Source organism: Dermacentor silvarum, chromosome 2 (assembly GCF_013339745.2).
Source record: "Dermacentor silvarum isolate Dsil-2018 chromosome 2, BIME_Dsil_1.4, whole genome shotgun sequence".
NCBI lineage: Eukaryota > Metazoa > Arthropoda > Arachnida > Ixodida > Ixodidae > Dermacentor > Dermacentor silvarum.
This window is the reverse complement of record NC_051155.1, coordinates 173,095,639-173,167,727: the sequence shown is the minus strand read 5'-3', so window position 1 is coordinate 173,167,727 and position 72,089 is coordinate 173,095,639. Positions and strand designations below refer to the sequence as shown.

The window sequence follows — 72,089 nt, the reverse complement described above, 5'->3', positions numbered from 1 at the left end:
CTCTTCGGGCGCTATATCGTTGAGGAATGGATCTTCCCGCAAAGACACTGAATTCTTTAGGCGAGATACGTTTCGCCACCTCCTGAAGTTTTTTTATTTTTTTTTTTTAAGGCACTGCCCTATATTCAACGAGTGGAGAAATTTAGCAAGTAATGCTAAACTTTACAAATTCAGTAATGCAGTTGATAGCCCCATGGGATACGATGTGAACAAAACGCTGCGATGATCTGCGTGTTCATATGTATGTTTTCCCCGCACGGTAAGAGGAGACGATCGGGCAGAGCAATTGCCTGCATGCCTTTCCAAGGCTAGATCCACCCGTAGCTTTCGCCATTCTCCTCCTCCTCAGATGGTTCTAAAATTATTTTTGTTAGAAATATCTGAACTAGCCTAAAAGTTATATTGTAAATGTATTGGTGAGATAGGTTATACTTAGACTTAAAAAATTACACATATCAAAATAATTTTGAGGAGTGATAATTTCAAAGTCCAAAAATGTAGGAGGGATTCTTTCGAAATCGTAACGTTATAGTTGTTTTGTGTCACGGATTAAGTTACGTATCAAAATATAAGCGCTCGTGCGACTGAACACCGGCGAAGACGCCTTAAAGGAAAGAATCACCGGCGTCCCGGAGAGAATGAGCTGCCCGCACGTGCAACTGGCAGAACAAAACTTCTAAACATTTTCTTTGTGTTAGAAATTCTACGAGAATAGAAAAAAAACTCAAATGAATTAGGTTTATTACGGAAATGACTAATGGAAGGCACCAGCCATATGAGATTTCTTCTTTCCCTTTCGTTTCTAAATCATCGAGGGCTCACCAAGCTCGTCGACGTGACCTCTGCTTTCGGAGCGACGCCTTTTATATGGACGCTTGGGATGCATCCGCGGCGTCACTATAGGCTGTTATTGTGAATAACAGTGACGGCTTTATGAGTGATAAGCAGTTAAGCAACACTGAAACACCCCTTTGACTTCATTATCTTCAATTTCTCTCCAACATGCTGCTGGAATGGCAAATTGTTGCATATACAGCTTAGTTAAAAAACAGGCTCATAAACACAGCAATGTATCTCGCCAGAACATTCTCTGAATCTCCCTTTTTAGTAAGCGCAAAGATTACGGCGTAGCATTCGTCCAGGAAACTGTGGTCGCAACTTGCGCATCGGTAGATGAGATGATCAATAAATTAATTTCGACCCAGATGTGAGCAGTTTAAGGTAGCGGCCCGCAGCGAAAGGCCTAATACAGCCAGTAAAATCCACCGTATTCATATCCCGCGTGCTTACATCTTGTCTAAACTGCTACATTCCCAAACAATTAAATATCACCGTGTGAAAAAGTATAGAGGGGACCACCTGTCACTGCCTCCGCTGTGTACCTTGCGCTAAACTAGAAGATTACGCCACAACCTCTTCAATCAATCTTTGTACCACTTCAATACTGTCTCGGCTTCAGCAGTATTGACAAGTTCGCAATGACCGACACCCTTACACGGAGAAAGCGGATAAATATGTCGACAGAGGTATAGTGCAACCGAAATCCCTTCGTTCGCCGTATAGGCGTGCGCCGAGCGAATGCCTTCCAAAGCACCAAGGCACGCATCACAAGCGAATGTATAGACACGGTACGTTCCTATAGGCTGAACACAAGCTTCGCTGTGATATTCGCAGTATATTGCAATGTTACCGCATTTCATGACGTCAAATACTCCCTGTCGCAATTGCACTGTGTACTTCACGAAACATGATATTCGCAAGGGCACTCCGCACAGCAGCATTATCAGGCTGCTCGCTTTAAGCTCAAAAACGATTGAAAAAATACGACGTCCATTATCTCTATGCTGAACCACAGGTTTCTTTTTACTAATATCGCCTGTGGAAAATTATGCTACCATACGAACGAAAGAAACCAAGGGATGTGTCTAAGGTACAAAACCAGGTGCAAGAAGCGTCGCCGGTGCCTGCGCAGCAGATGTACCTATATTCTCACGAGCGGGGTTCCCATAGAATATTGGCGGAAACGGGGCACCTTAGTCCATGTGTCCAAGCAAGGACAACAATAAAATATGCTCTTGTGCACACTTTGTTGTGGGAGAAATCAGGATGCTGGTTTTTTTAAAAAGTCCAAAATAAATAAATAAAAACTGTGCATGGAGAGAAATATTACTCGTGTTCGTTAAACTACGTCTAAACCATCACCACACAACACATTGCAGTTCACGAGATGTAGGCGTGTGAGCTTGCAGGTTTACAAGAAGCCGCTTGCAAAGAAGCGCAGCCGTTGTATAACGGAGTGGGGAACAGTATGTGCAACGTTTATCTCTCCCCTAGTGACGCGAACGTCGATGACTGCGAGAGGAAGTGCTATACCTGGAGCTGTCGGCACTATTCCTGCTTCTGGGCGTGTCTGGCAGCCTTGAGTCAAGCGTCTTCTTCATATATTCCATGCTGCGTTTGCTCACAGCCGAAGCGCGCCGGTATTCCATCTTGGTGCATTCTACTGCGGTAGCGTGCGGTAGGCCACCCTGGGCGAACACCGATGCCATAAGAAGAGTGCCGGCCACCGCGTGCCCTAGGTCAGACCGCCCGAACCTCTGGAACTCCAGCACTACCGTGGCAGACACGGCGCCTAGACGTCCACAGGCGAAAACCCAGCACACCACCGTGCCGCGGATGGCTGTAGGGAAAAGCTCGAGGGTGTAGACGAAGCAAAGAACAGAGCCGGAGTAGAAGAGCGCCTTGGCCACCATGATCAAGGCCTGGCTAAGAACACCGGCACCCGCGCCGACGGTTAGACTCAGTAGGCATTGAAGCACGCCGAGCACCGCAAACCACACATTCATTACAGTCAGTATGCTCAGCCTAGTGATTAGCAGGTCCATTATCGCGTAGCCTAACAGGTTCAGGGAGAACGAACCCAGAGTGTACCAGGGCTCATTTTGATTCTCAGTAGCGAACGACGGGATGAACGCGGAGAAGGTGATGGAGAAATACGAAAGGCTCAAAATGAGCGCGCGCCGCCGCATGGAGTACCCACTGAGCATGTCCTGGTCGATGGAAGGCAGGCGCACGGCGTTCCTGACCATCGCCGTCTTGAGCTTGTCCAGTGTCAACGCCGTGTAATGAATGGGGAAGTGGTTGATCGCGGCCGCACTCATCATAACTGCCTCCGCCGCATTGAAGCGAGCCTTTGCGACCAGCCAGCGGGGTGACTCGAAGACAATACAGAAGGCCAGCAGCAGGAGCACGGTCGGAAACATATAGAACGCCTGCTTCACCATCCAACCGAGCTTGACCGTTGCGACGGTGGCATACCACATGTCGGAAAACAGAAGGCCCAGCGTTCCCGCAAAGATGACATGGAGCGGCCGGTTATTGTGCGTGGTAACCTCGAAGACGGTCATGACGGTAATACTCATGACTGCGGTGACGCTTCCCGAGCTGACGAACTTCACTGCCACGAACGTCACGAAGCTTTTACAAAGGCATCCGGCGACAGTCGAGATGATGAGTACCACTACGCATGCGAGGAGCACGGGTAATCGACCTATGGCTGTCGGCGAGCGACCCAGCGACGACTGTGAGCAGGAAAGCGCCGAAGCTGTGGACGGCGATCATCAGCGATACCAGTATCCGCCTCTGACAGACGAGGTCCCAGTCGCTCACCATGCTAGTGCGCGCCGGCTCGTCGTCGTCGTCAGTACTCCCACTCACCACAGGGAATCGTATCGGTGGTACTGCCGTTTGGTTCCTCCGGATGTTCGTAGCGGCGACAGCGGCTCAATTCACCATCTGCTTCTTTGGGAATGAACAAACTCCTCCATGCGACCGCAGAGATGTTGTAATACGGCGGCGGCGCCGGAACCTTGCACTTGTACCCAACGTCTTTCATAATCAATGGAAATACAAAGCCATGGAGGTTCGCAAGGAAGGTAGCGATGGTGCAGAGCAGCAGCAGGCGCCTTTGGAAGGTGCCATGGCCGAAGGCGTCCCAACAGTTGAAGGACTCGCTGGTCAAAAGGTCCTTGGACAGCAGCCGTCGCGGGAACAGGATATCCATGACTAAGGTCTGTACAGTGCCTTCTTTGACGAAACAGCAAGCATGTAGCCTGTACAATCGCTGGAAACGTTGCGAACGCTGGTGAGAGAGCTTCTTCTTTGACACGCGAGGAGATGCCGCGCATTCTCGTGGCATGGTGATGATGACATGATGCTAAACAACGGGACCCACCCACGTCGGTGGATTGGCCTTAAAGCAAACGGCAAAACAATAAGAAAAGAGGCGGAGGGAAGGAAACAGTAGCAATAGTTATAAAGAGAATAATTAAACTACTAGACAATTGTGATAATGTGTTGAGCACCGTTCCTAACTTTTCTTATCTTCATCTGTGCATATTCTGACGGTACTATTACTCTAGAGGAGCGTCGATGAAAAAAAAAAAAAAGCGGGGGAGCGTGCACTAGTGGCGCAAGACTAAAGACAGATCGGAGCTGATTGGTTCCTAGCTCGTCCTGGCTATGCGAAGTGATGCTAAGTTATACGAAGTAATGCTGAGTGATGCTAAGTTATACGAAGTGTATAAACCTTTCCTTGTGGTCCGTGGCATCGGACACTTCGCGAAGCACTTGCAGTCCGAGCACACGTATAGGGATGTGGGGCGAAAGCTATGCACAGTGAAAAAAGCTATGCACAGTGTACGGGCGGTCGAAATGCAAAAACGCCCGTGTGCTTGCGTTGTAGTGCACGTTAAAGAACCCCAGGTGGTCAAAATTAATCCGGAGCCCTCCACTACGGCGTGCCTCATAATCAGAACTGGTTTTGGCACGTAAAAGCCCAGAAAGAAGAAGAAGAAAGTGTACCGGCAGCGCGCAGCAGACGACACGCCGGAATGACTTCACGGCGCATGCGCAGTAGTGCGCAGCTGGTGGGAGCTCGGCCGAACCACCGCCAGAGGCGCCTGCTGCAGTCACGAACATCGCGAGCGTTCGGCGCTAATATGGGGAAACGGAGAAGCGCGGATGGCACCTCTGCACCTCTGCGCGTTGCCTCGTTGGTGCTGCTCCAATTAGTTTCTCTCTCTCTCTCTCTCTCTCTCTCTCTCTCTCTCGCTCTCATTGTATCTTTCTCTCTTCCGAGCACAGCGCGCGACGCTCCGCGAGGTGGTCGCTCCCATCACCGCCATTCTGTTGACGCACAGTGCTGATTTTCCACACACTGCATGTATTAACTCTACGTGACAATCATATTTGCCTTCCTGTGGTAAATTTCGGGTTTTGCTCATAAGTAAGTGCTCCCACAAGGCATTTCTCTCGCCCTCCTACGACTACGTTATCTCGGCCTTGTCTCCACCTGATGTTGCTCGCTCGCACACGGTCGATATCCCGTGGTCTTTACCAGATTTGTCTACTACCGACCTGTACAAATTGATCGCTGAAGACCTTTCGCCCCATCAAGCTGAAGATCTCCTTCGCCTCCTCGCCTCTTATCGGGACTTCTTTGACCCTTGCGACCGTCCTCTGGGTCAAACCTGCGCTGTCAAGCACCGCGTAAACGCTGGCGGTCTCCATCCGCTCGATCCACCGACGGCCATACCGGTTATGTCCAGCTGAGCGCTACATCATTCAAAAGGAGGTCGACAAGATGCTCGCCAAAGATATAATGAAGCCGTCCTGCAGCCCTTGGGCTTTTCCTGTGGTTCTTGTTAAAGAAATCACCGCCCCTTCCACTCCGTGAAGATGGTCGAACAGCGAAGTTGTGTTAGTTACACTGAGTGTTAGGAGTGTTACATGTGCATGTGTTGCACGTGATGCAATTGCGTAAACACAAGGAAACACAGATCTACAACAGGACCTTATAATATATTAAAACGTTGCGAGGCGAGAAGAGGCAGCGACTTCCGACGCTACTCGACGAGTGGTCTTTCTGGTCGAAACCTGCCGAGCCGCCGCCAGAGGCATCGGCTACAGTCACAGACACCGTGCGCCTTCGGCGCGAACGCGGGGAAACGCCGACTGCGTCGGTAGCAGCTCTGCGCGTTGCCTAGTTGGTGCTGCTACATATTCGCGCTTCTCTCAGTATGTGTGTGTCTGTGTGTGTGTGTGTGTGTGTGTGTGTGTGTGTGTGTGTGTGTGTGTTCCCATAGTACGTCATCCGAAAGGGCGCGCCGCACAGAAACACCTTCTAAAGCCCCTCTAAAGCCCCGAGGCCGACGCTGGCTATTGGCCAATGCCTCCTACACGTCGCTCATTTTCCATCACGGAGGAAGAGGTTTCTTCACCAGCGCTTTTTGCACCTGATGCAAAACACCAAACTGGCATTGTGGTGTAGAGTGAAAGCAGAACCTTCCTAACGCAATGACATTTGGTCCCACGGCGCGCCTGGCGCGAAAAAAAAAAAAAAAACGGCGGCATCCGCGCGGCGCGCTTCAACGCGGGGAAACGCCGACTGCTAGTTGTAACGCTAATAAAAGAGGTTCATAGCAGCTCCCACTGCGCGTCCGCAGTGCCTCCGGAGTGGGAACCGAAGGCGAACACTGATTTGTGCTGCTACATATTCTTTTAATGTACATTTTCCTTCGCTCCCAACTCTGGTTCTCAGTATGTGTGTGTCTGCCAACGTAACGCAGAGGCGTGTTCACACTGTGCCCCCGACGGTGTGTGTTCCCATAGTACTAGTTTATGGATACCACGCGCCTTCGGCGCGAACGCGGGGAAACGCCGACTGCGTCGGTAGCAGCTCTGCGCGTTGCCTAGTTGGTGCTGCTACATATTCGCGCTTCTCTCAGTATGTGTGTGTCTGTGTGTGTGTGTGTGTGTTCCCATAGTACGTTATCCGATAGGGCGCGCCGCACAGAAACACCTTCTAAAGCCCCTCTAAAGCCCCGAGGCCGACGCTGCGTTGCTATTGGCCAATGCCTCCTAAATAAACTATGCCTGGAACGTCGCTCACTTTCCCATAGAGCCGACCGACTTCCGACGGTCGGCTCTATGGTTTTTCCCTTCCGGTTTTTCCCTGCCGCGTGTTGTGACCAGGCGCCGTGCGAGAGCGCTCGCCACCGTACCGTCTGGTCACGTGACACCATCGGCGTAGCCAATGGCGTAGCCGGGAGCAGCCGACAGCGCGCTGTCCGCCGGCGGAGAGCGCGAGCTCCCGCCGGCGTCCCTGGAAAAAAAGAAACGCCGGCGTAGGTTTCAGCGCCGCTCACGCCGCGCGGAAATTTTCAGCTCTGCAGCAAATTTTTGTACTAAAACAAACTGACCAGCGACAAAAAGCCCCGACTCGTATGATCACACAACAGCGATAAAGAAACCACTTGAGTGTCGTCGTCTGCATATAGCAGCGGTGACAACGCGCGGTCGGCAGCGTATTTCTAATTGCGCCCAAGCCCAGTGCTCGACCGCTGGCGCCGTCATGCGCTGCTCGCGCGTACCATGTTTCTAGCCTGCGCCGTTGGAACGGAGAACGCGGAGAACACGCTGGGCTGGTGGTGACAAGGCACAACTGTCGCTGCTGTTAAGGGATTGATGGTATTCCTAAATAAACGCATCACTGTTTTGATGATCCAAATATAACCTCACTATCAGGGAGGGAGCAGTCTATCTGACTGGATCAGTATTCTTTTATTTGGGGTGTTGCTACGCTGCGCTCCGCAACACCCCAACGACTGCCGCTTCGCGTCGGCGCCCGGCACTGCGGCTTCCGCCGCGGCACCGGTGTACAAACGCGAGCAGTATCCGCTTGTTTACACCACCACAGTTCACCGAGATCAAAAGCCGCCATGCCACACCACCACTACTGCAAGGATTTCCGCCACTAGAACAAACGCTACAATAATAAAGCGCGGCCGGTGTGGCCCAGACACCGCCTGACACTCAACGCGCCCTAAATGATTCGCTCCCTACGCATGTAGGAGCTGCGCTCTGCAAGGTCGCTGCGCCCGGTTTCGGAAATAAGAGAGCCACACTCAGTAACTAGCAGCCGCCACGCAGCCGTGCAGACCAGTGCCTCAAAAGTCCCTAAGCGATTATGTTCCAAGGCACCTAGGAGCTTCACGATTGCCATGACAACACGTGTTAAGCGGAAGTCACGTCACCCGCAGTGCCACGCCCCCGCTGTACCTACTAGCAATTGTAAAGTCGCGTCCCGGCCCTTGCGCGTCACAACCATGTAGTGTATTTTGCCGGGGTATGTAGAGATTTAAGGTAGGGGAGATGTGGGGACGCACGACTCTCTTGCACCCCCCTTATGTTGTTTCCCCTTATAGCTCGCGTCTCCTGTAATCCGGCTTATCCGCATACCTAACCGCCGCCGGCGGTTGGTGTAGTTGCCGATCAGTACGAGTTACTCGTGCGCAAACGGGAGTAGCCTGTTTTTCTTTGGTTTGGGGTCAGCGAGCTGCGCGGACGTTTCGCGCGTGCGCCGGCATGCTTCGCGGGACCATCCCAAGAATGCTTCGGAGCGGGACACCGGGATGGACCAACTCGATCGCCCGAGCGCGACACCTTTCTCGTGACTGCACACGCGAACGATTAGGCGTTGGTTTCCAGCATGGGGGCGTACATATTCGCTGTTATCCTGTCGCGGTGAGTCGAACTTACTCGATTCGTCGGCATCCACCGGCATGTTCTATTGGTTGTGATTCAGCTAGCTGGCATTGGTGTAAGAAAGGTGCAAAAAACCGAGGACACCTAAGCACTTCTTATGAGTTGTGAAAGTGAAAGCATTAATGTGCAATTGAACGCTGCTGAGCGGTCCTCCGAGTTTTGCGCAGTGAGTAATGTACCAAAGCGGTACATGCTGCCCGAGCCAGCATCAGCAGCAGCCTGCAGTGTCAAGGACGCATGCCAGCGATGTCCTGCGCGACAAGAGACCGAGGAAGCAGCAGCGGCCACCAAGGCCGGCAGACACGCGCAGCAGATAAGCCCAGTCGCCAAGAGCAGGTTTGAGACCCCACAGTGCATGTCCACGTAGCGGTTGCAGTTGAAGAAAACAGTGATTCCACTGTTCAGGCTGAGCTTGGTCTGCATGTACCGATCGCCGAGAGGTTCCAGTTCGATGGTGCGCTAGCCCTAGCAGAAACCACCGATGTCCACTGCGAACCACCAGTAGAGGCGAACTTTCTAGCCTTAAAACAGCTCTTATTGATTAATTATTGTATTAATTCACTGATTGGTTCATTCATTCACTGCGGGGTTTAACGTGCCAAAGGGACACTGGGGCTATGAAAGATGCCGCGGTGGAGGGCACTGGGTTAATAGTGACCACAAGGGGTTCTTTAACGTGTACGTAAATCTAAAGACACGGGGCTTTTCGATTTCGTTCCCATCCGAATGCGGCCACCGCGGTCAGGAATTGAACTCGCGACCTTGTGCTCAGTAACAAAGCGCCATAGCCACTGAACTATATAACAGGGTAAACGTCTCTGAAAACCATCGGTGGGTTTTGCCGAGAAAGAAAAAAATTCGAGGACACCTAAGCACTTCTTATGAGTTGCGAATGCGAAAGCATTAATGTCCAATTTAACACCGCTGAGCGGTCGTTCGAGTTATGAACCCCTCGCGGGCAAGCGAGCGAGTGGAGACGCTTGGCGCGTTACGATGAGAAAGCGTGAAATGACCCAATGAGCGAAAAAGATGGCGTCTCTAATATATAGCAGCGAAAGAGCACCTAAAATCGCATTTCCATTGGCTACGACGCCACCTCAGGTGCGCGCCTTGACGGAGTCCCCCATTGGCTGCGACACCACGTCACGAGCTGCACCTCGACGGAGCAGAGCGGGCGAAAGGGAACAAACACCTGCTGCAGCCGCTAGCCCGACAGGTGTTGCGTGATGACGTCAGAGGACATCAGTTGCGTGAGGTCCGAGGACACGTTCCAGCAGGAACGGTTTCCAGGGAGAGAGAGAGGTATATATATATCAAGAGAGGAAGGCAGGAAGGTCAACTAGACGAGCGCCCGGTTGCTACCCTACACTGGAAGAAAGGGAAAGGGGGAATAGAAGGAGGAAAAGAGGAAGGAAGTGATCACTGAGTGTACATCGAAGCACCGTGACACCAAAGTCAAGACCCGTAGGTGGTGATGTGCGTTGAAGACATCTGGGATGAACCAAGGGCCAGTGGTCGTAGCGCGAACAGGAGGCTGCGGGTGAGCCATGGGAATTCCCCAGACGGTGTCGATCCAGCGATTGTTTTCGCGTAGGCGCTGCTGTGCTGCCATACGGGCACTGTATGGCAACCAGGCGGCGCCTACACAAAAAACAGGACGACAGAACTAATGTCACGTGACTATCGATGAAAACGCGAATACACAAAAGCTTCTTACGCTAGAATTGTTCGTAACAAAGAATTTCAGCCAAACGGGATGCAAGACACCCAATTATCTAAGGCGGCCGGCTGATGGCACTTACGAAAGCACTTACGAAAAAACAGCTTTGTAAATATGGCCCCGTATTCTTTAAGTAAGGTTTATTTAATTCTGAGACTTTGATTGCTTCGACTATACTCGTGGACCACATACTCCGATATCGGTCCACTTCGATATGAAAATGGTTTGCCAAGGTTACTCGTGCGCATGAAGGCACGAGGACGACTGCCTGACGCCGACGCAGTGACGATGGAATGAGGAAGAAGGAGTGACATCGATCTGTATACTGACAAAAGCGCATAACTACGACGGCATGACGACAATGAGATATGTCGATTCTTAACTTACAACGATGGTATAACGACGACAACGTGACCACAATGACATGACGACGACGGTATGACGACGTCGGTATGACAATGGATCCATCATAGCGTCCGTTTTGACGACGATGGCATGACAACGGCGTCATATTCAAGATTGAATGACGACAGCATGAGTACGATAAAATGACAAACAGGGAATGACGTCGATGGATCGACGAAAGCGGTATGACTACGACGGCATGACAATGGAATGACGATACTGAAGCGATGACGATTCTGAAAACACAGCGAGACGACGATGGCATGACAATTACGACTGTGCGACGACGACGGCCTGATGATGACGGCATGATCAGAGTCGGGTGACAAAGCGGAATGGCAACGATGTAACGACGACGACGGTATCACAACCCGGAACACACACACCAAGTGGCACAAACTATTAGACAACTTGGGTTACTGGGTCGAAGCAGGAGGCGTGACGACTGCAGCATGACGAGAGTCACATCACGAAGCTGGAATGACGGTGATTGAAAGAGCACGACGGCATCACTATGGCGGTGTGACAATGAGTGCATGAAGACTGTATGACGACGATGGCGTGACGACAGCGGCATGACGAATGTCGCATGACAAAGCTGAAATAACAGCAACGCAATGACCTCGACGGTATCATGACCATGAGCCCATACATAGTGGCCTAATCTATTAGACAACTTGGGTCACTGGGCGGACAATCGGATAGATGGCCCAGTGACATGTTATGGGCAAATCGTTTCACTTGGGCACAAAACTCAGCCGATTGGCGTGCTGCGATCGGTAGCGGTGTACCTTTTTAAAACCTTATAATAAAGTACACGCTTTGCGTGGAGCGCTTAGATGCGACAATTAATAACCAGAAGGACCTACTCTAACGACTCAGTACGGCTGTACAAAATCGTCAAAATCGTTTCAGGGTCCCTTTAATCTGCCGGGAAGCGAAGCGACGCACACGTGAGAAGAAGCGCCCGTAACAAGACGACGCCGAAGAAGCTACATTAGGCAGTGATGGACAAACAACTGTTTTTTTTTTTCTTGTTTCGTGTTCTCACTTTTTTTTAAGAGGGAATATGTTATATAAGGCGTCGCTGCCGACTGCAGCGCCATTAGAAAGCGCGTGCTGGGAGCCGCCTGAGGAAAGAGGATGAAGATGGAATAAACGGTCAGGCGCTGAGTAGTCTCCATTGATATTCTCTGAGTATTATGTACATACAGCAATATGTATCTAAAGAACAAAGGTGCAAGAATCGCCGCCGGTGCCTGCCTAACACACCAAGGTTCACGAGCGGAGTTGCCTGGAAAATGACATTGCCATTGGCCCCTTAAGTCATGTGCCCAAGCAATGAGAACGAAAAAAAAATGCGCTCAAGTCCACACGTTGTTATCTAAAAAACCACGAAACTGTTCCTTAGGAAGTCCAAAATACAAGCGAAATAAACACAAAACTGTGTCTGGAGAAAGATATTACATGAGTTCGCGTACACTTCGTGTGAACCATGACCACACAACACATTGCAGTTCACGAGATGTACGCTTGTGAGCTTACAGGTTCAGGACAAGCCGCTTGCAAGGAAGAGCCGGCTTTTGAAAAACAAAAGCGGGGAAAAGTATGTGCAACGCCTAGTGATGCGAACGTCGACTGCGAGATACAGTGCTATATTTGGAGTTGTCGGCACTAATCCTGCCTCTGGGAGTGGTGCGGAGCTTAGAGTCCAGCGTCTTCTTCATGTACTCCATGCTGCGTTGGGTCTCAGCCGACGAGCGCCGGTACTCCATCTTGGTGCACTCTACTGAGGTGGCGCGCGGTAGGCCACCCTGGGCGAACATCGACGTGAAAAGAAGAGCACCAGCCACCGCGTGCCCTACGTCAGCCCGCCTGAGCCCAAAGAACTTCAGCACTACTGTGGCACACACGGCACCTAGACGTCCACAGGCGAAGACCCAGCCCACCACCGGGCCACGGATGGCTGTAGGGAAAAGCTCGAGGGTGTAGACGAAGCAAAGGACAGAGCCGGAGTAGAAGAGCGCCGTGGCCAGCATGACCAGCGCCTGGCTGAGAACCCTGGCGCCCGCGCCGACAGCTAGACTCAGTAGGCATTGAATCAAGGCGAGCAACGCAAACCACACATTCATTACAGTCAGTATGCTGAGCCTTGTGATTAGCAGGTCCATCATCGAATAGCCTAACAGGTTCAGGAAGAATGAACCTAGAGTATACCAGAGTTCATTTCGATTCTCCATGGCGTACGACGGGATGAACGCGGAGAACGTGATGGAGAAATACGACAAGCTTAAAATGAGAGCGCGCCGCCGCATGGAGTATCCACTGAGCATGTCCTGGTCAATGGAAGGCAGTCGCACGGCGTTGCTGACCATCGCTGTCTTGAGCTTGTCCAGTGTCAGCGCCGTGTAATGAATGGGAAAGCGGTTGATCGTGGCCGCACTCATCATAACCACTTCCGCCGCCTTGAAGCGACCCTTTGCAATCAACCAACGGGGCGACTCGAAGACAACGCAGAAGGCCGGCAGCATGAGCACGGTTGGAAACATATAGTACGCGTGCTTGAGCATCCAACCAAGCTTGACCGTTGAGAGGGAGGCATACCACATGTCGGAAAACAGAAGGCCCAGCGTTCCAGCAAAGATGATATGGAGCGGCCGGTTATTGTGCGTGGTAACCTCGAAGAGGGACATGACGGTAATACTCATGACTGCGGTGACGCTTCCCGACAGTGGCGTAGCCAAGGGGGGGGTTGGGGGGGTTCAAACCCCCGCCGAAATTTTTTGCACCCCCCCACCCCCCCCCCCCCCAACCCACCCTTTGCTCTCGTCGCATCGCGCTGACATATTTCAAGAAACCGGTGCTACTTTCACACTTTCATTCCAGGGCGCTTCCGTTTGGGTTGGTAATTTACAGCGAATCATGTCTGCATATGGAAAAAAACTGTCACGGTGTTTGTCAAGGCCTTGACACTCTGTGAGGTTTTGGGCGCGAATGTGGCGGCCGCATTCTGAAACAACAAATGCGCAACAAATGAAGCAACAAATGCGGCAGCCGCATTTTAGATGAAGGCGAAAATTCCCGAGGCCCGTTTACTTAGATTTAGGTACACGTTAAGGTCCCCAGGTGGTCTAAATTTCCGGTATACATTTCCGCCGCTTCCCTTCAGGTGCCGGTTAGGCCGCGTTCGCGTAGGAACTTGGTCTCGAAGCTGGCGGAAGCGGCAAAATCTTTCAAAAATCCGCCCGCCTAGGCCGCAAAACAGGCAGAAAAACAGGCGGCGAGCCAAATTGGTCTCGGACTGATTTTTTCGCCATGGCGAAGCGGAAACGTGGCGGAAAGTCGTTCTGCTCGACCGGAAGCTACACTAGCATGTAAACTTCCGGTCGTAACATTGAACATGGCACCAAAAGTGTAGGCGTATGGGTGTTCTGTGTGTAGGCTGCAATACTGATCGACGCGATCAAGAACCACCCCTTGCTCTACGACAAGAGAAGTACTAAAACGTACTGTCAGCAATACTCGCGATAGTATTCAACGTCGCGCGACCGGAGGCGCGGCAACGAAGCCAACGGAGTCGCGTGACCCAACTTCTCGCGCTTTTGCAAAGCCAGGCGAACCCACCACCGCCGTTTTCGAGGTTTTCTTGTCTTCCGTTTATTCATTGTCCATTTCTAGAAAACAAGTAGGTAGAAGTATAAAAGCCATTTCTTCTTCCACTTCCATGACAGACAATAGTTAGGCAGATTCGTCGTTGGCGCTCCATAATTCTCCACGCACGTGCACGGTATGTTGCAGAAGTCGCGGGGTGCTTTTCTCGTCGCGACGATAGATTGCGAGCGTATATAGTCTCATGTAGGACGCGCAGGCTTTGGCGAGCTCCAACACAAGGGCCAGCCCGGGTTTTAGCTGTGGTGTTCCCGTTGCCCCTTTGGTGTCCTGGAGGCGCCGAAAATAATACGAAATGATGAAATGTTATTACAACTTGTAAATAAAAGCTATTAAAGAAATATAATCACGCCTAGGCAGCAACCTGTGACACAGCGCTACCGCGCCCGTGTGAGGAGAATTACAGAACGCCAACGAGGAATTTACCGAAGGTCGCAGATGATACGCGAAATTGCGCAAGATGATCACTTTTGATGACGGGTGGGTCAGTGAATGAACATACCGCTCGAAATAATGCGATAATGAGCGCCACCACGCCGACAAACGTATGCAGACTAGATGGATGTGGACGAAAGCGGCAGCGGCGGCCGCGGTGGTAGCAAAACAAATGTGAACTTGGACATGCGCGGAAAAGATTTTCCGGCCGCTTTGGCCTTTCCGGCCGCTTTGGCCTCTCCACCCGCTTGCCGCTTCCCAAGTGTGAACGTAGCCATAGTCAGCAGCGCAAAACGTCTCTCGTTTGAGATTGCGCCCCTACGGAAGGCTGGTAGTTACTGTTGTGTTGCTGAATCCCAAACCAGCAATTACGAAAGGCTGGTAGTTGCTGTTGTGTTGTGGAATCCCAAACCAGCAATGTACACACCAAAGGGTTGATGCCAGCAGTGAAATTCCACCGACTCGCAACAGAATGCACGAAACAGACAGCCGACAAGCATGGATTACATGTGCGCAGTACAGCGTAAGTAAACTCTTGTTGCAGGCGCTGACAGTTCTCGTCGGAGTTCACGCGTCCTGAGAAATTGATTATGTGCACTATGCACTGAACAAGACCGGAGTTCATTCCTGCATCACTAGTACACCAATCAGTGGAGATTCTGTGAGGTACAAGGCCGCTTCCTGTTTGCACCGGCCTAAGTGAAGCAGAAATGACTCGCACGCACTACTTAAAATGCGTACACATGCCATAACTATGCAGTGCGGTGAAATATTCTGTACAATTCTGAATCTGTTGACGTAAAGGCAAATGACGGCTGCACGCTCGCACACAGCGGAAGACACAGCGGCCCATGCACTTGCCGCAGGAAATGCAAGGCGACGAAAGCTTCGTAAAAAAAAAAAAAAAAAAAAAAAAAAAAGCATTACTCGTTTTGGCGCGTATTTCAGTTTTCTAGCGCAAAGACGCAGCGAACAAGCTATTGCTATGGGAGTAGGTATATAGCCTGCATGGTCACACGTGCATTTTCACGTGTATAGCCGTCCTTGACTTGTGAAACGCACTTCGCCCCGACGAGGACGACGCCATCTACGCTTAACGGAGATTAACAATTAATGATGTCTTCTCCGATCGGGCGGGTCGTCTCAATGATGCGTTTTCGAAGACTGGTCCATTCAGTGGCGCGATGAGAGACGGTTGCTCCAAACGCCCACTGTACCTGTCGTACTTACTGTATTTAATGAGCTTACATTACTTTTTACTTAATTTCTTCACAAGCACACACTAGAGCACTGCAAGGGCCGATTTTTTCAGCCCGGGCCCGGCCCGGGTCCGTTATTACGTTGGGTGGCCCGCCCGAGCCCGATCAAAACTTTTATGGCGAGACCCGGGCCCGGCCCGGGCCCGGAAATTATCTACGTTACCCGCCCGGCCCGGCCCGCCACCCCTTTACCTTAGGCCCGAGCCCGGCCCGAGCCCGACTCTAAACCGGCCCAAACCCGGCCCGAGACCAAAAAATAATGTTTTTCAGAGTTGAGTCGCCCGAGAATAACTCACTGCACGTTACATGCACACCACCAGAAAGCCCGAGCCCGGCCCGGGTCAAAAAGCACACGCCGTGCCCGAGCCCAGCCCGAGCCCGTGAAAAAACAGTTCTACCCGGCCCGGCCCGGCCCACGGGCCCGGGCTTTCGGGTAAGCACGAGCCCGTGCAGTGCTCTAGCACACACACACGCGAGGGGGGAGGGGGGGGGGGGTCCCATGTCTTTGATATACATACATAGAGGGTGCTTAAACTACCGATATTTATTATCGATCACGTCACGTAGAGGAAAGCAGACGCTTGCCCCCCCCCCCCCCCCCCCCGGTCGGGCCGATGAACCCCCCCCGAAAAAAATTTTCTGGCTACGCCCCTGCTTCCCGAGCTGACGAACTTCACTGCCACGAACGTCACGAAGCTTTTGCAAATGCATCCGGCGACAGTGGAGATGATGAGCACCACCACAAATGCGAGGAGCACGGGTAACCGACCTATGGTGTCGGCGAGCGACCCAGCGACGACTGTGAGCAGGAAAGCGCCGAAGCTGTGGACGGCGATCATCAGCGATACCAGTATCCGCCTCTGACAGACGAGATTCCAGTCGCTCACGATGCTAGTGCGCGCCGGCTCGTCATCGTCGTCGTACACCCACTCACCGCAGGGAATGGTATCGGTGGTACTGCTGTTTGGTTCCTCCGGATGCTCGTAACGGCGACAGCGGCTCAATTCACCATCTGCTTCTTTGGGAATGAATAAACTCCTCCATGCGATCGCTGAGGTGTTGTAATACGGCGGTGGCGCCGGAACCTTGCACTTGTACCCAACGTCTTTCATAATCAATTGAAATACAAAGCCATGGAGGTTCGCAAGGAAGGTAGCGATGGTGCAGAGCAGCAGCAGGCGCCTTTGGAAGATGCCGTGGCCGAAGGCGTCGCAGCAGTTGAAGGACTCGCTGGTCAAAAGGTCCTTGGACAGCAACCGTCGCGGGACAAGGATGTCCATTGCGAAGGTCTGTACAGTGTCTTCTTTGATGAAACAGCAAGCATACGGCGAGTAAAATGACGACTTCGTCGCTGGAAACGTTGCGGACGCTTGCGAGAATGCTTCTTCTTTGACACGCGGTAAGATGCCGCGCGGTCTCGTGGCATGGTGATGATGATCGCAAAGGACGGAACTCGCCCACGTCGGCGAACTGGCCATAAAGTGGACGGTACACATATAAGAACGGATGTAGAGGGAAGCGAACAGTAGCAATAGTAATAATGTTAATTAAGCTCAGAGAATTGCGATAACATGTTGAGCAGCGTTCATAACTTTCCTCACCTTCATCACTAATGTCAACATTGCGGGCGTCATCTTCCTTTCTTCGGTCGAGGTGCGTACTGTGCGTTTTTCCTTACGTAATTATTTACTTACGAAAAGAGGAACAAGAAAGAAGAACGTTTTGGTTAGCTGTCATTTCAGTATATAAAAGGAAAAAGATAAGGAATTTAAAGCTGCCAAGTGAAGAGGTAATGAAACGCTTCATAACTGTAGGTCTGTCTATTCTATTCAAGCTGCACTACCGGAACTGGTGCGCGGTGCCGTCTGGGTGCCGTCGTCGTGCAGGGAGGAGTTCAGCAAGTGCAGCAGCAACGCGTTACTAGCGCCAAAGCTAATTTGTAACTAGGGCATCGAGAGGACGCCGGCCGAAGCGGATGGCCTACGAATTGGGGACTATTGGCCGGGGCGCGGAGCACTGCAGTAAAATAGACGACTTCCTTGTACGGGGACCAAATGACGACTGACTTTATTCAATCAGAGAGGAGAAGAAGAAGGTGTGGCACACTGCGCAAACAAGCGTGACCAGATTGTCATACAGCGTTGAGCGCGAAGTGGCGCTAGTGATCGAACACTTTGAAACCAAACCTGAAGATACAACACCACCTCTCTATTAAAAGAACGTGAGTTATCTCTCCTCGCTTAAACGCATGAGTGTCTAACGACAGCACAAATGTCTTTTAGAATAGAATGCCGGAAACGTATGGAGTTATACAATAAAAAAAATTTAAGAAGCTGATATAATTTATGAACAATGTTAAATAGTAGTATAGTAGAGGTTGAGGAAAAGAGAAAAGGTGCGTGTTTCTGCAGCCCATATAGGGAGCACGGCTCAGCATCTGAGGGGCGGGGAAAGGGGGATAGAAAGCGGGAAAAGCTGAAGACGGGGAGGGAGAGGGTAGTCACCATCGTCTCGGGCAGGGTGCCCTTATAGTCGGCCAGCCAGCATCGAATCGGCAAGGTAGCAGAGTACAACCTTGAATACCGTGCTGGTATTCGAGGTCGTACTCTGCTACCTTGCCGATTCGATGCTATAATGCAATGGAAATGCTGCACTCTACATTCAGCTTCTTTTATAACTTGGAAAGTACTTGTGACTATTCATCGTTTTAACACCGTAACACCCAATGTGTTTGGTGGGCAGTCAGTCATTGGTGGAAAGTCAGAACGAAAATGTCACTCACATCACCCAGACGGAGTTGTGTACTCAGAGCATCTTTATACAATATAAGAATAGAAAACTGCATTTTTCTTTTGAAAACGCAGGTACGTCTACATAATCACAGGCATGTTCAAGGCAAAGGTTTTCAGACATGAGTTATTTTGGTTCCCCTATTTTTCGAAAACAACACAAGTACCAAAAGTAACACAAAGGAACCTTCATGAAATATTGCACACCACTCTGTACACATGTTCACGTAATGTAATGATGACTGAAATTAAAAAAAAACGAAAATCTTGCGCTAAGTCGCGCAAGGCTTCAAGACAGCGAAGCTGGTCGATCCTCAAGTTTCAGACCCACGGATTCACGGCGATTTTGCATGGATTCCCATCGCCTAGCGGCATATTCTGGCTGTTTCGCTTGTCGAGGACGCTTGGCAGCGGCCTCTTCGGCTCGACGGGCAGGATCGGCTCGACGTCTTCGAGCATATTCCAGATTGGCAGCACGCTGCCGCTCTTTATTCGCGGCCACTTCTTCCGGAGTTCGATTAAGTATACCCATGACGAAGCAAAGGCACAGCACGCGCTCCCGACATTACAACTGTCGGTATAGCGTGGCGACACCGAGCTTTATACTATCGCTGACGTCACGACCAAGCTCCACCTCCACATCTGTTACCGCATGACATCCCGGAAGACGTTGCGTAGCGTTGCAAGTCGCGCACTTTGGTTGTTATCACGCTCGGCTCCCGCCAAACGGGGCTCCGGTGAGGCGAGCGCAGTGTCTAGGCAAGTGGGCGCATCTTAGCGGAGTGGAGAGCAGGTAGCGCGCAGGGACGTCGTTGGCGACGTCACAATCCCGCTGCGGGCGCAGTTGCGCGCAGTGTCTAGGCAGGTGGACGGAGTTTGGCGGAGTAGGAGCAGGCGAGGTTTTTTGGATCGACGAGCACGGTTTTACGGATAGCTTAAACAGCTTCGCTGTTGAAAAAGACATGCGAACATCCATGTACCGGCCTTGGAATAACACATATGGGGGGTTCATTCGGTCGGAGCTCGGGTCTGAGAGTCACGGTCTTGTGACCGTCGTTGACTTGGAGGTGTGCATTCCAGCACGTTTAAGCTGCCGGTAGGATCCGAAATCCCCATTTGAAAATACTCACTAACCTAACGTTTATGATGGAAGAGATATTTTTGGCATCAGAGCCGAATTCGTATAGGAGGGTTAAACTTCTGTAGTGCAAAAAAAAAGAAGAACTTGTGTCCACATCAAGTTCCTGAAAGGCTCATTACAGCAACGTTGTGGTAACATAAGATAATTCGTATGAAAGGGTAACCCTCTGTAGAGGATAAGAAAACATGGAACCTGCGTGCAGATCACGTTCCTTAAATGCTGAAAACTGCCACTTTATGGTAACATGCTAAGTCGTATGAACCTGAACAATCTCACCAGTAATTGCATAAAATTGTAAATAAGACTGTTCGATAGAAAAGTTTGAAATGAACGTTTCCAAGACAATCAAGACAGCTGAGCAATTTTCAGACATAATACTTAAACCATGCCAGAGGTTGTCTACTTCGTGTAGACCAACGGAAAACTCGTTCTACTTGTCGAGTAGGCCTAGAAGGCTCATTACTTGTAGATGAGCTGGAATTCTGTGGCTCGCTGTCCTTCAGGAGCCCTGTCTTGGGACGGTATTTCAGACGGAAGCCGAGCAGATTCTTCCGCAGAGGATTAACCTGGTCGCTCAGGTGAAACAGGTGGTTGTATTGAAGTGTTTGCAGCAGGAGAACTTGTGTCAGTGGCAAATGGAATAAAAGGTGGAAAACTATCATCAAGGGATGACTTCGTTCATTTATGTTTTCAGGAGGGTCTTAAGCTGCCTGGTATTTTACAAGTTTGGAAGCATTCCAATGCTGGCGATTTTCAAGCTCAACTATACTTTGACGTATCTTTCGTTCAATTCTGAACGGGCCAAGGTACTTAGGAGCTGCCTTCCTTGGGTTTCGCACCTTGACAAGATCGCCTTTACATCTTTTTTTTAACCACTTCTCCCACTTCGTTTCGAGAGTAACAGGGAGGAGCCAACGTTAGCCCGGTCACTATGCCAGTCTTGTCAAATTTAATCTCTATCTCTATCAAAAGCAATGAAACTTGCAGTTCGTACCTGCAAGTTTCCCCGCACCAATACTTTCCAAACCCTAAGAACGAGTTAGTAATTTATGTCAGCGGGAACGTGCCACATTTGCCCATTTAGTAGGTGGCGCAGTGGCCGAGTCACCTTTTAAGCCACCTACGTTTTTAACTCTAGAGAGTATGAGGGGCTGACAAGAGGCGTCATGCGAGTCCCTTCCTCACATGTCGAGCACGCTGTAAGCTCTAAACAGAGGCTTCATACGGAGCAAGCTTCGTCAGTGGCTCTGCTGTCTTCAGTGGTTTTTCATCATCATCATCATCATCATCATCGTCGTCGTCGTCGTCGTTATCATCAGCCTAATCTTATGTCCACTGGAGGATGAAGACCTCTCCAAGCGATCTCCAATTACCCGTTTCTTGCGCTAGGTGAATCCAACTTGCGCAAATTTCTAATTTCATTACCCCACTTAATTTTCTGCCGTCCTCGACTGCGCTTCCATTCCCTTGGTACCCATTCTGTAACTCTTATGGTGCGCCGCTTATCTGCCTTACGCATTACATGGCCTGCCCAGCACCATTCTTTCTCTTGATGTCAACTAGAATATCGGCTATCCACATTTGTTCTCTGAACCACACCGTTCTCTTCCTGTCTCTTAACGTTACGCCTTACATTTTACGTTCCCTTGCTCTTCGCGCGGTTATTAACTTGGTCATGAGTTTCTTTGTTAACCTCTAAGTTTCTACCCCATATGTTAGCACCGGTGGAATGCATTGATTGTACACTTTTCTCTTCAATGGCAGTGGTAAGCTCCCAGTCTGGATTTGGTAATGCCTGCCGTATTCAGTCCAACCCATTTTTATCCTGCAAATTTCCTTGTCAAGATCAGGGCCCCTGTGAGCAATTTACCTAGGTAAGCGTTCTCCTGCACAGATTCTAGAGACTCATTGGCTATCATGAATTCTTGTTCCCTTGCCAGGTTAATGACCATTATTCTTGTCTTCTGTATATTAATCTTCAAACTTGCCTCACTTTCTCGGTTAAAAACCTCAATCATTTGCTGCATTTAATTCCCAGTTTTGCTGAATAGAACAATGTGATCTGCAAATCGAATGTGGTTGAGATATTCGCCGTTTATCCTGACTCCTAAGCCATCCCAGTCTAATAGCTTGAATACTTCTAAGCATGTAGTGAATAGCATTGGGGATATTGTGTCTCCTTGCCTGACCCTTTTCTCGATAGGCAATTTTCAACGTTTATTGTGGAGAACCAAGGTAGCTGTGGAATCCTTGTAGATATCTGCCAAGATATTCACGTATGCCTCCTGTACTCCTTGATTACACCATGCCTCTATGACTGCTGGTCTCTCTACTGAATCAAATCCCTTTTCATAATCTATGAAAGTCATATAGGGAGGTTGATAGTACTCTGCAGATTTCTCAATTACCTGATTGATTTCATGAACCTGATCCATTGTAGAATATCCATTCCTGAAGCCAGCCTGTTCTCTTGGTTGATTGAGGTCAAGCGTTGCCCAGATTATATTAAAGATTGCCTAGGTAAATATGTTATGCAATACGGAAAGCAAGCAAATGGGCCTATAATTCTGCTATTCTTTAACGTCTCATTGAAGCCCTTCATCCAGATTGCCCGGATTGCGGCGCCGCTTGTACGTTGGACCACATGCTCCGGCAGTGCCCCTCATTACAGGGTCCTCAACGCACAACCGAGGAGGAAATGGAGCTCCATGCTCAGGAGCTCAGACCTTCTACATCAGCTCAGGGCCGTCCAGAGGGCCCGCGACGCGGCCATGAGTGCGGCGGTGGTGGTGAGGCTCGGCCTACCCTGTCTGTTTCTGTGTTTCTGTTTCTTTCTGTTTCTGTTTCTTTCCGTTTCTGTTTCTGTTCTGTTCTTCCAGCTATGTGGTACACTTGAAGTCGTGAAGCATTGCGTGTAAAGGGCTGCAAGCTTTTCAAGCATAATATCTCCTCCATATTTGATTAAATTGAGTGATATATTCCATCTTCTACTGCGCTTTTTCCCGGGACATGTCTTACACGGCCATTTTAACTTCATCGCCAGCTACAGAAGGAGCCTCTGTATCCTGTGCATTTCTACTTCCCCACTTCAATCCTTGCACGAAATGTACAAGTAAACGCCTTTAATTTCAATCTTCACATTGGAGCGAGTACCGCGCGTGCAGTTTCCATCTACCAATTTATGTGCTTGACCGAACCCAGCAGAAGCACTGCGTCCGGGTCGCTGCACGTCACCATGAACAAGAAAGGCCGGTCCACGGAGAAATGGTGCACAGCTTTCCTCTTCGACTTGGTCTTCTGAGCAGCGGCGCCTTTGGTGCAGACGCGGAAAGCGGCCGCGTGTATAGCAGCGCTTACGGCGGGTGGGCCCGGCTCTCTCGGGTTCAGAGATTGCAGTTGGTCCGTGTACCACGCTTCGAAGCCAAGCGAGGAAAGTGTTTGCTTCAGGTCGATGACCTGTGTTTGGAAAAGACACAACTAGTTAGTCGCGGTCGCATTCATAGAGCTCCTGGCCATTATCCAGGCTGTATTCGATTTAGAAACGTGCCTCAACTTGGCGCTCCTCCCTTATTTCGCCGGCGAGGTCCACTAATCCACTGAAATATTCACTGCGCTTAACAACCATTGCTCGGAGATTCTCAGCTTTAATTTCCTGATCAAGCTTTAGGGACCGAAGTGAAGCTCTATAGCAGAAGGGCCGGTCGAAGGCTAGGCAGACATATGGGTGTCCGATGAAGCCAGAAATCAGAAAGCTCGTGTGTTTGTTTGTTTTGTTGTTTCTTTGTGTTTTTTTTTCGGCCCGTGGAGCCCTAGCATGGCGCAGAACTGCAGTGCGTACAAGTGGAGCTGAAGGACGAGGAGGACGACGGAGCCATTAGAAGGCGATTTCGTCGTCTCCTTGAAGGCGCTGGAGTAGAGGATTTTTTGTGTGAAAAACTTCTCATCGCAGAAGTCACCCAGGAGCCTCATCGAAGTGCACTTGCTATATCAGTCGATGCAGTGACGCTACCCTCCACTCAGCAGAGTCGAGGCACGCTGATGAGTATCGCAAGCCACCGTAACAGACAGTGTATGTCGCCGCATGTAAGAAAGAGAATCATAACGAGGAAGAGAACTCAATATACGCGCCTTGGACTCCAACGACGTCCTCGCCTATGCCAAGTAGACAAGACAAGACAAAACATGACATGACAGGACAGACAGGACAGACAGGACAGACATGACAGGACATGACAGAACAGACAGGACAGACATGACAGGACAGACAGGACAGACATGACAGGACAGACATGACAGGACAGACATGACAGGACAGACATGACAGGACAGACAGGACAGGACAGACAGGACCGGACAGACAGGACCGGACAGACAGGACAGACATGACAGACATGACAGGACAGACAGGACAGACATGACAGGCATGAAGGACGGACGGACGGACGGTCGGACGGACAGTAGATAGATAGATAGATAGATAGATAGATAGATAGATAGATAGATAGATAGATAGATAGATATCTAAGAGTCGAGGCCGGCTCATGACTTTCGTAAACCCATATGAATTGGAATGGCGGCAGATGTCACCATGACATAAGGGGTAACTTCGTCAGGCCTAAATTTCATTCACGCCCTCCCACAGCCTTATCTCTAGATTTGGAATAGTAATCTCTGCGTGGTTCGTGGTTGGTCTTAAAATTAAAATGTTACTGCACATCTGTGTTTGCTTGGACATTCGGGAATGAAGAAACTAGCGTATTAAAATATTTTCAATCGCTCCCTAGCTCTCTAGCTCACATGCCGAGCAGCGGCAAATGTTAACACGGCAAAAGTATCGCCTGTAGCTTTTGCGGCATCGAGCACCGCGCCAACGCTCTACTAGAGTAGTCACGACTCTTCAAAAACGCTGATCAAAAAAAAACAAGCATTAACACCTGGCCAAGTAAAGATTCATTCATTCATTCCTTCATTCCGGAACATTTTATTGCGATAGCAATTATATGGACACTCAAAAGCATATTTCTGCCGTCGGCGCCGACGTCGCCGTCGCCTTCGCCGTGAGGTTCCGTATGACGTCATTTGGAGATGAAATCGTCGCCGCGCGCCGAACGCTGTATGTGCGAGTAAAGGGCGCGAGTGGCGCGTCTTTCACGGGGAGTGAACGCACGGCGGAGAACAAACGCGCGTTCTGCGCCGTGCTCGCTTAAAGGGAAACTGAACAGGTTTCCAAAAAAATCGAGTTATACGCACCATTTGATACTTTTGAACACCCTGAACATGAAAATCGACAAGAAATTTGACATGGCACAACCAAAAACGCGTTATTAGCAAAAAAACTCCGAGCTGCGGCTGGGCGGCGCGCGGCGAATCCGGCTCGCATCGATGATTGGTGGAGCGCACCGTGACGTCAATCCATGGGTCTACGAGAGCCCGCCGCATCGTGACAGCTTCTGACCAGGTACGGCGACTACCTCCCAGACGATTTCGCGCAGTTCAGTCGCTGCTATGGATAATTTTGATCACTTAGGGGTGATTTGCGTGACACCATACGCGTTTGAACCAGTGGCCCGACAACGAGAAGCACCTACGCCAAGCGCTAGTGCGATAGCCAACGCGGAAGTTGGAATGGAGCACGCCGGATCCGAGGACCTAATTGTGACATTTACCCGCGTTGGAAGTTTTGCTGAAGCTGTACCATTCTATATAGCATAAGAAGTCAGAGTGAGATTGTATTATCTTCATACCGGGCGTCCTCATAACAAAGAATACGGAAAGAGAGACTCGTTTTGTACACAGTACATTCTACTGTTGCTGGTTTGCAAGTAATAAAGTGCAACTGCCGAAGTGCCCTGAAGGTACATATCGCATGGAAATTATTGTATTTGCGATATCGGTTAATTCAGTGTAGATATTAGGTACAAAGATGCCTTCTGCTGTGCTCTGAGCGCAACAAACAATGCGTGCAATCATTGCGTTGTTCGATCTTGCCGCGAATGTGGAGACGCACTGTCAGCACAGTGCATTTTGCAGTTACGAAGTTACTAAGATAACAATACAAGGTGCAGAAGTGTCAGAAAAATATAGGCCGCACGGAAGTGAATTTCTCTTATTTTTGCAGTATAGTTGTGTTGTTTTGTGACCCACGGTGCTAGAAGCAGCGTTCGACGCCCCGACGGCGTGCTATGGCTAGGGCTGCTTGCAATGTCGTGCGGGAATTTGACGAAAAAAAAAAAAAGTGCCACTGCACGTTGTTATGCATATCTATACGGTTTACTGTAGTTCTATTTTATGCTTTTTGGCCCTCGATTCCTGGTTGTGTTGAAACGATCAGAGGCAAAAGCCCACTCGATCCTGTCGCTTCACGCCTTTGAACAATCCACCGCTTTCCTTAAAGCAAGTGATGTAAGCACTCATTAGGCGCATGGGCACTTAGGTGTCTGAGTGCGGCTGGATGCCTGGCGTGACATTGAAACTTTATTTTAGGTGTCTTTTTTACCTGACGCATATTTATGTTGCGACAGGTGTTCCTGCCTGCACTGCAGTGCAATGGAAATAGAAGAAGGATGTTTGTGCTGCCAGGAAGTAAACGAAATTCTTGCACACGGTCTTGCCTACGGAGTTGTCACACGACCACTTTTGATCGCGATCAAGCCCGATCTGGATCGAAATTCTCGACTGCCATTGGCTCCCTCGTGCAGTTTGCGCTAATAAGCGAATCACGAGAGAAATTCGATCCGGATCGGGCATGATCGAGATCAAAAGTGGGCCATGTGACACCTGTATTATGCTCGCAACGCCCATTCTCAGGACATACTCGCAATGTTGCGTGACACATTCGCATGGCGAGTCCCGCGTCTGGGCCGCATTCACGAAACTTGTCCGTGCAAATTTAGGCAGTCCGTCACAGCCTCGGTTATCGTCTCCACAACCTCAAATAGCATGCGACGGACCGCCGACCATTGAGGACGCGTTCTTTATTATATAAATCAGAGACGTTCCACAAAATACAGGCCCAGATTCGGAACTCTTCGGGGAAAGCGTCGCCAACGACAGAAGCGAGAAACGGAGAATAAAGTGACAGAATGAGAAATATACCGTGAAAAACATCGTCCTTTTTTTTCTACATGCGGCATAAGCTCCTACATTCGACATCTCTGATGGTAATCACTGTCCCGAAAATGTTTTGAACAGGGAAGAGTGGTTCTTGAAGGCTTGAAATTACTTCGTTTCACCGCTGCGATCCACTGAGCAGCTTGTTTTTTCTGCCGTGGTAAATTGTGCAAGATAACGTCGTCTCGGCCGCCGGTGCTCGTACAGCCGTAGGCAGCGCAAAAGGACGGCATGGTGACACTGTATGCTTCTTTGACGGAGTTCTCCTTGCGGTAACAATCCTTTGAAGCGTAAGCCGGAAACGTAGGGTGGAGATCTTGATCATTTGCGATAAAGGCCACGGATACAACATGACTGACGCGCAAAACCTGTACACGATTTCCGCGCGGGCGCCCAGGACCCCTATATTGACGTCATTTCCGCTAGCTTTCCCCTTCCGCCTTGCCGCGGGCTGACTCCGCGAGCCGCGGTGGGCGGAGCATAGCTGCGATTTTAATTCTTAATTACGCCGCTGCTACTTGTATGATGGAAAAACAAAACTTCGTACCGGGGATTTCAAGTGTCTGCGCTTTAGAAAAACGTCACTTTTTAGAAATATAAAACCTGTTCAGTTTCCCTTTAAGGGCTGCAGAAGTAGGCGTCTCTTTTCTCCTTTACAATCACCATATATGTAGAGCAAACGCGCCTTCTTCAGACGCGCGAGAGGCCGTGGGGGAGGGGGAGGTAAGGGAGGCGACGTTTTAGCTGCGGCACCAAGTGCCTATTTATATCAGAGGCTCCGGCAACAGTCACCAACGCCGCACGCATTTTGAGCTAACGCGGGCAAAACGCCGATGGCGTCGACAACAGTTCTGCGTGTTGCCAATGCTGCTGCATGCCCAAGTTTATACAGCTGATAAAGCTAATATCATTACTCCGTATAGCTCTCTACAAGTTTGCTATCGCAATTGATGCTTCGCCTTTCAGGTGAAACTGCGACAACTTTTTTTTATAATCCGATACTTTCTATGTCATCTCGAAAGTACTGCCTTGCAGGTGTTCCTCCAGAAACGTTTTGTCGTAGATAGGAGCGTTAATCAAGCTTTCGTTAATGAAGCCGAGAAAGTGTTTGGAATTTAAACGCGTCTGTCAGCGCGGCAGTTAGCACGGCTATATCTGGCATTCGAATGACCAGAAACGCGGCAGTGGTTTTCGCGAGAATCGTGGATTACGCCATTGCGTACGGCATTGCTTACGGCAGCGCTTTTCAAGCAGTAAATAAATCGTTCCAATTATTGCGAAAGCCACAGCACGTATTTCTCCGTCAAAACAAGACCAACATTTCTAGAACAAAATTATAAAAGACTGCAGATAAATTGTGCTGAGCCATTTGGTTCTCAAATAAAAATTTCAGACAAGAATGAAAAGCCGCATACTCCATATGTCATAACCGGAAGCAGGCAATCTCCCCCTTTTCTGTCTTCTTATCCTCAATTTGAATTTCCTCCTCACTTCACACACTGCGTCTCCTTTACCTTCACTGCTTAGTTTTTCTTTTGGCCTTTCATCGAGGTTCATGAAACACGCCGACCCACGACCCTAACTTTCACGCTTTATACACGCAAGCAACATAGTGCGCAAGGTGCTTAAAGTATAAAATTTCACGTTATTTCATAGAAACGATTAGCTAGTCAGTGTTATCTTGCGGCAGTAAAAAAATGTAGCCTACCATGTGTCACTGCTTTCATTTCCACACCTTCAGAAAAAGCTTAGCAGAAAGTCCTGAGGCATGACAAGTGAGCTTTATTAATCAATGCGACAAGTATCATCGTGCTGCCTGCATCAAAGGCATCGATACAACTACGCTACATGAAAGATCCAACAACTGCCAGCACCTTAACCTGCCATAAGGTTTTACATAACTAATCATTTATGGGGAAGGCCGTCATCGTGAACGATACCGTAGTCAGCGGTTTCAACCAGAAAGCCACACAGTACTCCTGACGGAATGTAGTGAGCACAGTATGTCGTAAATGTTATGAACACAATATTCGTGGTGTGAGAGCCACAAGTTTTCAAAACCTAGGAAAGTGGAACAGTTCAGTGCAATCCACAGCGTGCCAATTTTTTCGTTAAAATTGATATGGATGACTGTACGGGATTTCCTTCGCCGTTCATTTGAGTACGCATCGCTTTTTACGAAAGAAAAAAATACGCGCTTGGAAATGTGTCCAACCAGATGTTTTCGGAATTCCCTCTGGCACGAGCTTTACAAGCGCGGTGCACGTGTAATCACCCCGTAGTCAGGTCGACGGTTTCATAAAACGCGTGAGGTAACATTTGCCTAAAATATTTATCACCCACAATTTCTACAATAGGTTTAAGACCATTTGAGACTACAGTGTGGTATTGCAGTCTATGGTTGAGCGTGTATTAGGCATATTCAAAACGTGTGAGACATAACAGCGTCCTTGTTTCATTGTATACATGTGAACCGAAACAAACGTGACTAACAGCTGTAGAAACACGTTAGCCTCGACTAATTCTATAGTTCCAGCTGAATTCTCGGCGCTACAGGTAATGCATTATGGCACAATCGCGGACGTTACAGATGTGTCACGGCTCTGTAAGCACTATTGGTATACCCGCATACTGTCGTTCCTTCGTAGCGTTCCTTCAATAGTGCTACATGAGTCATTTTTAGGCAAAAGCTATTTTGAGATGATTCTGTTGCGCCGAAAGGCTCGGCAGGGTTTGGACGGCGCGGGCTCCTTCCCCAGGACAGTTCACCTCTAAAGAAAGCCGAGTGTCGGGCCGGGAGGTACCTGTGCCCAATTATCATTGTGTTATTTTAGTCCTTCCTATAGCTAATTTAAAAAAACGAAGCTATCTGGCGTAACAGCTGCAGCGAGCGCTTGACCATGTGTGTCTGTCACTTGCAGCCGTTAACATTTCGGAGGCAGGCAGGCGCAGACGCATGACCAAGCGCTTAAACACTGCTCCATGGGGGTGGGCCTAATTCACGCGCTGTAACAACTAAGTGATAAATAGAACATAAACGCAAATCTCTTTAGGTAAACGCATCAAGAATAGCACGCCATGCATTTTAATTAATCATGATTATAGAACATTAAAACATATCGCGATATGCTTTCTCGACGACGTCGTGCTAAATCGTAGAAAAAAATACGCGTATCGCAAGTAAACTCAGTTCTGCAGACATCCGCAAGGCGGTGAATGAAACTAACAATTATCATCTGTATAGAGTAGCACGAAGCTTCGAAGGCTTCACAATGGCAGAAATATTTGTCTTGGTCCGCGGGGATCGAAGACAGCACCAACCCTTTTCAGGGGTGGTCACTTTAGGATTTGACATGACCAAGTCAAATTGCTCGGCAGCTGCGAAGAATTCTTGCGGAGAAACCCGTATGGATTTCTTTTGTACGGGTGGATGACAATTTTCGATTTCACAAATTCTGGCACTGGTGCAGAAGTACTGCACATGTGCAGACAAGCCGGGAGCGATTCTGTGCATACGCCGTGTAGCCGCGCTTATTCTAATGCACACTGTAACAGAACGCGTGGAGGACGAAAAAAAAAAACCATTTTCTATTCCCCAAACGGGAACGGGATCCGTGGTGTGCTTTAAAACTGCCTGTCTGGAGCACGAGTGTATGCTCCTTTGTCAGGCCGGCCGCGGCTTCAACTATGGGATGGCTATAGCTGCAACTCTCAATCATCACGATCCTGACCTGCTTGGTGCGGAAGAGTGGCAGAGTGAGCTCGATGTTGTCCATTTCTTGGAGCTGGCACAATATTTCGCTGACGTTCGCCACGTTGAGTGCACGTTCCAGCTCACTCAGGCCGTCCATGTCCGCCGGAATAAAGAGGACCATAGCAACTTTGGGATCTTTGTCCTGCGTTAAGTGCGCGCAGCCTGCGTGTCATGCATCGCTGTCAGGTGTCGTTTTGAATAGCTCCGATGCCCTCGCTTTGCCGTACGCAATGAAGACTAACATGTTTCAGGGACACGCAAGAGCATGGAAAAAAGAAAAAAAAAAAGAACTGAGGACGGATCATCGCGTGATGATCTCGAAAACGATAAAGAAAATATAGAAAGCATGAATCATGTGAAAAGCACCCAAGCATCTGATGGCAAGCTGTCGTGCAATCGCCCCGTGTGACTGCTCCTGCCCCCGCTGTGTTCGTAGTCTGCTTCTCAGCTGCGCGACTCGGAGGTTACAACGAGCGGATAAACGTGTGGATGTTCCCAATCTAGTGTGGTGATTGCAACGGAGAAATGATAAAGTGTTCTTTTTTAGCTGCACCACATTTTTTTTTAACTCGCCTGTGCCGATAGTACAGTTTTAACCCTTCAACTAAATTACTCAATGAGGTGGACCTTACTTTCATAAGCAATGAAGTGCGTAATCGACAAATTAACGAAACTTCACTAATTACCTGTTCTTACTAATTCGTGAATTGTAGCTAGTGAGTTTGCAAGGCATAGTGACTTAGAACGAATTCTAAGAAAGGCACCGGCTTCGAGATATGCGTCGTCAAAGTTGCGGTAAAAATGCGCTGTCATTACACTTACATTTCAGAATGCCCTGTTTTATGGATTGCAGCACTTAAGTAACTGGAACGCCCATGTGTTTCGTCGCACACTTTGAAAATTAATATCTCATACCTCGATACTGGTGTCATCGTGAGAATGCGTTCTAAGTGGACACGCTTGGGAACCTACCACCTACAATCCGTAAATTACAATGCGCCGTACAGTAATCAAAAGGTTACTTCGTGCAATTGTGGTAATTATTGAAATCAGCATTTTGATATATCGTAAAAGCAATGCCCGCCTCATAGAGTAATTTGTCTTAAGACGCTTTCAGCCCATTCTTCCGGTGAGTTTTTACTAGCGGGAGATTTTAATATACCTGACATTACTTGGCAGGAGCGACGTCCAATTGAGAACAATCGCTCAGAGCTTTATTCCATTTCTTTTTTTGCTGATTAGCGCTTACCCCCTCTATCTATTTGTTAATTTTCCTACGCTCCTTAGCTTGACAATTAGGCAGCAATGTTCTGGATTTAGTGTTTAGTAATCGTAGGAGCCTAATTGAATCGGTTATCTCGACACCAGATATCAGTGATCACAACATCTGTATTTCTGTTTGACAAGGGCAACTTTGATGCCATGAACAGCGACCTAGATGCGTACCTGGGGTCGTTTAAAAAACACAGCTGTGACTTGGAGACCGAAACATTGTGGTTATTGTTTAAAGATAAGCTATTGTCCCTAATGAATAATTTTATTCTAACAAAAAGTCTGGCATTGAGTTCCCGTGGTGATAAGTCTAAGACGTGCCTCTATCAAAAGGAAGGCTAGGGTACATAAAGCTTATCGTCAAAAGAAAACTGCGGATTTATTTGAAAAGCTGAAGCGCCTAGGCCTTGAACTGAAAAAGCAACTAAAACAGGCAAAGGATGCAGATTTGTCTTCATTGACAGACAAAATTAAATGAAACCCCAAAGAATTTTGCCGCTTTGTTAAAAATAATAAAAAGGGTTCTACCGGCATCCCATTCATAGTAAGCAACGACAAGGCTTTAAAAGATGACATGCTCAAAGCCGCATGTTTGAACGCGTATTTTCAATCTGTTTTTTTCTTCGCCAATATGTTCGTCATCAGCACAAATAGTGATAACACGGCACTCGTGCAACGACCAGAAATGAGTGAAATTTGTGAGTGAAAGATTAGAAAATGGGCAATATTGAGCCCATACATAAAGCTGGTGATCGAGTACGCATATTTAATTACAAATCGATAACAGTAACCTCAGTGTGTTCCAAAATACTTGAGCAAATAATCTATTCATGACTTATAAAACATCTTCAAGATATCTTTTTCATCCATCCCAATGGTTTTCGCGCAGGGTTAACCGAGTTCGTACATGATATTGCTTTATGTTTAAATAAATGTGTACAACTGGATGCCAGTAAAGATTTTGATGTGGTGCCACATTACCTCCTTATTTGCAAGATATCCCTTCTGGGAATTGCAGAATTTTTGTTCGCATAGTTGAAAGACGATATATCTGACCGACCACCAACAGTGTCTGGTTATAAATGGTACGGCCTCATCATCCGCAGATGTACTATCTGGTGTACGCCAGGGCTCAGTTCTGGGTCCCCTACTGTTTTTGATTTTCATCAATGATTTTTCAAATGGTCTGACATCCACAGAAAGATTCTATGCCGATGATTATGTATTGTATTACACGGTGAATTGTGTTAATGGCATTGCTGTATTACAGTCCGTTCTCCAAAAATGTTTCGTCTTGGTGCTACGAATGGCACATAAACCTAAACGTAGCAAAATGTTTTCACGTTAGATTTAACAATAAAAAAACAATAAACAGTTCTTGTGTCCTTAAATCTTATTCCTTAAAGGCGACTGATCATGTCAAATACCTTGGTATTCACTTCCACATTAGACTGGACGTATGTCACATTGATAAAATTGCTGCCAAGGCTTCTAAGTTGCTGCACTTCTTCCTAAGAAATTTCAAACAAGCACAAATAAAAGTTTTAAGAAACCTTGTATTTAAGGGACATTAGGCCGATTTTAGAATATGCTTGTGTTGCATGAGACCCTTTTAGAGCCGTATTGAAAGATGAATTAGAAAGGGTGCAGAAACACGCTTGAGATTTGTGACCGGCCATTATGACTTCACCATAAGAAGCTCGCAGATTACATACCAATTGGGCTGAAAACAGCTACAGTCTCGTCGAAGATTGCAAAAGTTTAAGTTTCTCTTCAGCATTTATTATAAGCAAACAGGAACAGATAAAGATAAGTATATTAAGCAACCATCTTATGTATCAGCAAGGCGCGACGTACCATCCAAATAAATTATGAAGTCCAAATGTCGCCTCGATGTATTGAAATTCTCATTTCCCCGCATACTATTAGTGCTTGGAGTGAGCTTCCTGTGGAGATATTTTTAATGACTTGCCTCATTAGTGCAATCGAGTCTGTTTGTTAAGCCACATGTCCATTTTTACTGCAATTTGTCCTAATTCTATTCTATTACCTTGATGATTTTTTTTCTCTTCTTTTGGCGCTTTTCCTCTTCTTTCAAAGATGTTTTCATATAGATGTTTTTCAGTAGGCTGTTTTCAGTGCAGTTGGCCCTGGTTGCTGCTCTTTGTGGCTCCTTTTCTTTTCTTTTTTCTGGATCCCCTTACAACAATGCCTTCGGCCGATGTAGGCATTACTAATAAATTCACCCGCCGCGGTGGCTCGATCCGCTAAGGCTTTGCGCTGCTGAGCACGAGATCGCGGGATTGAATCCCGGCCGCGGCGGCCACATTTCGATGGAGACGAAACGCAAAAACGCCCGTATGCTTGCGTTGTAGTGCACGTTAAAGAACCCCATGGAGGTGGTCAAAATCAAACCGGAGCCCTCCACTACGGCGTTCCTCATCATGAGAACTAGTTTCGGCATGTAAAACCCCAAGAAGAAGGAGAAGAATGACTAATAAATTCAAGGGTTAGAATTGTGCTATCTGCCCCAAGCGATTTTAAAAATTTTGGCGCAGCTAGAAAAAAAAAACACCTGGTATATTAGGTGTTAGGCCGGGAACTGAAGACATTAAATGCTGCCAGCAGAAAGCGCGAGGCATGCCATGAAGAAAGGTGTGGCGGCCAGCGGTACATAAACCTGCCACGAGACAAGCCACGTTCTGCGTGTTCTTCCCAGGATTCAATGCATGATGTGCGTATTTATCCAACGAAAGCATTCTCTGACGCAGAGAACAGCGTAGAGGTGGTTGTTTTGCCAAGGTTGCAGTGACTGCCTAACGTCATGCTCCCTCCTAAACTCTTTTTTTTTTTCTCCACGAGCAAGAGTCTAAGCAAGTCGTAACGACATTGAAACATTGCCAAGTCACGCTTTAGGATTAGAGAGGCTGTGACACTATAGTGAACAAACTATCGAGGCGTTTGTGACAGCACATTTGATCTGCAGGGGCTTGATCCTGTTGCTGCTGGGTTCTCATCCGTTCTGCCTGGCAGGTGCAATGTTCGGTGTCACTGATGCTGCTAGACCAACTACTTTCGCAAACTGGTCCAACAACCACGAAAAGTTTTCACATTACCACTGCCTTTATGGCTGAAGCGTTTGTCCTGTAGCACTGAGTTTATCATGTTAACATTATTTGTTCTCGGGTAAAGCTTAGTGGGGTGGGAGAGGGAGATGCCAGAAGCGCATCGTCGCTTGGGACAGATACGTGTACTGCTTTTGTGAGCAACGCGTTGAATAGAATGTGTGCACCAGCCACTTAATAGCAGTTCGTAATTTATCTACATTGCAGATAGTAATAGTTAGCGTTTTTCAGACTCATCGCACCGACAAGATCTATTCAAGCAAGCCTCACCTTCGTATGCAAACTGAAGGTGCCCCTGGGACCTTGGTAGGGTACCTCAATCACCATGGCGCCGAGGTTCTTGCTGGCATCGAACACTCTAAACCGCCCAGTCTCCTTCAGCGCTCCCACCGTGATAGGGGCACGGGGACTTTCGTAGAAGAACCCCTGCTCCACGGCCTGAGCGTGTAACATAAAGGAAGGAGAGAAAGACGAGGGCTTTACAACAAGAACGACACAACTCATCAGATGCAAGCTTGTTTCGATTTTTCTACAAATGGCCATTGAGTGTTTCGACCTCTATCGTCATCATCAGCCTATATTTATGTCCACTGCAGGACGAAGGCCTCTCCCTGCGATCTCCAATTACCCCTGTCTTGCGCTAGCGTATTCCAACTTGCGCCTGCGAATTTCCTAACCTCATCATCCCACCTGACTTTCTGCCGTCCTCGACTGCGCTTCCCTTCTCTTGGTATCCATTCTGTAACCCTAATGGTCCACCGGTTATCCATCCTACGCATTACATGGCCTGCCCAGCTCCATTTCTTCCGCTTAATGTCAACTAGAATATCGTCTACCCCCGTTTGTTCTCTGATCCACACCGCTCTCTTCCTGTCTCTTAACGTTACTCCTAAGATTTTTCGTTCCATTGCTCTTTGTGCGGTCCTTAACTTGTTCTCGAGCTTCTTTGTTAACCTCCAAGTTTCTGCCCCGTATGTTAGCACCGGTAGAATGCAATGATTGTGCACTTTTCTTTTCAACGACAGTGGTAAGCTCCCAGTCAAGATTTGGCAATGCCTGCCGTATGCACTCCAACCCAATTTTATTCTTCTGTAAATTTCTTTCTCATGATCAGGGTCCCCTGTGAGTAATTGACCTAGATAAACATATTCCTTTACAGATTCTAGAGGCTGACGGGCGATCCTGAATTCTTGTTCCCTTGCCAGGCTATTGAACAATATCTTTGTCTTCTGCATATTCATCTTCAACCCAATTCTTGCACTTTCTCGATGAAGGTCCTCAATCATTTGTTGTAATTCCTCTCCATTGTTGCTCAATAGGACAATGTCATCTGCAAAGCGAAGGTTGCTGAGATATTTGCCATCGATCCTCACTCCTAATCCTTCCCAGTCTAAGAGCTTGAATACTTCTTCTAAGCATGCAGTGAATAGCATTGGAGAGATTGTGTCTCCTTGCCTGACCCCTTTCTTGATAGGTATCTTTATACTTTTCTTGTGGAGAACCAAGGTAGCTGTGGAAACCTCTATATTGATCCGCAAATAAAACATACGCTAAACCTACTCAAGAAAACACGTGCCGCCTTAGAAACCTCCATACGCTGTACCATATACTTTGGCTTCTTTTTTTCTAGGTGACTACGGGTCATCTTAACAGACCGTTGCATTTCAACTGTAGGAAGTTCTCCAGCGAGACATTATGTCAGCTATAAGAGACCCCCCCTCCCTCCCCTTCTCGAACATGACTATATTTTAAATCGCTACTCAGGAGGTAACGAGCAACACGTAAAAGTGCGAAACGGCATCTGCGGCACTCTTTCAATGGTTCCATGTGCGAATATGTGTTTTTTTCGAATGCCGATTAATCAGGCACGTGTTTGCCTTGGTATACAGTAAGCTTACATTGTGTTTCATGTTTCTATTTAGTTGATTACAGACGGTACAGAAATGCAGCATTAAAGCACATTGTAATGTAATCATATCATCTAAGACAAAAAAAAATCTGGGACATTCAAATGTAGTTGCCGTCTACGTAATGCGAAGCATTCATGATTTGTAGATAACGATGGTTTGATATAATGTAAATGTTTAACCAAAGGTTGTGTAGAGATTATATGCTATGCTGATGGGCACTTTTATTTGTATCAAGTAAGACAATGTTCAAATGGCCAGATACAAGACTGCATGCGAACTAAAACCTTGGGGAGCTTGCCCAGTGGCCCCAGAGACACATAACCAGCGGCACATACCCAGTCAGTCCTGTGGCACATAATTTTACACAGCACTATCACTAGGAACAGCCAACGAAAATGCCCAGATAGACTGTACTGTCACCGCGATCGATCCACGAAACCAGAGCGAGGTACCTCGCCCAGTCAGCCGCAATTAAGTGGCTGCATTCGAGGAAGAATGCGTCGTATTAAAAGATTGGCCGCAAAAAGAAGGTAGCCTTGCCCTGTAATGGTGGGCACGGCTTACTAATCAACAGTTATTGTGCTGTTCGCAACTGAAGCTGATCGCACATTTCAAAGCTTTATCACAGCTTTGCAACATGCAGTCTGCGTAGGCTTCATGCCAGTTTTGCACTTGCATGCTAATCAGCGCCACTCATGCCGGCTGCACGTACGGCGCGCTGTAGTTTTGTCACTGTGCATGAAGTTTGTAGAAGGCCAGGCTGCTCAGGAGGTAACGAGCAACACGTAAAAGTGCGAAACGGCATTTGTGGCACTCTTTCAATGGTTCCATGTGCGAATATGTTTTTTTTTTTTCGATGCCGATTAATCAGGCACGTGTTTGCCACGTATACAGTAAGCTTCCATTGTGTTTAATGTTTCTATTTAGTTGATTACAGACGGTACAGAAATGCAGCATTAAAGCACATTGTAATGTCATCATACCACCCAAGACAAAAAAAAAACTGGGACATTCAAATGCAGTTGCCGTCTACGTAATGCGAAGCATTACGTAGACAGCAACTACATTGATTGTTCGGCGTGTCCTACATTGAATACTCCGGCGTGGCCACATTGCGGATCGTTGTGAAAAGAGGCACAGATTTGGGATCTTAAGCTGCGGGGAATGACTAGTAGCCATCTACGGCCTTCGGGAGCGTAGTTGCGTCGGTGAAGCAGCTGATCATGAATGGCGAAATGAACAGCTTGGCGTCGGAGGGACCGGGATACAGGAGTGGTCGACGATTCAGAAAGATAGGCGAAAAGAGAAGCGATCCACGGGTCACGGCGTTGTTCGGTGCCAATCGAGTCAAGGTCAAGAGATGACAGGGGGTGAGCGCAAGTGGTTCCGCAGGCCGAGTCGGGAGGTAGGGGTGAACGGGACAGGGCATCGGCGTCAGTGTGCTTGCGTCCACAGCGGTAGACTACGCGAATATCGTACTCCTGGATTCGGAGTGCGCAGCGTGCTAAGCGGCCAGGTGGATCTTTCAATCTGGCGAGCCAACAAAGCACTGTGGTGATCCGTTACCAGATCAAATGGGCGGCCGTATAAGTATGGGCTTGGGGTCGATGCGAGGCACCGACCCCAAGCCTGGAAGTAGACGCGAAGAACATAGAGTTTCATACAATAATTACTAGAGGCAACTCTTAACGCTAATGTCTACGGGAGATGCAAACGGGGCAGTTAAGCTAGCATGGTAATGGTGGGTCTAGTACATGGATTTGCCCAAACTTCGTCCTCCTGGCTTCAAACGGCTTCGTGACTTCGTGAACTCGTCACACAAGTACTGCGGACGATACTAAATTATCAATCAAATCTTTATAACGATTCCTGTCGTGAGGTTTGGGGGCAGTTTTTTTGCAAGACCCGGGCACGCTTTAAAGCAAACCTGTTAAAACAAATGGTTTGAGGCACTTGTATGCTGCGTCGAATACCACTTTGTATCGGTCTGAAGCAGTTGTATGCAGTGTCGCATGACACTTTGTATTCAAGCGGCACATATTGTTTGCCTTACTGTTCGTTTGTGCATTTGATGCAGTGGATACTACGGAGAGCAGGTGCGGAGTGACAAGAGCCACAATTTATTGTGCATTCCGGACGCCTGTCCCCGCGACAACGTTTCGTCAACGGCACACAATGCATATATCTCCATCACCTTCCAACCCTAATCCTCCTGTAAACGGACCATCACAAACGCTTTTCTAGCTCATCTTTGCTGCAATTTGCATTACGTGAGACGCGTAAAAAGACAGCTCGTTGACGTCTGCGCGCGAAAAACACGGTGGGACAATTTTGAACACACCATCAGAAAAGTCGCAAGTCGTAGGTTAGGTTGCATGCGTAATATCTCTGTCTCAGAGCAGTGATTGTTGACGAGCAGCATTCTCAATCAAGCACATTCGAGGACGGGTTAACTTATGTATAACGCAACATCCAGCATGGAATTTTGATATAATCTTCTACGCTATTTGACCGCTTGACGTTACTCTGCTTCACATTACGTCGCTGCAGTAATCTAGTACAATCTTGCACCATACGAACGCTGACAGGTAGTATGTACGGCGGCAAATATGCTGCTCGCAAATATTTTGTTTATCCAGCGAGGCACCGACCCCAAGCCTGGAAGTAGAGGCAAAGAACATAGCGTTCTATACAATAATTACTAGATGCAACACTTAACGCTAACGTCTACGGGAGATGCAAACGGGGCAGTTCAGCTAGCATGGTAATGATGGGTATAGTACATGGATTTGCCCAAACTTCCTCCTCCTGGCTTCAAACGGCTTCGTGACTTCGTAAACTCGTCGTTTTCAACAAAGTACGGTGTAATAAATAATTAAATGAACATTATTAAAACTGTCCGTCGGAAGGATTCAAACACAGGACCTCTAGCACTGAATCTCGCCATTGAAACCAATACGCCACGGACGCATGCACCGACAAGCGGCCAAAGAATGCCCTTATGAATTTCTCGCTGGAAAAGCCAGCACGTTGAGATGCTTGTGGCGTTTCGATTTGACGCCCTCGACAGGCTCGACTGCTGCAATAAGAAGCGATTGTGCGCGGTCGCAGAATCTTCTGTACTTAGAAATGTGTACATTGCTCAGAAATTTAGGGACACTGAAGGCAGATAAAGCGTAATGAACAAAGCCGCAAGAACGTCCGAATCCACAAGCACGAAGATCAGACAAATCCACGTACTACCCATAATTTCCACGGTGGCTGAACGATTACAGCGCCAGAGTTCCTTGTAGTGATTATTGTAGGAACCTCTATATCAAAAAAGCCGGCAGATCCCACGCCCTGTGGGAATCGATGTTATGCGAAGCAGCGTGCGGGGAGCCTACCAAGTTAACGAAACGACCATGAGAGCACCAAGACGTACGCGGCTCTTTCATGACCTACATGACACGCATGCCATGACATTCATGTCATGAGTCCTCAAGAGTCCCTTTAGCTACACCTAAGAGACCTTAAGGTGAAAGCCTTAGTCATGCTCATGACTATGACTTCTACTACCATCCTTTAGTGTTTACTTCGCTTAGTATCCACGTCCGAACCCATTTCAGTGGTTTTTAGTGTTAATCTTTTTTCGCTGAGTCATTGTCACATTTTCTCAGTCACGATCATGCCTATGACTTCTACTATCATCCTTTAGTGTTTCCTTCACTTAGTACCCACGTTAGAACCCATTTCAGTGGCTTTTGAGCGTTAATCTCTTTTCGCTGAGTCATTCTCATTTTTACTCAGTCATGCTCAGGCCTATCACTTCGAGCATCAACCGTTATCCTTTTCCTTTACTTAGTATAAAATTCTAACCCATTCCATTGGTTTTTGAGTGTTCATCTTTTTTTGCTGAGTCATTCTCATTTTTACAGATTCATGATCATCGCTGTGACTTCTACCACAATCCTCTAGTGTTTCCGTCACTTAGTGCCCACGTCCGAACCCATTTCAGTGGTTTTGAGTATTAATCTTTTTTCCGCCGAGTCATTCGTCATTTTTGCTGAGTCATGCTCTTGACTATGACTTCTACTACCACCCCTTAGTGTTTCCTTCACTTAGTACCCACGTCCGAACACATATGTCAGTGGTTTTTGAGTGTTAATCATTTTTCGCTGAGTCATTGTCATTGTCAAGGCCGTGACTATGACTTCTACCATCACCTTTTACTGTTTCCTTCACTTAGTGCCCACGTCGGAACCCATTCCAGTGCTTTTTGAGTGTTATTCTTTTTTACTGAGTCATTGCCATTTTTGCGGTGTCATGCTCATGAATATGGCTTCTACCACCATCCTTTAGTGTTTCTTTTTCACTTAGTACCAACGTCCGAACACATTTCAGTGGTTTTAGAACGCTAATCCTTTTTTGCTGAGTCATTGTCATTTTTGCTGAGTCATGCTCCCGACTATGACTTCTACCATGATCCTTTAGTGTTTCTTTCCCTTAGTGCCCACGTCCGAAACCATTTCAGTGGGTTTTGAGTGTTAATATTTTTTCACTGGGTCATTGTCATTTTAGGCGGCTGTTTCATTACCTACATGACACCCATCTCATGGCATTCATGTCATGACCTATCATTTATGTTCGTCATACACTGTTGTCACACTATGACAATTTTGGTACCTACCAAGTTGACAAAACGACCATGAGAACACCAAGACATGGGCAGCTGTTTCATGACCTACATGAGACGCATGTCATGACATCCATGTCATTACCTTTCACTTATATTCGTCATACACTCCTTTTATACTATGCCAATTTTGGCGCCTATCAAGTTGACGAAACGACCATGAGAACACCAAGACGTAGGCAGCTGTTTCATGACCGACATGCTACGGTTGCGCCACCGAGTCATGACTTCATGACCTACATGACACACATGTCATGATTTTCTTGTCATGACCTATCATTTATGTTCGTCATACACTCTTGTCATACTATGCCAATTTTGGTAAACAGCAAGTTAACGCAACGACTATGAGAGCACCAAGACGTAGGCAGCTAGATAGATAGATAGATAGATAGATAGATAGATAGATAGATAGATAGATAGATAGATAGATAGATAGATAGATAGATAGATAGATAGATAGATAGATAGATAGATAGATAGATAGATAGATACCGTCACAGTGGCAAATGTTTGCCAAGAAATGCTCCGCATTTAATATGCGGGGCCCTCTATATATCACACACATACACATGCACGCTCTTCTAAGCTCTCCCATCCCTTCTCTACCTATATCACATGACCGGATCCCTACACTTCACACACGTACACTTCTTTATTTTCACTTTGTCATTCCTATCGCTAACGCATTAAAAAATGATTAAGATCCTTGCGAGGTGACCCGTACCATGCAATGGTCACAGGATCGGCTGACCGAGCCAGCCTATTTTACTATTGATGTGAAAGCATCAAATGGCCCATTCAGCGAAAATGTCGGCGTCTGTCCTCTGTAGCAGCGAAACGGCACCTAAACTCGCATTGTCATCGGCTGCGACGCCACGTCACGAGCTGCGCCTCAGCGGAGCAGAGCAGGAGAAAGGGAACACCTACTTCCGCCATAGCGCGCCAGGTGTTGCGTGAGGGGAGAGGGCATCGCCGCGACGCGTCACCCAATGGGCATCGCCGCGTCGGTGGCATGCGACTTTGGCACCGCTGGCTCTGGCAGCACGTGCCGCTGTGGTACATTACTCGCAGCGCGAAACTCGAAGGACCACTCAGTGCCGTTCAATCTGACATTAACGCGTTCGCATTCACAACTCATAAGAGGTGCTTATGAGTGAATGTGTCATCGGATTATTACACGGTCTCCGGGATCGGCCCAGCTTACTTGGCGAGAAACGAAACAACAACCAGGTCAAATTTCGGAAAAGTGGGTGAAGAAAGCTTCGTTTAAATCTCTGATTACCGTGGCATCTAACTGGTATTTCCAGGTGCCTTCGAAGTCGATCACACTGAGCAGCAACAGTAGCGTCGACTCTGTCACCGTGCCCCTGGGCAGGATTTCATCGGGCGCGAAAGACGGTGCGTAGCATCGAGCGTGGTGGTCCGCGTCGGCTCGACTAGACTCCGGCTCGCGCTCGAAGTCCCACGGCATGCGAGACGCTCGCACAGCGGTAGGACTGAACGTCGATGACCTGGCGTCGTCGTCTTCGTTGGCTACCCTGCGGTAGTCGTAGTGCACGACGGTCTGGTAGGCCATGTCGAACGAGTGTACACTGTCGTTGCGACAGCGCGGCACGACGCGGTCACGACGCACAAAGTACGCCGACACACTCGCGTCTAACGACGGAAGGCGCAACAGGCGTGTCACCTGTGAACGAAGACGGGATAATTGAATTAAAAATTACAATATGGCTAAGGACAATTTGGTGAAGCTGACGAGCATGGACACGTTTAGTCACTGAGACGAAAACGACCATGAACAGGCAAGCTAGGGCGGACTGTCCTGACTATACACGCCTTACTTGTGCGTTTTACAGGTCTATTTGGGAGGTGGCGATGGCATCGGAATTTCTGCGAAATACGTGTGAATGTATCACTGCCCGGTGTCAATTTCGCAGTTGCAGCGAGAAATTTTAACATTTTTAATTAACTATTGTGAATTAGTGAACTGGAAGATCTCGAATTATCCCTGTATTTGCGCTAGATGATTCCAAGTTGGAAACTTTTTTCAAAGTAATGCCAGGTATCACGTTTTAAATGGATGAACAAGTTCAAAAGTCGCCATCTTTTCAGCGTAAAAGCCGCTTTCGTAGCGAAGCGTGTGCACTTTTTCTAAAAACACATCGGCGACACCTGTTTGGCCGTTGCGGCGTTTGCGCTGGGATCGGCGAGCAGCGCTGCCACCGTGCTGGCCACGGCGTACGGCGAAAAGATCAGTTGCGTTCCTGCATCGTGCCTGTACGTCGAAGGTGCAGCAGGATGTCCAAGCCAAGCTGTAGGATGCCTGCGCTGATGACGGCCTCAACCTGTGGGCTGGTACTTTGCTCGGCTCTGCGTACCCCGAGATTGTGCCCCGGCCGGGAAAAAAAGTTATAGGCAAGATCTTCACAGAATTTGCACACGGGCGTGTAGGAGGCAAGAAAACACTGCCGCAGGTGCCTATACACCCATATCTCGCACAGCGCGCAAAGCGGAAGCGCTCATATGATCAGAATTACTTACAGAAACTTACAAGAAAACAAGAAAACTTACAGGCAAACGCAGCAACAATATCAGCGGTTATGCATACGCATGCCAGGCGTGTGTACAGACAACCAATCTCAAGCCCGGAAGCTAACGCAAGATGACGGTAACGCACTCCGCAGCTGGGCGCGCTCAACCAGTTCAAACGTACTGGACAAGTGCACGTGCACCTGCCAATCAGTGAATTTAAAAATACGTAAAAAATTTGGAGGACGCTTAAGGTTCTCCTTTAAGAGTGGAACGCGATAGAATTCAAAGGTTCCTAACTGCTTTTCAGGCTCCCCGACAACTGCAGGTTTCTTGTTTCTCCAACTTTGCCTCCGCGGACGGTTGCCGTATAGGGAGCCTACATACAGCGCTCCTCAGGCTGCCGTAGAGTTACTGTATATGCTCCCGTTTGTGAGCAGAGTTGCGCATCTGATTGAACGCGCCACTCGCGCCCCTATTCGCCAAATCTGGTCACATGCTCAAAAAGCATCCTTTTGAGGGAAAGCCAACTTCACGGCTGCGCCTGCACCATAGGGTTTCTATGGGATGCACTGCCGCCCGCCGTGCCACCTGGCCTTCGCGGAATGAAGGAGCAAGCACACTCTGCAGCTGAGCCGCGCCGTATCCCAACGTTACTAGAACCAACCTTTGGTTCTGTTAACGTTGCCGTATCCTGCATTCAATAGGAGTGGCTTTTCTGCTTAACACGGATGCGTCGGCGGGAAAGATGGCAGACCTATGCGCAACTATGCTCTCGTAGGGAGCATATGCAGTAACCCTAGGCTGCCGAGGAGGCGAGCGCCATCTGGATGATATTTTTGCAATGAATTAACCGAGGCGCGCCGCTGTATGAATGGTAAAAATGCTGGAAAAAGGGTTTGTGTTTGAGTCTGCGTAAGAGATTAGTGTTTTCTCGTATATTCAAATTACAATCCGACGGCCACACGTCTGTACGTTGTCTTTAAGTCCTACTTTGCGATTTTTCTGACGCATTTTACTTTGAGAAATTCGATTAGTTCACTAACGCCTCTGCGCCGCGCGGAGGGCCTGCATGGTTCGGGGTGCATGGTTCGGGATGACTTTCTCGGCTGCGGACGCCGGCGCCGACACCGTATTTCCTGCGAGACGGGGCCTTTAAGGCTATCGCGTTAAAATATGGAGGACGTGGCGGAAAGGGTAATTAGCATGCATTTTTCTAAGCATGGCCCTGAGCACACCATTTCTGGCATACATATGCACTTTATTACGATGATTTAGCTGTAGACGCCGCACAGAAGCAGCTGCATACTTGGCACAGCAGAGATTGACAAAGAACATATTGATTTTAGATAACAATATTTTTTTTCAGTGACATTGCTGTCACTGATTTTGTTTTCTTTAGCTCTATCACAAAAAACGGAGCGCAAGTATGATCGTATCTTTCTTGCATGCATTTTTTATTAATGTGCCGCCGCCCCGTATTTAAACAGCTTGAAAACTGTTTCTGGAAAATAATTTTTGTAAAACATGGCCTACCAGTTCGTAAAATCGTAGAACGAGCCCAAATTCGTATACTTTTCAAAGGATCATTAGAGTTTGCAGGAATGCCAGTGTAATGGACAGTGTCCTAGTGAGCCGGAGAATCGGTGCCTGTAGAAGTCTACATCAAATGCAACGCTTTTGGACTGAGTTACGGTGGCCACGCATTTGACAGATCTCGTCGTCCACAGAGAAGAGCAGCAGCAGCAACATCAAAGAACATTGGTTAGCGGAGACTCGGGTAGCTTCCTAGTGACCTCTCTTGCAAAGCTCGTTATACCACGTTTGTTCTGCCATTGCAGCTCACTACACCTTGATGTCAAAGCTAAATCAAGCAACCGACGAAAAATTACTATTACAAAATACAAGCCCTTGTTCTGCCACAAAAGTGTTTTAGCGCAGTGTAGTCGTAGTTTTAGCGCTGCTAAGCACGAGGACGCGGAACCAAATTCCGGCCACGGCAGCCGCGTTTCAATGGGGGCGCAATGCTAAAACGCCCGTTTACTTAGGCTTAGGTGCACTTCAAAGAACCCCAACCGGTAAATATTAATCCAGAATCTGTACTACGGCGTGCGTCATAATGAGATCGTGGTTTGGCACGTAAAACCCCATAATTTAATTAATTAATTTTTTTCTCAACCATAACAAAAATTTGCACAGATAAGCCGCGCCTGATAGAGCAAGAAGAAAACGATAATATGTGTGGTTGCAGGTTAATTTACCCCTTTTCCCCTAAACTATAGGCAGAAAAATGGCAACTTTTAACACATACAAATAATGTTAACCAGGCAGTAACAAGTTATACCTTACATACGATACAGAACGTGGCAACACGAGAAATAACAGAAGTAGGAAATTCGGCTAGAAATTCTTCAAACATATTCAAGTACGATAAAACCATTAAATGTGCCGATTTTCAGCAAACTGTATAGAAATAGCATAATGTTTCTTGTGTCAATTAAAGCTAATCATGGCTGCCGCGTTCAGCTCATTTGATAACGTAAACACGCAAGCCTCAGTCGCGGCATAACCATTACAAAAGATTTATTACTATTAATATTAATACTATCGTTGTTGTTGTTGTTGTTGTTGTTGTTGTTGTTGTTGTTATGGTGGTGGTGGTGTCATTGTCGTTATCATTATTATTATTATTATTATTATTATTATTATTATTATTATTATTATTATTATTATTATTATTATTATTATTATTTCTCTTGTTTTATTTATCAAAGTCATGCAACAAAGCAGCACCGGCGCTACTTTCTCATATGAAAATATTCCGTACTTATGGTACGCCGAGCATATATCTATTTTACGCTACAGCACGCTAATGGTAGCACACGGGGTATCAAAAGTGCGGGAAAAGAGTGAAATTTCGTTGCACGCACAAGTCTTCGTCAGAGGAGTTCGTCGTCAGGGAAGCCCTGTGCGCGGATTCCCGAGCCGGAGCCTGTCCGAGGGCTTCCAGAATGACCGAGGCCGCATCCAGGTCGGACGACAGCTGGTGTGGGGCCTGCGAAGCACTTTCGCTCGTGGCGACGCTGCTATGCCCAAGACCCATTGGATTCCGTGCGTGTGGTGAAAGCCTCGTCAGAGCCTGCGCGTCCACACGCAAACAAGCACCAAAATTTTGTAATTGGTGACAACCCGGGAGACGGCCACAATGAACTATTTAGCCAGCTGCTTCCGTTCTATACATGTAACCCTTGCTGGGCCATTGGTTTTCCGTTAATTCGATTAAATAATAATTCTCTATAACTTGCCTTTATGAGTCGAAACGCGGCAACCAGTGCAACGAGCGGCCCGGCCCGTAAGACCAAGGTGATCTGAACAAATCAGGAAAGCGTGTCGCCCGCATTCTCTGACACGCGCTGACTGTGGCGGCGATGATGATTACGACGAAGTTCCTAGGTTTACCCCTCTTATACGGTGTACGTGCCAAAAGTGCAAATCTTCGTCATCGTCAGCTGTGATATGCCCGCAAAAAAAGGATGGGCCAACAAGCATCAGGCTGCGAGAGGGAATGCTACGCAAATAATTACTCTACAAAGAAAAAAAAGTCAAATCTGAAATTTAAAAAAAAAAACTTCAGCGGTGATTTACCGGTAAATGCCAAAAAAAATGGGGTAACATTACGTCCCACCTTTTTGAAGTCCCGGATCGACGATTGAAACCACGTTCACCGCACATTAAGGTAGTGTTCAGGAGCTCAGTCGAGACAGTCTCTTAGAGGAGCGCAGTACAATTAACATTGGTTCGGAGCAGATCACCGTCAGTATTGCCCACGTCACGGGTGCGGCTTTTTCCAACGAGTGGCGGACTAATCCGGTGTAAGAAACCTGAAAGCGAGTGTATCGACAATAGGCCGCAGCAGGATTATTTCGCCACTCGGAGTGTTTCGCCACACTGTGTTATTTCGCAACTCGCTGGAAAAAGCGGCACCCACGTACGCAATTCTGGCGACTTTATTGAAAAGGTACGACGCGTTGTTCCAGCTCGTGATGACGTGATGGTCTCATTTGATGTTAAATCACTATTCACAAGCGTTCCAGTGGAACTGGCTATAGAGGTTTGCACGAATCTGACAGGTCGAAGTTCGACAGGTCTCCATTTGACGTTCCAGACCTGTCCCGTCAGCTTACGTTGTTTGTCGAACACATACTTTGTCTCCCAACATAATTTTTACCTGAAAACGCATGGCACGGCTATGGGTGCATTTATCTCCGTTTCTGCTGCGAATCTTGTCATGGAGAACGTATAACGTCGGGCGTTCGCATCCTTCACCTCTTCTCCAAAGGTTTTTCTGGGATATCTATACGATGGATTCTGCATAATTCACAGGTATGCTCTCGTCGCCTTCACTGCTCGTTTTAACAGCGTGGAAAACGCGATTCTGTTTCATCATCATCATCATCAGCCTATATTTGTCCACTGCAGGACGAAGGACAACCGTCTGCAAGTAGCAGGCAGTTGCCTACCGTTTCTTGGTGTTGTTGTCAAGCGCGCTACTATGGCCTGTCTTTCAACGTTTACAGAAAATCCACACGTACAGGCCGGTACCTGTATTTTAACTCGGTACATCCTCATTCACACAGAAGATCTGTTCCTGCTACGCTGTTCCAGCGAGCAAACACAGTTTGCACAAGACAGGAGGACTGCACGTGTGATATAGAGAGCATCAGTGAAAGTTTGAGAACCTGTGGCTACCCTCCGTCTTTTTTGTCCTCGGTACGGAAAAAATTATACCTCCCTTCCACTCCGTGAAGATGATCGAACAGCGAAGCTGTGTTAGTTACACTGAGTGTTAGTAGTGTTGCATGTGCATATGTTGCACGTGATGCAATTCCGTAAACACATATCTACAACACGAACTTATATAGAAACGTTGCGATGCGAGAAGAGGCAGAGACTTCCGAAGCTACTCGAAAAGTGTCCGGTTCTCTGGTCGAAACCAAGGAGGTTTAAAAAAATCACTTTTTTAAACCTCCTTGGTCGTAACCTGCCGAGCCACCTCCAGAGGCATCGGCTACAGTCAAGGACACCGCGCGCGTTCGGCGCGAACGCGGGGAAACGCGGACGGCGTCGGCAGCAGCTCTGCGCGTTATCCGAAAGGGCGCGCCGCACGGAGACACCTTCCCTTATACCCATCGCCTCTCCTCCTCTGCTGGTCACGTGACATACTCTCCCCTGGCACGGCTCTCATCCTCTCCTGGTCACGTGACCTGTGTGGCACCGGTGGTGGGACGGACGGCGCAGCCTCGACCTACAACAGCTCCGCTGTTAAATGTGTCGCTTCCAGCACGACAGCGTTTTAAGTCGCCTCCGAAAAAGCGAACTGCCATTTCATATGTCCCTGGCACAAGCGAGACCATCCCTCGTATCATGCGCTGGTAGGACGTCAAAATGGCGCATGTGCCAACACGCGAACTAAAAAACGTTTTAGCAAACGTAAACAAGTTGAAACAGGAAAAGTTCCCTGGTGTAGTCTACGTCATAACGTGCGATGACTGTGATTACAAGTATGTCGGCGAGACAAGTGACTGCAATAAACGTGTGAAACAGCATGAGTATTACGTCAGGAAACGGCACGGTGGCCTAGAGTGCGTTTGCTGAACATGTGGAATCTCCAGCGGATCGATGTCCGTAGACCAAAAATCCCGACGATCGTGCAATACCCGGCCGACCCGCAGCGGAGGCGAAGCAGGCTTCAAGCACTCCGCCAACTTGCAAAAATAAGTTTATTATATTGGGTCCAAGTACAACCCGTATCGGATACTAAGCTGCTAAGAACAGGCACTACACTTTGACCTGCGTCGGCCATGTCTACGTTCGCACCATACACGTATACGCCATCCTGCGTATTCAAACTAGTGCCTACCAATATGAGCGTCTTCTCTGTCTCCTAACGTCATGTTCTACGTAAGGCGCCTTTCCTCAGTTCTGCTCTGACTGTGAAATGGGTAGGCCGCCTGTTCTACGGTCTGAAGGACAGCGTTCCTACCAAGAACGACGGCGTGAACAGAAAAGGAAATAGGCGCGGCGGCTGCGGAAGGAGACCACCGATAATAAGCGGGCCGCGGACGCCAAGCGTAAGCGCGCTGCCTGCCAGGACCGCTAGGCGGAAAGAAATGCGAACCGTCCATGTGGCCCCGATCGCGCAAACTTGGAACATTTCACTTGAGAAATGGTCAATCCCCACATAAACAGCTTCGCTAGTCATCCACATTCACAGAGTGGAATGGCACTAAATTTTTTTTAACAGCGGGACTGTTTTAGCCGGACGGAGGTTGGCCTGTATAGCCTAGACCAGAACTGTGCCTGGCGATGACGTCACCGCGCGTTGCCTAGCAACCACTTGGCACAGCTGCGCCTCGCTTCGCCGCCGCTCTGCACCGCCGGCCGAGCTGCCACGACTGCGCACCTGCTCCGTCTAGCCATGATGTCACTTCGCGTCGCCTAGCAACCACATGTGCCTCGCTTCGCCTAGACATGTCAACGCTTCGCCAGGCCGCGTCGTCGCTTCGCCAAGCTTTGCTACCGCCTAGTTACACGCTTTGCCCAGCCGCGTCGACAGTTGGATGATCGTGTGGAGGCGAAGCTTAGACGTGACGTCACCGGAGAGATAAAGTTCGGAGCCGCCGCGATTGCGGCAGAACTCTCGTCGACTCTGTGCCGAATACATGTAGCCTTGACCACGGTCTTGAAAATGGGACGACCAAGTAAGATCCAAACGAATGACGAAGAAGCCGCTCATCTTTAAGCGCGTCGTGCGGCCAGATATGAATCTGCGCGTCTAACGCATGACTGCGCCTGACTAACGCCTGATTAAGCTAGGTCGATCACAAGATCCGCTGTTTGCTCCAGCCTTGCACCACTAGTGCAAGCTGCGCTCAATTCTTTTTTTTTTTTTTTTTTTGAGGGGGGGGGGGGGGGGGGGCGAGCACAAAGCTGTGAAATAAGCGTTGTAGACACGTAGAGATCGCGACTGTCGTGTTGTCGAGGGGTTGGAGGAAGACCGAGAGACGTCAGGTTTCAAACGAGAGACCGAACGATACGTTTATTATTACGCCATGTTAGTCTTCCATCCCCGCGAGCCGACTGTAGCCGTCCCAGCCTTCCTAGCGGTGGGGGTCCCAACAGGTATGTGGCGCCCTCTCTGGAAAGCGTCGAGAGTTCTCATGACACGACAGCGACAAGAAGTAGCGTTTATTGAAAGAATGTCCTGATACTTATACTAATCTGGCCATGCACCACCTTCATGGACAAAGTATATATAAGTACCAGGACATTTTTTTTTTCAATAAACGTTATTCCTTGTTGCAAATAATCGAATGTCTGCTGCGCACGCTTCCTGCATCTGGTACAGTGGAAAAATCCTTGTTGGGCGCAGTTCAATACTGAGACCGGAAAAATGGCATTCCCCCCCCCCCTCCCCCTGCTTTTGACGACGCCGTGAGCACGTGGAGAGTGTATCGGGTTCGGGTAGAAGCATATATTGAAGGCAACGAGATTACAAAATATCGGAAACGTCATGCGCTGCGGGTTTCGTCGTTGAGCGACATGCAGTGTCGTTCGGGTTCTGCAAGGGCGCCAACAAAAGTCTCCATTAACTCCCCGACGTAACTCCGTGAAATGCCTGGAGGAGCACTACAACCCTCAAACAAACGAAATAGCAGCAAGCTTTTCTTTCTTTATGCGAAGACAGGAATACCAAGAAAGCGTCCGGGACTCCATCGCTGACCTCAGAAGACTTTCCAAAAATTGTAACTTCGGGGCTACGCTGGACCGTTTGTTGCGCGATTCCATCGTTTGCGGGATCCGGAACGGAGAAACTCGCCGTTGCTCACTGGCCCGTAATAAAAGTTGACCTTGGAAGAAGCCGAAGAATTTGTTCTAGCTTCTGAGAAAGCGAATAAAGACGCTCGCAGCATGTGGGTTTTATGCTCGGACAGAGGGTGCGGTGGCGTCAACGTGGTACATCAAAAGCGGAAAGGGGGACCTTGGAGGAAGAGCTACCACCCGCCCAAGTCTATGTCTTCTGCGCAGAAGATGCAATGAGGGCTCACGGAACTGCATCCCTGCCCAAATCGCAATTCTGTCTGCCGCCAATGTGGCAATTAAGGGCATATTGCTTGGGCCTGCATGGTAGGCCGCTCCCACCCGGCGGGAACGCTCGCAGTCAAGGCAACGGAATGCGAAAGCGGAGAAGAAATCTTTTAGGCCCTCGGTCGCGCAAGGCTGTGCCAAGAAGACACGGTGCAGCCAATTGAGCACTGTTTTAACGTGGGAGAATCTAAATCTGCGAATGATTGTCCATGCGGGATCACCGGTAAGTGTTAATTCCCAAGAGCCTCTACAAGAAGCGTCGCAAGTGGTGACGTGCTTTACAGAAAATACTAGGGGTGTGCGAATATTCGAAACGTGCGAATAACGAGTCGAATAGTGTCCTATTCGATTCGTTCTTCGAGTCGAATAGTTCCTATTCGTAAATGCTAATATTTTCCGAATAGTTTTCGTATATTTCAGAACATCAACTGCACCCAATTGAACATAAGATTTGAGCAAAAGTGAGTTAAATATTCATCCCCGTGGGCATAGTATAGACACGAAACATGAGAGCTTCCGTGATACAGCAGGCTACGGCGTTAAGGTAGCCATAACTTACAGGCTATACAGCGATCATTCACACTGTCTGAAGAGGTCCTGTGCATGCGAATAAACTACTTTTGCTGCTAATGCTTCATTTGAGTTTTTAATAAACAACGCGTCATAACGTGCTATGTAATGACAGAAACGTGCCAACTTCAACAGTACTAAGATGTAAACATCATTTTATATTAGTTGTGACAACGGCGGTTCATTATTCAAAAACCATTCGATATTCGATTCGATTCGCTTCTGGCACTATTTGATTCGTATTCGATTCGGTCTCAAAAATCACTGTTCGCACGCCCCTAGAAAATACCACTACGCCTTTGGCGCCTGGCAAGCTGGATATGAAGGTGCGCTTAGGATCAGTGACGGTGAGCAGTTCGCTGGTGGTGATGGGCTGTTAAGAGCCTCTCCTTTGTGGACGAAATGCGATAGAGGCATTTCGCAAAGCAGGCGTGTCCCTTTTGGAGGGAGGAACGTGTTCATCCGTAAATGCCGTCCACATTGAGACCCAGTTGGGTGCACTCCTTGGGAAGTTCTTTCGGTGGACCAGGACTGCAGATGTAGAACCTTGGTGTTAGTGGCCTGGGGGATTGGCCAAGAACCGGGTAGTTCGATATAACAATGAGAAAGGAGATTTATAAAATACTGCAAACATAGATTTGGGAATACGTACGCATATGAGAATGAATAGGTAGAATATTTCACATGACTTTAATATAATAAAGGAATAAATGGAGACTAAAAAAAGAAATAAACAGCTAGTCATCGAATTTGTAATAATATTTCCAGGATAGCAAAGAGTACCGTCTGTGTTTCAATTTTTTTCAGGTGTTCATAAATTATCTTATTTATTTATTTATTTATTTATTTATTTATTTATTTATTTATTTATTTATTTATTTATTTATTTATTTATTTATTTACTTATTTATATTGCATTTTGGCATACTTGCATTGCTATAGACATTTCCGATGTAACATACCCTTCATGGGTACACGCCCTGTGTTAAGTAATCAACATCATCAATCACGAAGAAGAAAACAAAGGCGCCGATTGACGGTAAGTCCACCAGAATGGGTTGCGCCAGGTCATTAAGGAACAACGACAACAAGTCGACAAGCGGCATGCACGACAGGAAACAAGAACAACGACTGGTCGCCATGGCTAGTATTTATTACGGGGTTACGTGAATCTAGACTTTCTTTTTTCATTGTATTATCTCTGCATGCATACCGGTCAGTGAGCACGCCCCTTTGTACTGATATATTACAGGGAGTCTTAGTTCGCTTCTTATAAAATTGCTGGCGACTTGTGTCCTCGCATGTTTTCTCTGTACGCATTTACCAGTATTTCACGGTTGCAGCCGCTGGCGTCCCGTAAGTATTTTCGTGTGAATATTCGGTATTTTAAACACTTCGGCATTTTATTTCTTCCCACTATGCTAACTTTCGTTTTATACACTCGCATAACGACCTACACGAAACTCTAGAACTCTTAATTCCGAGCTTCGTGTTTGCCAGCTAGGCGAACTTGTGAAAAATAAAAAAAATGAAATAGTAATTTGCTAGCTCTTCTCCCCTTCTTACCCTCCTATCTCTTAAATCAGGTGTTCAGCTTTCTGCTGTTCTTTGTCTCCTTTTTGTTTCATCATTCATTTGTTCGTTTCCTGCTTCGTCACGGAAAATTGTTCTAGCGTCTTCTGTCTAGTTGCGGAGGTGCAACCACGGTTAGGTGCAAAGGTTTATTCTGGCAAAAGCTTTAAACTTTTAATTTCAGTGAGCTCACTTCGACGTTTGTATACATGTTATACATGTACACTGCTCATTCATTCAAGTGCGATAATGGACCCGCATGGCAGAAGGCGCTCTTCGCGCACCAGTGAGCGCCGGGTGATCGCTGGGGTGCGAAATCCAGTCACAATGCATCTCAAAGGCCCTCGCGTTAAAGAACCCCAGGTGGTCTAAATTAATCCGGAGTCCCTACCTACGGCGTGCCTCATAATCATATGGTGGTTTTGGCACGTAAAACTATATAACAGCGAAGCTGTTTACGCCAGCCGTAATTTGTGGTTCGTATCAAGAAACTATCATTATCCACAATGAAAAAAGAAGAAAATAAACTTTCTTGCATAGGCGGGATTCAAACCCGCGTACCCACGGTCCCAAGGCGAGCGTCATCATCACTAGGCTACACAGCCATTTTTTTTCTTTATTTCCAGATATTGGGCAAACACATTAGACTGTACAGCCACGCCAGCAGAACATGCATTTATGCGAACCATATGATTGCGTTCGAGCGTCGTCGTCTTCGTCCACAGCTGGCGCGTTCGCACGCGCTCGTGCCAATGCTCTGCGAGGGGAAGAGATTTTGCGCGCTATGCTCGGGGGAGAGCTAAAGAAAATGAGAGCGAGAGAGAGAGAGACGCACTCACGGAGCGGGTCTGCTGGAACACGTTGTCGGCGTTGCAACGCGGTGGAACGCGGTGTCGGCATTGGAACGCGGTGTCGGTGTTGCAAGCTGCGCTATGCAACGCGCAGTGACGGCCGTAAGTCCGAGAGAGAGAGAGATACAGAGAGAGACGCATTCACAGAGAGAGTCTGCTGGAACGCGTTGTCGGCATTGCAACGCGGTAGAATGTGGTGTCGGCATTGTAACTCGGGCGCAGCCAAGGCTGAACCTAGCTACTACCAAGTTTAACCTAGCCATACGAGTATAGGCCTAGCTACAACAAAGTTTAAACCTCGACATAGCCAAGTTCAACCTAGCTACAACCAAGAGACGCAATCAATCGGCCAGCTTCGCTGTGTCTTCAGCGTTGCGCGGCCTAGTGCAAGCTTTCGCCTTTCTTTAGAGGCCCTCGCTTTCGTCGTATACCCCAATGCATAAGCTCCGTGCCCCCAGTACCCACCGGTGACGCAAAAAGCGCCAGACGCCATGCGCGCCGATTATCGCGTTTGAATCTCTGAGCGCTGTACGTGCGAAGTACGCATGATATAAGGGGTAAACAGCTGCAAGTGACATTTTAGTTGAGACAGCGCAAGTTGGGCAAGACAAATCATGTGTAGAGCTGACAACTAGTGCTATTAAATTAATAAAGTTGCTGCAAAAGAGAAGAAAAGCAGCCGATGCTGGCATGGAAATATAGGTTGTGTGATGACGCCAGGAATTTTGTTGGCATACACGATGAAGTCGACTGACGGAAGTGTTGACCCAATTTTATTTTATGCTTAAGTGCTTGTCTGATTACTCGAGTGTATTTTACTTGCGTACTCCAGTGACTCTCTATATTTGCTGTTTCGTCTTATTTCCTCCAAAACAGAATGTATACAAGAACAGTTAGTGTCTCTAGTTAAGATAATGGAAAGTATCCTAGCATTTTTACGCGCAAGCGTACTTGGCTCGCCAGTGAAATCGGCGATGCTATGTTTGAAGCCGCGCCGGGGAAAGTACAAAGGAGCGCGGCACAGCAGCGCTGCCGAGAGGAAAGTCTAGGTGGGGTTCAGCGAATTAAGCGGGGAAGGAGACAGGAGGCGAAGTGTCGAGGAGGAGGAGGGTAGGTGGAGGTGCGCTAGGTTGACCTTCTCTGGCAGTTGCTACGGGTTGCCTGTGCGTTATGGAGGTATCGAGTTCGTCTCGTGATCGAGTGGCCGAGCGCGGGGAGCGAAAGACGGGGCAGCAACGCAAGCGGCGGTAGGCCGACCGCGAGTCGACCGACCCCGAAGTCGTCGCCAAGCGCCGGGCACGAGCTGAACAAGTCCGGCAAAAGGCGCGGGCTTCGCGAGCCCAGGAGAATAACGAGGCATCGCGGCAGCAGCAGCGAGCGAAGTAACCCTTCGTGCTTTCTATCTCTTCAACGCAAACTGAGCGGCGAGAAGGCAGCATTGCACAAAGTTATGAACCGTCGAAGTAGCTAGACTCTGCCCTCAACGCAGATTAGATATGGCGCGTGCGGCCATGGAATATGCAGCTGCTGCCGGAATAAAACACCGCCCCCCTCCCTCCCCGGAGCCGAGCGCGCCACAGAAGACGCCGCGCTTCCTTCCCGCTTTCCTCCCTACGCGCGCGAGATTGAGCCGCCATCGTCGGCTCACCGTGGCACGCTTTCACTGGCGTTTCCAGTGACTCTACACTGGCGCATACCGCATACGGCGCGCCGTATGCTGCATGCTGTATATAATTACTATCGCAATTATATAGAAATGGCAGCCATATGCTTGCGCGTAATCCGCGTACACGAGGTGAAACGTCACTGCAATTTTTACTTTTGGGTTCTTTAGCTCACATAATCTTTGCACTGTTTATTGATGCATTTCTGGCTCCACCTACTGCATGCCTTGTAAAGAGGGCTCAGACCTCTAACAAATAAATTTTCCTTTTTTGTTGGGGCTTTCGTCGCGCAAAATGAAAAAAATAAAACTTCGTTTCAACTCACTGGGTAATTTCAGATGGCTATGAGAGGCTTTCGCACTGCAGTGCACACGAAGGATGATTGTGCGCGAGATCCGTCAGAGCTCTCCAATCAGAGGCGTACAACCCATTGCGTACGCTTGTCCGTTTGGTGGGATCAGGTGCTCCGGAGAGGTGTTGTACATAGCCAAATTTCGTCATACTGCTGAGTTCGCCATCTTGTCGGTTCTGATTGGCTTACGGGTCTTCTGTGTCCTCTCTGACTGGCTCCAAATGGGTAGCGTGGCAGAATTTGACAATGTCCAGCACAGAACCCTCGGGCGATCACTTTATCGCGTGACTTGCATGCATTGGAGGCATTGGCGTCTCCGGGCGATAGCGTTCCTGGTCCTATGCAATGGCGGAGAGATCGGCATTGTGTCATAGGAACGCTGTAGACCGTAGGTGCCGACGCGTTCAGCGTTTGTCACGCGAAATTTAGCGAAAGTGAAACTGCCTCCGAAAGCGATAGCCCGGGAGTACCACCATGAAGTATGCTTGAAACGTCTGGTGGAGGTCACAAATTCGGCGTAGATTGTACATCATATAGTGGTGCCCCTGACATTAAAGAAACGCTGCCAACCTCTGCAGGTGTGTTTAGATATCGGGAGCGTACCCATGAAAAGTGCCACATTTTTAGTGTTACTCTCTGGTTCACGGACAGCGCTGCCGCTGGCGGCACAGATAGCATTCGATACCTAAATGGCATTGGCCTTCTCGGATAATGGTAAAGGGGCAAATCGCTCAATGCAGCATGGGCAAGTACAAAAGGTTAGAATCTTGCAGCAGAGGTTAGAAAGCTTGTAGCACATCAAGAACAACACTCTCTGCAAAATGTTCAGGCAGTAGGAAATCACGCCTGTAGGACTGGAGAGGCTTGCACGGCTGTTTGATGCCAACAACGCCACCTGGCAAGGTCCTGCAAGCTTGGGAATACTTCTACTACTAGTATATGGCTTTCGTCCTATATTTTAGGGGCTAAGCATCTTAAGGCCGAGCCTTGTCCCTCGTCTTTGTCCGTCGTCCGTAGCTCTGGGTTGCATGGAGACCGCTAGGGGCGCTGCGGTGCACAAGGGCTAAAGCAGCGCTGTATATATACACATGTACAGTATATATGGAACTTGCAAGTTGAGGATGCACGTACGAAACAAAACGATGCTTTAAGTCCAACGCTTCGACCGGGGTCCGGCCTTCGTCAGGAAGAGTCAGTTTTCCCTGACGAAGGCCGGGCCCCGGCCGAAACGTTGGAATGAAAGTATCGTTTTTTATTCGTACGTGCGGCCTCAACTTACAAGTTCCTGTTCAGCTACCGGATCCCGGCATAACCTTACTCTTCATATATATATATATATATATATATATATATATATATATATATATACACGGTGGGGGATTCACGGTTACCCGAATGATCCCCCCGTGCTTCGCCCACTCATCATCATTCACTTCGTGGATATGCGGTGATTTTTTTCTATTTATGCTTCTTTCTGTTGACAAAAGGTCAGTGACTCGATTCCTTGGCCTAAAGGGTGAGTTGCAATCCTATAATTGTGCGGAGTGCAACGGCACTCGCGTGCCGGGGTTTCGTTGCATGTATGGAAAAACAAGACCGACAGAACTGCTTTACAGTCCATCAAAGTGGTTAGCCGTCCGGAACACAAATAAATCCGGTTTATGCCAGGCAGGCTTCGCTGGTTGGCGTGCTTGACAAGAAATTATTGCTTTTGCATGTGGGGCCTGCAATAACACATGATTATGTATTACACAAAAGACGTTTGCGCAGAACCGTTTTTACTACTTTGCGGTGTCTATGGATATGCTGCTCACCTTTGAACACTACCTATGCATGTCACGCGGCACTACGCGATGCAGAGCCAAGAGGGCTAGGGAAAAAAAAGGCAAATTCTTGGAAATAATGCTTGTTTTTTCGTTTCTTCCCCATGCATACAGAAGGCAGAAGAAAGAAGCGTTAATACTCATCCGATATTAGGGTCGAATTAGATATAGATAGGAAAGTAAATTAGTCAACCATTACGCTCACTAGCCCGATACTTTACGAGCATTATCAGATACACCGGTAGAATGAAGCGAGGTGATCTCTCACGCCTAGGCGTAACTTTAATTTCTTCAGAAACTTCTGCACCAGCCCATTTCAGCCAATTCAGCTACTAGCCCACTAGCGGCTAAACCGTAAACTCAGCGACTCTCCTTTGCACACCCGCTCTTCCACTAATTCGCCTGTCCCTGATACCTCCCTAATTCGTACATTCGTTCCATCACACTAGCACTTATACGCACCGCACACAGACACACTCAAATGGACACACTCGCGCACAGGCACATGCACGCTCGTATTCCAAGCATGCTATTCTGGACACTTTCAAGTTCCTCCATATTGTCCAATTCTCAATCTCGTAACCTCTGGCTGCCTCACACGGTTGCTAGGACCTCTATGATCGACCGAAAACGTCGCCATCGAAGAATTTCGCAATATGGCAGAGTTTGACAGCGTCCAAATAGCAGCCCAGCGGTGCCTAGCGGTGAGAGGTAATACTCTTTCCCGCGCAGCTAACACGCTTGAGGACAACCAGGGCGATGGCCGCGAGCAACAGCGAAAAGAACCCGACCACCAACTGTGGCGACGCGGCCTGCCTCCGACCCACGAAGTCGACTACCGCGGGCACGGGCGGCCCTCAACCGCGCAGTGTTCGCTCCAGACCTCGAACGGGTGTGCCGACCGCTGCTGAAGTTCCGCCGCCGCGTCGGATCCTTACGCCCTTGCTGGAAGACGCCCGTCGTCCCACGGGTGCGATGAAGATGAAAGAACGCCTCCAGGAGCGCGTGGAGAGCATTTTGGAGGTCGCGTTGGGCTGCGCCATTGGCCTCCTGGTGACCGCGTTCATCTCGTTCTTCACGGGACGGTGCACCTCCGTGGGCGCCTCGTTTCTCGCCGCTGGCATTCTGATCGAGTTTGCCTGCGGGTTCCTATTCCTGTGCAGCCGCCGCGAGGACGTGCGCGCGGAGCTCGCCATTATTCTTCTGTCGGAAGTCGAAAGGGACGCTGGGGTCGTCTCGTCGGCGACTGAAAGCCGCGTGCGGCGTAGTCGCCGCGTTCCGAACGACGATGGCCGTGACATATACGCCGGGTGGACTGGGGACGCCGGTGACGTGTGGTACGACAACATCGTGTAACTGTACCGTGCTGCGTCTTTCATGAGTTACACGGGGCCGAACCAAAGAGCGTACGAAATTGGCATGCGTCATCTGAGGCTTCATTTGTTCGAACGCTGATATTTTGCCGCCGATCGAATGGGCAGCATGGGACACGTGAATGTTTTGGCGATGCGTCGCGAGATGGCGAGCTTTGCCCGCAGGCTAGAAAACAAACCAATGATGTCAAATTTGCGGGAAAAAAGAAATGCTTTTTTTTTTCGAGCTGCCGTAGTTTTCTGCCTTGTGCTTCACATCGTGGTTGTTCCATACTGCGCGAAAATCTTATTGCTTTAAAGGCTCACGATTACTTACGATACGCATTTAGGCAAGGTGTTATCTTATTTAGTATTGCTTGAGCAAAATGCCTTATGAGAACAAGTTGCGTTCTTCATTAGATGGAAAATTTGATATTTGTAAAATGCACAACAACCACGTTTTGGGCGGTGCCGCCGTCGTACAAATGGAACCACGGCATGCCGTCACCATGAAGCTAACTTCGTTTACTATGTATGTGACGACAAGTATGACCAATTAGTGAACTGCAGCAATAATCTTTACCCCTGATACCAACTGATATAAGCGTAAATTAGAATATTGTAAGTAGAAAACTTTACGGGTTCTGATATTAGTCTTTAAAAAAAAGAAGAAAACAGCTTTTCGAAATTTTATTCCCGCTCTAATCACGACGACTTTAGGGGTATAACAAGAGCCAGGATGTAAGTAACAAATACGCAAGTACCAAGCAAGTGATACAGTAAATGTAATGTAATCTTGTGCGATTAGACTCTGCACATGACTCAATAAATTATATTATTTTCTCGTACCATATGCTATTCGAAAACTTACCCGTTTCTGTTGAAACCCAATTTGAGGAAAAAATTTTGAACTTTTGCATCCCTCAATGCAGCATTTCAAACATAGTTTTTCAAGCATTTCCATCAGTAATTTTTAAACCTTTATTTGTAAGTTTTCAATGAAACCACCTTGTTTTCATCATGTCTGCTTAATCCATACGTCGAATACTCTGCCTGCATTACGTTGAATAATTATGCGCAGAAAATTTAGGTCTGCATACTAGTGTCTTGTTCCTATTATGCGCTGTGGCTAAAGTATGTATGAACATCAATAAACCAAACTTGTGTCTTTATTTGTATTTGTTTGAGCAGTGGCGCTAGCTTCTCACTGGGGTGTAGTTGGCAGTGTGTGTACATGTCCAGATTGCACGCTGCGTACCCCACAAAATACACGTCGCCAGTGCTGATTCATCACTTCTAGACAAAGGTATTGGGATTATCTCTGTAGTGTTGCTTGCTGAACCACCAGCGTCGTCGGCGCAGTCTGCGGACTGCGTTGCTGGTTTAGCAGACCACACTCGATACCTTTCTCTAGACGCGATGTATCAGCTCTTGCGTCGCCTCTGGCCTGTGCAGTCTGAACCGATTTGAAAAAGCAAACCTATTCGCCCTAATTATCCTGTATGCGAGCTCCGCTTGCCCCTTAGCAGGCGCGATCGAGCATGTCTCCACCGAATTAGTCAAAACATGGTAAACACAAAGTATTTTCTATTTAAAATCAAACGATCGAATAGGGTCATCCCTGTGCCCTACGTGCAAATTTCAGGAAGCTATAGCCCATCTATATCTGCTCTTGCAGGCTATATACACTACAGAATACGGCCCTTAACGTCCGCACTCAACATTCACCAACTGTCTTTCTATGAAATAAGAAGCCCTCGGCCCATGGACCAGCGGGACCTGTGCATATTACGCAACGAAAGCACTTTTGTGTTTCGGCGGCATTCCAAGCATGCCGCCGGGCAAGCCCCTCCAGGATCCGTTAAATCTCTCCCTCTCTCTCTCTCTCTCTCTCAGACTTGTGAGCTTACAATGTTAGAACTAAGTACACTGAAAACGTTTCGTTTTGCATTATATCTGTAAATACCTGTAACGCCCGCAAGATATATTCTGTTTACCGGTCGTGGTTGCATTACTTTAATCATAGAAAGCAATACCGAAAGAATACCGAAAGCGCGGTGTCGTTCTTCTTGGCCTGTATAGCTGCGTCCTCGTACTATATGCCTGACAATTTCATTTCTTTTATTTGTCGACCCTTCCACTCCGTGAAGAGTGCTAACCAGTGCAGCTGAAACGTGCGGCCCCAGTGTTTCAGCATCATCATCATCAGCCTATATTTATGTCCACTGCAGGACGAAGGCCTAGTCCCTGCGATCTGTACTTACCCCTTGTCTTGCGCTAGCTGATTCCAACTTGCGCCTGCAAATTTCCTAACTTCATCACCCCACCTAGTTTCCTGCTGTCCTCGGCTGCGCTTCCCTTATCTGGGTATCATTAAAGTATGTGTGAATTATGAGGTTACACGCACATTCGGCTGCGACGGAGAGAACGACGTCACTGACGGCATGCCTTCAGTCCGCTGTTATCACTTGGGTTCGATGTTTCGAGTTTGCTCGGCGGCGTGGTTAGGAGCATTCGCCCGCCATTGCCGTTTGCGATTCTTCCAAATTAAATTGCTTCAAAATTAAATATGTCCGTTACGGCAAGACAATGAATGACTCATACCTCCGTGAACGCGGCCTCCCCATTACGACGCCAGAAGAGAAATGAAATTCTACGCTGACCGCCGCGGTGGCGCAGTCAGCTAAGGCGTTGCGCTGCTGTGCACGAGATCGTGGAATCAAATCCCAGCCGTGGCGGCCGCATTTCGATGGAAGCGAAATGCAAAAACGACCGTGTGTTTGCGTTGTAGTGCACGTTAAAGAACCCCAGGTGATCAAAATTAATCCGGAGCCCTCCACTACGGCGTGCCTCTTAATCAGAACTGGTTTTGGCACGTAAAACCCCAGAAAGAAGAAATTCTAAGCTAGAATGATGAGCGGCAACGTAGCCAGATGTGGAAAAAGACGTCGACGACGAATGCGGGAGCAGTAGTACGAGCGCGTGCCGAGCACGACCATGAGCGCAACCCGAGGGGTGCCAACGAGCCAGCTGTGGAAGAAGACGACGACGCTCGAGCCAATGCTGAGATGATAGTTTTCTGTACACAGGCGACGGACAGACGCTTTTTCGTTTCGCCTAGCCATAAAAAGCTTCGCTTTAAAATGCACCGTCAAATAGTCTCTTACATGCCACCAGAGAGCTATAGGCTCTACTTTATTCAAATGTTCTTGCTGATTTCGCTAGAGCTACATGATACAGTCTAGTTATGTATGAGACTTTACGTTTTATAACGTGTGTTAGAGTATGAGATATGCCGTGTTTCCCTATATGGCGATGGACAGGGGGGTGGGAAACCATGTCAAACTTTGCACAGCTATTAGCTCCATGTCCCGTTATTGAAGCCTAGACGCTCGCCTGCCTGAACGACTGACCGACCGACTGTGTGGAAATAATTATTTGACCTATTAATCAATCAATTAGCTTTAGCGCTCGTTTTAGGTTTTAACTGAAAAAAACCGGCCGTAAATATGTGTACGAGAGCTTGTAAATTGGTGCACTTGCGCTGTAGTTTCGGTTTTCATAGTCGAAGTTTATTATTATGGAGGAAGGAAGCGCGATGTATACAGCGTGTATTCCGGATGAGTTGCAGTTGTTTGACTGCAGGCTGGTCTTCGATAGCGAACCGATGTAACTTAAGGCTTTGCGAGTGCTCTTTCTTGCATATGGGAGCAAGTGAAAGCTCTTCGGAGAGGTTCTTATGTGGCCGTATTCTTTAGCGACATTTACATGTTTTCTGAAGCTTCGGTCAAATTTTCGTGCCATTCACGCCGTCATTGTCGGCGACAAACGCCGAAACAGCGGCTGGCTGCGCCACACCAGCGTCGTGCGCTGTCTTTGTAAACAGACGCAGCGGATGCAGGTTGAAGCAAGCAGTGAACGCGCCACCACTTGATCAAACATGGAGGCACCCGCGGGAGTACGATTACAGTGCCTAGAATAAATACTTATTCTGGGCACTGTAGTATGGTGAAAAGCGCGATGTGCTGCCCAGGCGGCGCTGCGGAAACGCCGGTCAACAGCGCTCTCCGTGCAGCGTTCATCGATTTCGGGTAGCACAAAACGCGAGTTCCCGCTGGTGACTGCATGGAAGGCTTTGTTAACATGTCTTCCGTCGCGAAGGAAGCACATTGAAGTGCCGAATGCGTACACTGCGCTCAAGAATCCGTAAACGCTGTTTCGCTGCGCTGCCGCTTTTGAGTACGTATACGACTCAAGTCACACAATGTCAAGCTGCAACAGCAGACTTTTGCAATGTGTGTCTATTCGCTTAACGCTCATCCACTCCTAACTGTGGCCCCTGAACAATGATGTAGTCAACTAATCACTAATCAAACTATTAGAAGAATGAAGAAAGTGCTAGCGTTAGCACCATGTCTGAGTCTTACCGGTTCTGGTACGTGTTGACGCTGGCTCCCGTTAGACTGCCGACCACAAACATGCTTATGCGGCACATGTACATTTCCCGACAGTGAACAATGGCAAATCGCGTGATTGAGTGTTTGTAGCCTTTGAATTCACACGCAGGAATATATATATATATATATATATATATATATATATAGAGAGAGAGAGAGAGAGAGAGAGAGAGAACCGTTGTGGCCGCAATTATTTTGTTTGTAATTCATTTCTTTACAGCAAAGTATGTGACCACTTTTTATCTACATTTCACTGGCGTCAAACTGTAACTTGCTGTCTATAACACGTCAGTCTATTTTGTTTCGCTTGTCCTCCCAGCAATGTGTTCTGCCATTCGCTTAATCGCCTTTGCCGCTTCACCACCAGACATTGATTTAAGTCCCGTGAATGATTTTCTTGGCAGTTCTTAAACAAATAAAACAAGAAATAACACAACCACCCGTGGCTTTCGATACTCGACTACATCTTTGCTCCTGCTTTTTGCACGGTCAAGCGAAGAAAGGGGCACACTCTCGCCGAGGGGAGAGACAGGCGACTCTCAGCGAACGTGTGCGCTTTTTCCGTTAGCTAGATATGCAAATAAACTGAGAAATGAAGACTGAACACACAAACAAAGCAAGCGAGACCGGCTGTACTGCCTGGTGACAGCGTACCTCAATGCGGATAACGGCGATTTGCGTATAGTACTACTAGCCAATTTTGTCGCTCGCCACCAGGTCGCAACACGGTATGTTCAAAACTGCAGCGCAACAGGCTTATACATACTTCCGAAGCGTGTGAGAACTGTATTATATACAGCTTCAATGTCTTTGATGTATGAATTTCTCGCTTTGGCATTCAACTGTGTCTTCTTTTGCAAGTCGCCCTGCCTTCCCTGAAAGAGGCCAAACGGCCGTTCTGGACTTATTCGGACAATTACTGAGCCACTTATTTGTGGTAGCTTACTTAAGTGCGGTAAGTACTCGGACAAGGCGATGATTGGAAAGCGTATGTCCTATTGCTCGGGTTAATGAGTGTGTGTAAAATGCGCGCTGCGTTAATCAAGATGGAAAGTTTAGATAGGGCACTGGGAATGGCAAAATCAATTTTGCTTGGTATCCAGTGCTAGAATTTAATCAAGTTCGCTGCAATTAAAAGAAAAAGGCGAAATATATTTTTACCGCAATTGTTTAAAATAACAGAATTTGAGAGAAACTGGGATATCAACTTTATAAATCTTCAAACTAGCAATAAAAACAATAGCAATATTCTGGAAGCCAGACTTTTTTTAGGCATCTAGGGCGTGCAGAATTGCTGTATAATACAACACTCTGAAACATATCTCTTTGTAGGACCTTTGCCAAACCTTCGTACACAGTGTAAGAACTTCAGGTAAAGTCATTGTACTCATATATCACGTTTCTCTACTTCAGACGCCCTGATGCAGTTTAGATGCAGTTTACAGAACTGCAATATATGTTTTTGGTGCAGAGTTACTGCAGATTTGCCATTTCACTGCTTCACTTTTTCAACTAACCAATATAGCAATTTTTCAGAATATTTGAGGCCATAAATCAAATTCTGCTTCGTACATAGCAGATACTATCGCCCGCGCGCAAAAAGAACACAAAGAGAATACACAGGAAGACAAAAAAGAAACAGACAGAAAAGTTGCTTTGTGTACAAAAGAACTGAAACGAGTTTACATTCTTGCTCTAGATAGACTATCCACCTGGTTGTCAAAGAATACAAACTGTGCGTTCGTGCACGTATTATTATTATTATTATTATTATTATTATTATTATTATTATTATTATTATTATTATTATTATTATTATTATTATTATTATTATTATTATTATTATTATTATTATTATTAAGGTGAAAGCCTTACATTCCTCATCACACGGTGGCCTTGAAAACGCGGCGTGCGGTTCAGAAAGTCATGTGATCTCGCTTCGTGCCGAGACGCGCTCGTGCCACTGCTCGCGCTTTCGTCGTCGTCTTCTTCCACAGCTGGCTCCGACGCCGCTCATCATGTCCAAAAAAAGGCAAAGATAATTAAGATAGAGTTAATTCAGGCACTCGAATCCACGACCTTAAGTGGGAGTCGAACCCTCGAGCTTACGTGGGAGTCGAACCCACAACCTTTGGTGTTAAGGCGAAGTTAATCAAGGTACAGTTAATTATTATAGAGTTAACTAAGGCACTCGAACCCACGACATCTCGTGGGAGTCACACCCTCGACCTTCGGCGTTAATTAGGGCGGAGTTAATTAAGGCACAGGTTATTAAGGTAGCGTGAAGTAAGGTCACACACACAAACAAATGTTTTTAATCGGAAGCGAGGATTAAATCTTTTTTTCCCTGAATAAGCATGTCTTATTTCGCTTATTCAACTTGTTATAGTGCAGAAAATGGTGCTTTGTATTTTTATTGCGATGGCTATCGTATGGACATTCCAAGCGCATTTTGCCGTCGCCACGCTGTCGTCGTCGTCGTCGCCGTGAGGTTCAGTATAAAGCCCAACGGCGATAAAATCGTCGCCGCGCGCCGTAGGCTGCGTGTGCGAGTGAAAGCGTGCGCGGGTGAGCCGGCAACCGCCGCAACGAAGATAGGGGGGGGGGGGGGGGGGGGGTCTTGTGGGGGTTGCGTTCTGCTATCGCGGCTGCTGCTCACGGAGCTGCTGCACAGGCACCCTATCTTGAAAGAGATCTGCGATGTGTCCGAAGTGAGTGCCCGTGGGTGCCTCATCTTCAAAGCGATCTGCCATGGGGACAAGGTGCATTCGCTAAGTGCGGCCGGTAGCATCGTATGCGCTGTGCTTTCGATGTTTAGTCTGCGTTAAAGCGAGAGCCAGCACGCAGGTCAATTTTCTGGCTGCCGCTGGTGCGCTTTCTCACTCAAACGTTTTAACGAGCTTCCACGGCCATCGAGCGAGATGTGTTCATGTTTACCTGTGCGCGCGTGACGCTGTGCTTGTTTATTTAGTTGGTAAGCAAATATATACAAATTTATACGGCCGATAAAACCAGTATCCTTACTTTGTATAGCTATCTACTAATTTGCTATCACAATCGATACTTCGCCTTTCGGGCAGAACTGCGAAGATTTTTGGAAGGTAACTTTTCTCATAAAATGTACAAGTGCTACTGGCGCCAGCGGGGATGCGTAACTAATCAATTGCTGAATTTGGTAAAGCTTTGTCATGTATGTAGCTAAGTAGCCTATGCAACGAAGTATTATAAATGCAATGTGATAAATATTAAGAAAATAATCTTCGAAAATCTAAGCAATCTGAAGAAAATTGACAATTTGGACCAAATTTATTTGCAAATTTTGTAAATGCAAAACTATTGCATCAATCTTTCTTGTTCTAGTTTGTTGCACACCTCTCTATGTGAGGAATGAGTGCGCGAAATTTCACATCAAAACGTTCATTCGAAAACAATTTTGTTCTGCCGACTGGTGGCGGCAGCGTTTTCCTTCCTTTTAAACCGTTGGCCACAGCGATCTCCGCCCTGTAAACTGCTGGCGCCAACAGTCGACATACCAAAATCGGTGTCGTGTCGGCCTAGTGTAAAAATGAGCCTGAAGGAAGCACTGAGCGAGCCCGACAAAAGCCTCTAAGAGTCAGCGCAGAATTTACTGCAGAAAAAAAATACTAATTCTGCAAAGATCGGCTTCGCTTTTCAGGCTTCATCTACTATTTACAACCGGTCTATAAGTTGGGGAAGACCACAATGCATGTGCGGGGAGCAGCCAACAAGATTGCGCTGCCCAACACGTGCCCCTCCAAAGATGGGAACCAGCGTACGATGTCTTCTACGTCCTTGGGATAGATTAACGCACGCCTGTTGCGTGAAGCTAGCGAATTCGAAAACACGTTTCATAAATGGTGCTTACGCAGGCGTCAGGACCACGTTGTTGTAGTTCCCAGTCATCTGTAATGACGTGGACGTAACTAGAAAGATCTATATGTAGAAACAGTCAATGAAACACGTTCACCTGCAGACAAGTCTCGTACGAAGGTTCAGGTGTTATGAAAGCAAATTCATGTTTCGGCTCTAAATAAAAAAAGTCTTAAGCGGATTGCTTTTTATCCACTGCAGTGACGAGTACCCGCAGCCTGGTTCGCGCTTTTGTTGCTTTTGACAGGTTCTTTCGTATTCACTCGTAAAACCAAACACGCAAACATAGATTGTAGAAAACAAAGATTGTTCGGATCCCACGCACTGGGGTAATCAGTTTAATCGAGGCTTTTTTTTTGTCGAGTGTTTTTTGCGAGGAACGCTGTTCTTGCTTAGTGACCATTTGCAAGTACACAGCGCACGACCAAGTTTGACACGTTTCTAACGGGAAAACGCTTCCCTCAAGGCAAACTTGTCGTGCTCCAACACAGCCAGGCGCGCCACACAGAAACCCATAGTCCATCGCACACACCGAACCAAACTGGGATGTTATTCTGAACGCTGTCAAATATCGCCATATTGTCAAATTCTGTAATGGCAGCGTTTTGAATCAATCAGAGCTAGGTAGGCCCAGAAGAGTGCTGCAGCCTCTCTCATGGGCTCAAAATGCCGCCATTACCAAATTCGACCATTACCAACGTCCTACAGTAGGCACCCCTGGTTCTGCACGAAGGGTTTCTCTGAGTACTTGTTCGCATCCGCTGTTGCCTGATAACTGCGTATCCTAGCCGCCTGGCTTCGCGTTTACCAGATAATTCCCATGCACGTTCCTAGCCATTCTTCGCTGTGTATCGACGTTGCTACGCTTCGCGTTTCTGTGCGAAATGTTCGCCACGCTCCACGGTTAAGGAGTTTCCATACACATGCATACAGCGCCTGGGCGTGTTTTCGTACGAAGGCTTCGGTGCCTTATCGCCACGTCACTCGACACTGATCCACTTCGCGTTTAGCAACCAGCGCGCATGCACTCGCGTTCTAAACCGCGCTCAGCTGCGAATCGAAAACATTCCGGGCCGGGATTATGTAACGATTTTATTTCGAATGTTTTCGTTTGAGCGCTTCGTCGCCAGTCCGAAAGGCACTTCGCCTAAGTTATCACCAGGACCAGCCGGCTGTGAGCAGTGAATAATACGAAATGCGCAAAATCGAGCCAAGTGCATGACCAAATTACACCGGCCCTGCTCCGCTCGGCGCGTCTTCCGGGGCATCCGTCTCTTTGCTCTCAGTAGTACATGTGCTTCGGTCCCATTTTGTTTATGTTGGATCTCGCGTCTGTGCTCGGTGTTTAATGCCCCTCGTTGCCCTTGCACGCCTCGGTTTGCACTGTCTCTGGAGCCGGCCCATTGTGCAAGACAGCAGACGGAAGTTATAGAGTAGTGAGAAAATACAAACAACGCTTCGTTTTATAATAGTTATAGAGGCACTTAAGTCTCCTTACGTGCGAGAGCATCAGTGCGAGAGCATTCTGGGCGTGTTGACTACATCGACGTCCATACTATCTCGACGTTCTAGTCACATGACGTCATCACTTGGTCATGTGACCTTGCAACTTAGGGTGCTTGGTCACGTGACGACTATGTCACATGACGTGATCACTTGGGAATGTGCTCGTATTGGACAAATTTAATTTTGAGGGTGGGCCACCCAAATTGTGGGGATGGGCTAAGTCAGTTGTGGGAGTGGGCCAGGGTGGTTTTGAGCGTTGATCAACTCAATTTTCGAATTGTGCGAAGCCAATTTTGGTTATGGGCCACCCAAATTTTTGGCCAAGTCAATTTTGGGAGTGGGCCATGTCGGTTTCGGACGTGGGCCAACTCAATTTTTGAATTGTGCGAAGTAAATTTTGGGAGTGGGTCACCCAAATTTTGGTAGTGGGTGAAATCAATTTTGGGAGTTGGCCAGGTCGGTTTTGAACATGGGACAATTCAATTTTCGAATTGAGCAAGACCACTTTTGGGGGTGGGCCAACCAAGTTTTGGTAGTGGGTGAAGTCAATTTTGGGAGTACTTTGTTGTATTGCCTTAGTCTGCAAGTATATTAAACTATCATGTACCGTGTCAGTAGACATGTGCTTGTGAAGCGAGTGGAAAGAAGTGAGGGTATAAAAGTGGCGTCCATCGGAATTGGAAGTTAGCGCCTGTGTGTGTCTTCGTTCTTCTTCTACGTCCGTGTTCCTTGCGCTACAAGAAGAAAATCTGCAAACATGTTACACAAACAAGCCCAAATGTCTACACTTTGGGAGTAGGCCAGGTTGGTTTTGAACGTAGGTCAACTGAATTTTCGAATAAGCAAAGTCAATTTTGGGGAGTCGGCCACCCAAATTCTGGGGGTGGGCCAAGGTAATTTTGTAAGTGGGCCAGGTAGGCTTTGAACGTGGGTCAACTACATTTTAGAATTGGGCAAAGGAATCTTTTTTTTTTTTGGCGGGGGGGTGGCAGGTGGGTTTTCATTGGCATTGAAACGTGACGTCATGCACTTGGTCACATGGGTTTTGGTACTATCGGATGTTAACGCCCGACGCCGGATATTCCGCTTCATGGGGCATACAATGCTTTCCAATTAATAAGTGTTATCTGTAGGCACCGCAAATGCCTCACCATGCTGCGTTAACTAGAATACCTCGGCCAGAGGGTACCATGAAGACGTAGGTACAATAAGAAGGCGCAAAGAAAATCTTTGAATGGAAAAGAAAGAAAGAAGTGGTCTCAGAGCGGGTCATAGCTAAGCTAGCGAATACCTGAAGACGAACGTTGTCTTAATAAACGCGTAACGCCTGGCAGCAACGCCTGAGGCCGGCGACCTTTGATCTGCGCAAGTAGCAGTCCCGTGGGGCACAAGCGCCAATCAGAAAGACCAGGTCTGAATACGACATGGTAGACGACGTCGCCGCAGCGCGATGGCTCCGACTACCCGCGCATTCGCTGCCGCAACTGCAGTGTTCATATA

The 72,089-nt window shown here is 47.9% G+C and overlaps 3 protein-coding genes and 1 non-coding gene across 4 annotated transcripts; all 4 read right to left on the bottom strand.

The window, feature by feature from the left end:
* Positions 1–2,330: 2,330 nt before the first annotated feature.
* Positions 2,331–3,407, bottom strand: LOC119440562 (solute carrier family 22 member 5). The gene has a single exon (XM_037705459.1). The coding sequence runs from the start codon at positions 3,405–3,407 to the stop codon at positions 2,331–2,333; it is 1,077 nt and encodes a 358-aa protein (XP_037561387.1).
* Positions 3,408–12,351: 8,944 nt separating this feature from the next.
* Positions 12,352–13,425, bottom strand: LOC119440561 (solute carrier family 22 member 5). The gene has a single exon (XM_037705458.1). It carries the CDS (start codon positions 13,423–13,425, stop codon positions 12,352–12,354), a length of 1,074 nt encoding a protein of 357 aa, XP_037561386.1.
* Positions 13,426–23,195: 9,770 nt separating this feature from the next.
* LOC119442133 (antithrombin-III) lies at positions 23,196–43,559 on the bottom strand. Its single transcript, XM_049661927.1, has 4 exons — positions 43,157–43,559; positions 35,557–35,724; positions 30,867–31,031; positions 23,196–23,481 (listed from the first exon to the last, which is right to left on the bottom strand). Exons 1-4 carry the CDS (start codon positions 43,448–43,450, stop codon positions 23,197–23,199), a joined length of 912 nt encoding a protein of 303 aa, XP_049517884.1. The 5' UTR covers positions 43,451–43,559; the 3' UTR covers position 23,196.
* A 6,524-nt stretch (positions 43,560–50,083) lies between these two features.
* On the bottom strand, positions 50,084–50,266 carry LOC119443307 (U2 spliceosomal RNA). Its single transcript, XR_005190245.1, has one exon. It is a non-coding gene; the product is annotated as a U2 spliceosomal RNA (small nuclear RNA).
* Positions 50,267–72,089: the final 21,823 nt, after the last annotated feature.

Excerpts from the sequence above, each read along its gene's own strand:
- LOC119440562 (XM_037705459.1), bottom strand. The coding sequence starts at position 3,407 with ATGACCGTCTTCGAGGTTACCACGCACAATAACCGGCCGCTCCATGTC.
- LOC119442133 (XM_049661927.1), bottom strand. The coding sequence starts at position 43,450 with ATGGCCTACCAGACCGTCGTGCACTACGACTACCGCAGGGTAGCCAAC. Across the intron at positions 35,725-43,156 it reads AATACCAGTTAGATGCCACG|GCCGTGGAGCAGGGGTTCTT; the intron begins GTAATCAGAGAT and ends TTACACGCTCAG. Across the intron at positions 31,032-35,556 it reads CCTTCAGTTTGCATACGAAG|GACAAAGATCCCAAAGTTGC; the intron begins GTGAGGCTTGCT and ends CACTTAACGCAG.
- LOC119440561 (XM_037705458.1), bottom strand. The coding sequence starts at position 13,425 with ATGTCCCTCTTCGAGGTTACCACGCACAATAACCGGCCGCTCCATATC.